Below are 67,537 nucleotides of genomic sequence, written 5' to 3' on the forward strand. Positions count from 1 at the left end.
CTCGAACGCTATTAGCCCTGTGACTCTACGCTAATTTGTTAACTTTTATGAGCTTCAATTTCCTCATTTGTAAAATGGGAATTCTGATAGTATTTACCTCTTAGGGTTGTTGTAATAATTGAATGAAATAATGCATGTTAAGCTCTTAGCACAGTGTCTATATTAAGGGCTTAATAAACATTAGCCATCACTAGTATTGTTTTATTTGGTCCTCCTTACGTACCCATAAGGTTAGGTATAATCTGCCCTTGTGCTTAATGGCCCCAAATGGTCTTGGTCTAATTCTTATTCCAGCTTCTCCAGTTTCAGTGAGCTTCCTCACATGAAGCCTGCTAACTGCCACTCAGCTACTACTGTCGTGGAAAGGTGGAGCTGGATGGAGAGAGACAGTTTTTCCATTCTTTTCGCTCTGATCTCCCTGCTCCTCCCATCAAAAATCAAAATCCACACCACGGTTCTAGCTGTGCAAGTTCTCTTCACCACCAGGGAGAGGCTACACTCCTAGGTTCTGGTTTGGGTTTTAATTTCACACCCAATCATCCAAACACACACATCTAAGCACCAGATGTAAACTGAAGGTCCTGAAATGTTGAGTGGGAGACTCAGAGAAGGTCTGTGTAGAAGTTGGCCAAAGGGACGAGGACCTGGAGATAGGGAGTTTGTTGTAGAGGCTAGTTTATGAATTTTTGTCTGCTGCCTTTGAGTCTGAGGTCAGGGGGTTAAAGTGCCCCGTGACCTCCTCAGGAGAAACTCCCAGGCCTGAGAATGGCCTGTGAATGACCTCTGCCCAGCTCTCTCCCTCGCTGCCATATCCGATTCCTGCGAAGTCCTCTTGTTTCTTCCCTCGCCATGGTGCTCACGCGCAGCCCATCCTTTCCATTTCACTTGAGTTTAGTCCCTCCATCAACTCACCCTGGAATAATTTTTACAGCCTCCTGGACTCGAACCTCTCTTTTCCCTTGCATTCTGCCACCAGATCTGCCTGACACACCACTTTTATAACAAAATACCAGCCTGGAAGTGTGGTCTAACAGAAAGATGACCAAACTAATTGTCTGGAGCCCCGGGTTCTTGTCTTGACTCTCTCACTGTCCCTTACTCTGTGACCTGTGTGTATGCTTTCCTCTCATGACTTCAGCTTCCCTATCTGCCAGCTGGGATGTGGGGTGGTGGTCGAGTCTCTGTCACCGAGTTGTCAAGAATCTACAAGATTCCCTTTCCTCTGTAGAATTGCATCTGTGCCCCTTGCTGTCTGTTCTTTCCTAACCTCTCCTGTCCTCTGCTTCTTTACCGCACATTCTTCTTTTTCCCCTTAATATGCCCACCCATCCCCCCAACAAACATGCACGCCCTTTCTCGTGATGTTTTTGTGCTTGCAGGGCCTCCCAAACACCACGATTCGTTTAGGCCCATTTCGAGTCCCACCTCGTCTATGAGAGCCTTCTTGATTAGATTCAGCTAACATTTGATCCCTTGGCCTCCTGCTCCCCAAGAGACATAGATTCTGTGCCATATTTAGTATTTCACTTTATTACATTATTCCAGGAGCAGGACCCATCTGTTGGATGGGAAAAGCATCCTCTTGTTGACTGACATGGGGAGCAGAGATTGCTGTCCCCTCCCCACATGCCCCCATCAGCAGGCTTCTTTTTCCCCAGCCAGACTTGGGAGCAGCTGGTGTTCATCCAGCCCTCAGATGTCTCCAGCTGCTCCTGCTTCCTTTTTTTTTTTTTTTTTTTGGTTTTCCCAGATCCCAGCTGTGGGGCCCAGGGCAGAGCCAGTGACAGAGCGGCCAAGGGCAGGTGGAGTAAACTGAGATCCATGGACATGTAGCATTTGAGAGTTAAAAAGAGGGCAAAACTGAGCACATATCCCACCAGTGTTGAATGAGGGAAAGTAGTTTGCCAGCTTATTTTTCCCATCTTGCTTTCATCTAAAAAAAGAAGCTGCTCAGAAATACAGTCCTCAGCCTGCTAAACCAGATGGTCCCTAGATGCTCAGCCTGCCAAGTGTGCATATATAATTATTCATTTTCATGGAATCACACCCAGGTCTGAATTCAGACACTGACACTTTCTTTTGCCATTTGATCTAGAGCCAGTGAACCCTTCTGAGCCTTTCTTTCTTCTTCTGTAAAATGGGGTCACTAGGGTCTGCCTTGCCCACCTCGGGATTTTTTGGGGGGAGAGGGTTTCAATATAAAATGTAAGAGCGCTTGGTAATTTACAAAGCACTAGACAAGTATATTTTGCTGTTAATAATAAAAGGGCCATATTTTGTTTTTGCCATAGCGTGCTACTACTTAATGAGCACTTGTTCTGTGCCAGATACTGTGCTAAGTGCTTTACCTACCTTGCATTTAACCCCAACAACATTCCTGGAAGGAAGTGCATGTTGCCCATACAACAGATCAGGAGAGTGAGGTTCACAAAGATTTGCTAGTCCAGCCATAGTCACCGGGCATGTATGTAAGTGCTGGAGCCAGGAACCTAAACTTTTGGGTTCCAAAGGCAGTGCTCTTAATTCCTGTTCATTCCTATCTAACAAAAAGAAAGCAGTTCTTTACCCTATGGAAGCTAAAATACCCCACAGTTTGATCTCCAGTAAATGTCCTAAGCAGTTGGGTCATGCAAAGAGCCATTCCTGTTGAAGACCTGACTGAGTCCTAACAGTATACTTTGAGTTGCTTTTCTAGTGGTAGAGGTAGACTGGTTCCATCCATCCATCCATCCATCCATCCATCTACTCATATAAAGTTAACAATTCAGGGAACATATCTATTAGTACTGTACTCTATAAACAATGGAGCGAACCAGCTGGCAGAAAAAAATTTTTTAAGTCTCTAACCCACGTATTGTAGATTCATGATTTTCAGCTCTAGATGCACGTCAGAATCACTTTGGAACTATATAAAAATACAGATGCCCTGGCCATGTCTCCAGAGACTCAGAGAAGCTCATTCAGAAAGAATAATGTGGGGACCAGGGGTGTGTGTGTGTGTGTGTGTGTGTGTGTGTGTGTGTGTGTGTGTGAGAGAGAGAGAGAGAGAGAGAGAGAGATAAACTCCAGGGGTATTTCTGATACGCAAGGGTTTTGAAAACCCTTGCTATGGTTGAACACTATTAGCCTATTTTACCTTCTTTTATGGATCAGGAGTAATTGCTAGCTGGAAATATGGAATCATTAAATTTTAGAATTGCAAGAGCCCTTACATCTTTTGGTCCAAGAGGAAACCAAATCTCAGAAAAATTCATCAGGTAGTTGCCAGACTTTAAAATCCAGATCTTTTGACTTCCAGTCTAGTGCTTTAGATACATCCATGGGTAACAGGGTTTTGTCGAATTATTAAGAAAATCCTCAGGACCCATTCACCATGACATCCATGATTTCCAGCCACCATACCTTGGAGTTTTTGTAGGGAAGGAGCCTGGACTAGACTCAAATGGCTGTTCTCATATGTGTTCATTCATTCTATAAGTGCTTACTGGAGCCTGCATTATGGCTGGCCCTGTCCTGGAACTGGATCTAGAGGGCAAGAAAGGCAAGTCACAGGAGGGCCGCATGTGATGAGTGCTATAATAGGGAGAGTATCAAGCTCAGAAGTGCCACCCGGTGTTCGATTCAACTTCAGCAGAGGAGAGGCTAAAAAGTCTTCACAGAGTATCATATACTTGAACTTGTCATTTGTATTAGTTATCTATTGCTGTATAATAAATTACCCCCAAATTTAGCAGCTTAGAACAGCAAACATCATCTCACACTTTATGGCTCAGGAGTTCTGGAATGGCTTAGCTGAGTGGTTCTGGCTTAAGATCTCTCATGAGGTTGCAGTCAAGATGTCAGCTGGGATTTCTGTCATCTGAAGGCTTGACTAGGATTGGAGGATACACTTCCAAGCTGGCTCACTCACATGGCTGTTGGCAGGAGGCCTCAGTTCCTTACCACGTGGAGCTCTCCATAGGGCTGCCGAAGACATGGCAGCTGGCTTCTCCCAAAGCAAGTGATCCAAGAAAGGATAAGGTGGAAGCTGCAATGTCTTTTATGACCTATCCTTGGAAGTCATACTCCATCATATCCACACAGGTCAGGCCTATTCAGTGTGGGAGGGGACCACACAAGGGCATGAATACAACGAGGTGGGGATTATTGGGGGCCATCTTGGAGGCTGGCTGCCTTGTTGTTGAAGATGAATGGAGTTTTCCAGATAGATGAGGGAGAAGAAAGACCTTCCAGGCAGAGGAAATAACATGTAAAGGCACAGAAATGTAAACATTAGAGCAGAGCATGGTCAGGACATCGTAACTGGCTTGGAGAAAACAGGTGAGAAATAGGGATATAGGGGCGCTTACTGAAGAAATCAGAGAAGGCCTTCTATGCCAAGTGAAGGAGTTAGGCCTTTATCAGGTAGACCAGTGGTTTTCAAAAGTTTCTGCATATTGGAATCACGTGAGGAAATTTTAAAACTTCCAATGCCAAAGCTGCACCCGTATCAATTAAATAAGAATCTCTGGGAGTGGACCTGGACACCAGCAGTTTTTAAAGTTTCTCACTTGATTCCAATATGCAGCCAAGGTTGAGAAGCAGTGCAACCTCTGCTCACCTAGGAAAAGAAATATTAGAACTAGAAAGGCCCTATCATCAGTACTCACCCCCTCACTCAGATATTATACGTTTCATCATCTCTACCAACAAGTAAGCAGAACTATCTAAACTTTAGCAGCCCTGACTAAGTTCTCAGCATCCTAAATTGCCTGTTATTTATAAACTTCCAAACCTAATGTTGATGCCAATGTTCTTAGATTAACATAAGCACTCTAGAGGGTTTTTTTTCTCCCCACTTAACACTGTGTCATATATGCATTTCTGCGCGGTCCTCACATCCAACAGTCTGAGGCAGTAGAGTGTAAAGCTTAGGGGCATGGCCCTCCGAGTCAGATGGACCTCTGGATTTGAGTGCTGAGGACATCACTTATCAACTTGCTGGATGATTTAACCTCTCCAGGCTTCAGTTAACGCATCTGAAAGATGGTGATAATGCCTACCTCAAAAGATACTTGAGGATGTTAAATGAGATCATGTGTGTCAAGACCTCTGCCTAGTGCCTGGCATGTAGTTAGTGTTTAATAAATGTTTGTTATTATTCAGCATTCCAAATGGCATTTTAACATTCTGTTGCATCAACTCTCCGCCCCCTCCCCTCCCCCTCCCCGAGTCTGCTTAGCAGTTCTCTCCGTTGCCAGGGTATTTGAGCCATTTCTAGTCGTTTTTAGCTATAATATTATACATTTCTTTGTAGAAATTGCTGGGGTGTTTTTTTAAAAGTTATTTCCCTAACTTATTAGGTGTGGAATCTGAAGATTGGAGAGGTAAAGTAACTTGTCAAACAAAGGTCATACTGCTTTTTAGTGGCAGAGCTAGGACTAGGGACCAGGTCCCAGACACCCTGAGTCTTAACCGTTTGTTCTTTCTACCCTGCCACCCAGCCCCCATACTCACTGGAGACTTGAAGACTGGCCCTTCTTGCCTTCTCTTCTCCAGGCTGAATGAGTCAGATCTCCCATTGTATCCTCTGACACCTCCTCTCCCACCCTTTCATCATCTTAGAGGTCCCTCATCATCCCAGTATAATTGGAGCAGCATCTCTGCTTGTCCCCTGGGGAGTGGGAGCAGACGATGACTAATGCTTTGGAGACCCTGACTCATCTCTCGGCCCTTCTGGATCTCTGTTGGTTGATGTTGTGCCGTCAGATGGGGATGGGGATCCTGTCTGATTCAGACGTACCCCTCCCTCCTACCTGGACTGCTGTCTGACTTCCTCAAACCCACCTTCTCAGAACAGTAGAGTTTAAAGGGACCAGAGAGACCATTCTCTATCCCAGCCCCTGTTATTTTAAAAACTGAAGAAACTGAGGCTCAGTGATACAGGTTGATCAGTAGCAGATCTGGGACTGGGACCTGAGCCTCCTGACTTCCAGTATGGTGTTGGGGAGAGGGCACTGGAGCCAGGCAGGCCGGGGTGTGAGTCCCAACTGTGTGAACTTGGGCAAGTGAGTTAAATGATGCTCAAGTTCCTTTTCTGTAAAATGGTGATACCCAGCTTGAGGATGTTACAAGGGTTAAATGAGATAATGAATGTAGAGAATGGAGCGCTGTGCTCAGCAAATGGTAGTTATTAGGTACAGCACAGTAGTTATTAGGTATTAGGATTTAGAGCTTGGGCTTTGGAATCAGAGAAACTATTCAAGTCCTAGATACCCACTTATCAGCTGTGTGGTCTTGGACGACTTGGTTCAACAAGATCTTGCTTTAACAAGAGCTAGTACTTACTGAATTTCCTTGTTCCAGGCGTTATGCCAAGTGCCTTAGAGATATTATCTCATGTAACTGTCCCAACAATTTTTTGAGATAGGTAACATCAATATTCTGATTTTATGAATGAAGATACTGAGGCGTGAATCAATTTATTTTCTGATTAATCTCTAGTTTGAATTCTTTTCTGCCAAACACACCCCTCTTCTCTCCCTCAGTGCCTAAGAATTTTCTCCTGCCTTTGAGCTTTGGAACAGGCTATAGTCTCTCTCTCTCTCTCTCTCTCTTTTTTAAAAAAAATTTATTTACTTTAGGCTGCGTTGGGTCTTCGTTGCTCTAGTTGCGGCAAGTGGGGGCTACTCTTCGTTGCAATGTGCGGGCTTCACATTGTTGCGGAGCAAGGCTCTAGGCACGTGGGCTTCAGTAGTTGCAGCACGCAGGCTCGGGAGTTGTGGCACGGGGGCTCTAGGGCGCACGGGCTTCAGTAGCTGTGGCACACAGGCTTAGTTGCTCCCTGGCATGTGGGATCTTCCCAGACCAGGGATCAAACCCGTGTCGCCTGCTTGGTAGGCGGATTCGTAACCACTGTGCCACCGGGGAAGTCCCCAGGCTATAGTCTCTTAAATGCCCCCTCACCCCCTTCTCTTCACCGAGCTCTTTTCTTCTATTCTTTCCAGCATTGCTGCTAACTCTCCTCCTCTAAGAATCCTACCCTGTAAGCCTCATACCAGCTTCCCCAGCATCTTCTCTCTCCTGTCTGCTGTCAGCTGTGGATCTATTCCTCAGGTTTGCTAGTTTTACTTTTCTTGGTATGTATCTCCTATCCAGCTCCTCGTGGTGCACCCTGGTTCCCCCTTAACACAAAGTACTTCCCACGGGACAAATGTCCCTGGCCAATGCAATGCAACCAACATCATACCTGCTTGTGTCACTGCTGGACCAGGTGTTGGGTGCTGTCCTGACCCTTTAAGCCAGGCTGACAAATCACGTACCGCTTACCCCTGCTCCACGAAAGCGAGACTCAGATTTCACACCCAAAATGTGCAAGTCTGAAAACATGAGTGCTGGCAAAAATGTGGAGCATTGGACCATTCATACCCTTCTGGTGGGACGACCACTTTGGAAATATAGAGTTGAAGATGCTCATATCCTCCAGTCAGCAAGTGGCATATGTCTAAAGAAATCCTTGCTCACACATACCCGTGTACAAGGAAACACATACAAAAATGGTTCTTGCAGCATATAAATGTTTCTTCATAACAAAAGTTATTGTTTCCCAGAAAGCTCCAGCTAGAGTTTTTAAAAATAATGAAAATACTGAATTTTTAAAAATCACACTTCATTAAATGTTTTATTGTGGTAAAATATATATAACATAAAATTTACCATTTTAACCATTTTTAAGTGTACAGTTTTGTGATATTAAGTACATTCAGGTTGTTGTGCAACCCCCAAATCACGTTTTTTAATGTGCATATGTTTAAATATCTAGATGGTAGAACCTAGTAAATTCGGAAATACCGACATTATTAACAAGACATTAAATAGCCAATATTTTCATTCATCTTAGCATTTAACTGCCTTTTTTTTCCTGTTGACATAATAGATATGTGTTGTTATTTTTTTTCTTTCTAATCCTTGTGCTTCTATTTTTTCCAACTTTAAATTATGAAAAAATTCAAACAGAGAAAAGCTAAAATAAAAATACAAGGAGCACCCTTAAATCCACCACCTGGATTTAATAATATGGAGGCTCTTCTTATTCTTCTTCAGTTTATGAAATGCCACCTTCGTAAGTCTCTAAGGTTAGTTTCTCTCTTTCCTGTCTCCCATTCAGGTCCATTTCGTGCTGGGATTCCTTCTCCATTTTGCTAGAGTATGCATACTTTTTTAGAAAAATTTATTTATTTATTTTTGGCTGTGTTGGGTCTTCATTGCTGCGCGCAGGCTTTCTCTAGTTGCGACGAGCGGGGGCTACTCTTCGTTGCGGTGCGTGGGCTTCTCATTGCGGTGGCTTCTCTTGTTGCAGAGCACGGGCTCTAGGCGTGTGGGCTTCAGTAGTTGTGGCATGTGGGCTCAGTAGTTGTGGCTCGCGGGCTCTAGAGCGTAGGCTCAGTAGTTGTGGCACACGCGCTTAGTTGCTCCGCGGCATGTGGGATCTTCCTGGACCAGGGCTCGAATCCATGTCCCCTGCGTTGGCAGGTGGATTCTTAACCACTGTGCCACCAGGGAAGCCCTGCATACTTTTTTGAAATGAAGCATGAGAGGGAAACTTGTAGGACCTCAATCTTGTGTATGCTAATTTGGCTGGGGAAAGAATTCTAGGTTCAAATTCATTGTTTTCCTCAGAACTTTGAAGACCTCACTTTTTTGTCTTCAAGCATACAGTATTGTAGGTAAGAGATCTGATGCCAATCTAAGTCTTGGTCCTTTATTTCCAGAAACTTTGGAGGCTGACCTTTATCCTCAAAGGTCAGAAACTTCACCAATATGTGCCTAGTTATGCATCTCTTTTTGATCGAAAGACATTTATGAATAAAGGACTTGGTCGATTGGTATAAACAGCTGGTTTAGGTTTCCTCTGAAGCATGTAAGTTTTCCTTTCACAGAGGATCTCTTTCCTGAGTGGGAGGTCTGACCGTGGGCTCTGACAAGTGGGCAGGGCCTGTCAATAAGCAGGCTTCTCTTTAGGCAGTCTTGGGATCTCCATAAGTGCCAAAATAAAGAGTGGAATAATGTGTTAGGGGTCTGTTCGTTGCAACTGACAGAAAACAGACTTGATCCAGTTTAAGCAAAGAGAATTTATCGGCTTAGAAAGTTTGAAGTGGGGTTGCTGCCTGCATGGTGGGAACATGGCTGCCAGCAGCCCCAGATTCCCTTCATTCTTAGAGTCCATGATCCTGGAGGAAGATCCTGAAGATGTTCTCTCCAGGGATCATATTGTTAGACCCCATGGAAGGAGGCTGACTCTGCATGGGTTCTGTACCCTCCTCTTGGACCAGTCACTGTGGACAGGAGTTAGGTACTGAAATTGGCCAGGCCTGAGCCGTCGCCCACCTCTGATGCCTGGGGCAGGCGTGGCACTGTGACTGACTGTTCACAGAACCATGGGATGGCAAAAGGGCAGGCAGCCTCCCAAAGGGCAGAATTCCAGGCAGGCGGACCACCCATATCCTCATAGGGATTCTAGGGTATTTCATTCCCAGATGGAGTTGTTTCTTTCTCTTCTGGGACCTCTGGCTTTTTCACTTGGGAATCCTCCCTAAGATCTCTCACTTTGTTTAGAAAGTACTTCCAATACCTTTAGCAGATTTTAAAGCAGCCATTCAACCATGGATGCATTGAAGTGGCACTATTCATCTGAGGAAATTTACCCTAAAAACCAAATCATTAAATTTGTATATATTTTTTACTATCAAGTGGCACATGCTAAGCAGACATCCTCAATTCCACTCTGAGCCCCAGACAGTGCCAGCTCTCACCTCTGGAAATCAAGGATGGAGAGGGACTCAGAGACATGGTAGAAGTCAGGAATGGAGTCAAGGTTAATGATGGAATGAAAGTCAGGGGTAGGGTGAGCATCAGATGGAAAGTAAGGGTTGGATATGTCTTTTATAAGTCACTTGATAGTATTTAAATGGTAATTTTATATTTTGACTCAATTCTATCAAAATGTCTCCCATGTCAAAATGTCCCCCATATCAAACTGGCTGAGCCACACTGCCCTGCTTTGAAGCACAGTTGGACTGAAACTCAGATGGCTGACTCTCAGGCCAATACTCTTATCAGATAGGGCACGGTCTCCTGGCAGATTGGGCTTAGGCCGGGGCAGGACAGATTCCAGGCCCAGACCCTGCCCTCATTTGTCTCCCATAGGTCACTGCCTGAGCAGTTGGCCTGAGCAGATGCTCCACCCATCCTTTGTCTCACTCCCCACACCCCCTTCCTCTCCTTCCTGGGTTGCAGATCTGGAAGGTGAGTGTGGAACAGGCAAGGGTGAGCTAGCTGGCTGCTTCCCCTCCCAGCCCCCAGCCCCAGCCCCTGCCACTCAGTCTCTCTAGCCTCCTTGTCTTTGATAAATAAAGCTGAGGCCCAGAGGATGCCCTCACTTTCCTGCTGCACCCAGTTTAAGCTTGGGAGCTGCAGAGCCTGTAAGACTTCCTCTAAACTGCTTTGGGTGGCTGGGAAAAGAGGCCACAGCCCCTGAATCCCGGGGCTGGAGCCCAGGTGTAAACAGAACAATTGACTGCCCAGAGAGCAGTCCCTCTTCACTTTAGGGTTTCAGCCTTGAATCGCTATTTTTATTTAGTTATGTTTTTTGTTTTGATTTCCCTTTGTTTCCCCCACCCCATGTATTTTCCCACACCTCCCCCTGCCCAGCACCCCCATTCTTGATTAAAAGATGCTGTCTTAGTCAGTTCAGGCTGCCATAACAAAGTACTATAGGGTGAGAGGCTTAAACAACAGACATTTATTTCTCACAGCTGTGGAGGCTGGAAGTCCAAGATGAAGGTGCCAGCTGATTTGGTTCTGGGTGAGGGCCCCTTCCTGGCTTGCAAACAGCTGCCTTCTCTCTGTGTCCTCACATGGCAGAGAGAGAGAGCGATCTCTCTCTCTCTCTCTCTTCCTCTTCCTATAAAATCATTAATTCTATCGTGAGGACTCCACACTCATGATCCCACCTATACCTGATTACCCTCCCAAAGGCACCACTTCCAAATACTATCACATTGGGAGTTAGGGCTTCAACATTTGGGGGGAAGATACAAACACTCAGTCCATAATAGATGCTTATTATAGAAAAATTTGAAAAATACACAAAAATAAAACAGAGGAAAAGCACAACATACTCTACCATCAAAAGATAGTGTTAGAAACTTCTAGCATATTTCCTTCAAGTATTCCTCAACACTTACATTATTTTTTATTTTTTAAAACTATTTATTGGCTTCCTTGGTGGCACAGTGGTTGAGAATCCGCCTGCCAATGCAGGGGACATGGGTTTGAGCCCTGGTCCGGGAAGATCCTACATGCCGCGGAGCAACTAAACCCGTGCGCCACAACTACTGAAGCCTGTGCGCCTAGAGCCCGTGCTCCGCAACAAGAGAAGCCACTGCAATGAGAAGCGCACGCACCGCAACGAAGAGTAGCCCCCGCTTGCTGCAACTAGAGAACGCCCGCGTGCAGCAATGAATACCCAACGCAACCAAAATTAAATATATAAAATAAAAAATAAATTTATATTAAAAAATATTTATTTAATTTATTTTATGTATTTATTATGGCTGCGTTGGGTCTTCGTTGTGACATGCTGGATCTTTAGTTGAGGCACGCAAGATCTTTTAGTTGTGGCATGTGTACTTCTTAGCTGTGGCATGTGGACTTCTTAGTTGCGGCATGCATGTGGGATCTAGTTCCCTGACCGGGGATCGAAACTGGGCCCCCTGCATTGGGAGCGCAGACTCTTACTCACTAGACCAGCAGTCCCCAACCTTTTTGGCACCAGGGACCAGTTCTGTGGAAGACAGTTTTTCCATGGATGGGTGGTGGGGTGGGGTGGTTCAGGCGGTAATGCGAGTGATGGGGAGCAGCAGATGAAGCTTCGCTAGCTCGACCGCCGCTCACCTCCTGCTGTGCAGCCCAGTTCCTAACAGGCCTCGGACCTGTACCAGTCCGAGGCCTGGGGGTTGGGGACCCCTGCACTAGACCACCAGGGAAGTCCCAACACTTACTTTAAAATATATACATTATACATAAAACTTTGTGTCTTATAAGCATTTTCCCATATTAAACAATCTTTACATTTTATAATCTTTATGTATTCACCATTTTAAATGACTGAATAATATTTTACTCTATAACTGTACTCTAGTTTATGTAAGCAATCTCCTAATGCTGGATGCTGAAGTTGTTTTTACTTTTTTACTGTAAAAATTAACGTTATTTCTTGTGAAGGAACTATTCTATGTCTTGACTATGGTGGTGATCCCACAAATCTACGCGTGATAAAATTGCATAGAACTAAATAAACACAAATGAGTGCACACAAAATAGTGAAATCTGTCGATTGTTTGAATGGTAATTCCTTGATTGTGATTATACGAGATATTATTGCCATAGACGGAATGTTTTCGTCTCCTCAGAATTCATATGTTGAACCTAATCGCCGTTGTGGTGGTGTTTGGAGGTGGGGCCTTTTGGAGATGATTAGGAGGATATTCAGGAGGGTAGAGCCCTTATGAGTGGGATTAGTGCCCTTATAAAAAGGACACCAGAGAGTTCCTCCTCCCCTTCTACTATGTGAGGACACAGTGAGAAGACAGCCATCTATGAACCAGGAAAGGGGCTCTCATTGGACATGTAATCTGCTGGTGCCTTGATCTTGGACTTCCCAGTCTCCAGAACTCTGAGAAATAAGGGTTTGTTTTTTAAACCACCAAGTCTATGGTATTTTTGTTCTAGCAGCCCAAACAGACTAAGACGTTACCACTGGGTTAAACTGGGGAAGGGTATATGGAATCTCTCAATCTTATTTCGTAAAACTGAATGTTAATCTAAAAATTAACTCAAAATAAAAAGTTTTTGAAAATCCACTGTGGTCGACATCTTTTGTATGTACATGTGTACATCTCAACTCCTAACTATTTCCTTAGGGTAGATTCCTAAGAGAAAAATTACTCAAAAGAAAATTGAGTAGAAATAAGAGCTCTCAATCACAGCACACTGAGGTTTATTGGCTATCACCCAAGAAGCTTCATGGGCATGGAAAACTGATCTGTATGTCAGCAGAGGAGGAGGGATTAGCCATACTCACAGACTGTTCTACAAACCCTGAATGCCAGTGCACTAATTTACAATGAGAAATGTAAGTGGAGGGGACTAGGCTCTCCTTTCTCTCCCCGTAGACCCTCCACTGGCAGAGCCACGTTATAATCAGAAGATTGATTGGTGATATGGGTGCAGTCAGAGCCAGGGGAATTAGGTGACATGATCCAAATGTGCAAGATATCAGGCCAAGGCCTGCTACACACGTCTCCATAGTAGGGCTAAACCACTGCCACCAGGGACACACAAATGGGTTGCTGGGCCAGGGCACCCTTCACTTAGTATGTAGTGCTCGAGGGGGGACATCCTATGTTTGCCTCTGTAACTCTCCACTTCTGTGCTCCCAAGGTTTACTAAGCCCTGTTCTATACACTACATTGTCTCTTTAGTTGTGTGAATATATTCTAGCAAGTTATAGTCAAATCTTGTTAGCCTGGGAAACCATCTGTTTCTTTAAGGCACTTGTCCTTAACCCCTGGCTCAGTGGCCCTCTGGAAGGCTCCAATCCCCTCTGAAATTGTAGGCAAAATTTTGAGTGTATGGTCAAATGTGCATTTTTCTGGAGAGAGAGTTTGTTGTGTTTATCGGATTTTCAGAAAAGGATATTAATTTAATAGTGAATGTCATGTGGTCCCCAGGTGCCAGGCCTGGTACTGAGGGTTTTACATACATTATCTCATTTAATCCCCGCTGAGGTTAAGAAACTTCCCCAAGTTATCAGTTTGGGCAAGTTAAAGAACTTCTGCTTTAAAGTGACTTCGTGGGAATTCCCTGACAGTCTGGTGGTTAAGGACTCGGCGCTTTCACTGCTGGGGCCTGGGTTGGATTCCTGGTTGGGGAACTAAGATCCTGCAAGCCTCGTGGCATGCCCAAAAAAAAAAAAAAGAAAAAAAAGAAAAGTGACTTCATAAATCTCTTCTCTGGTTCAGTCAGTGTCTGTGCTGCAGGGAAGTCTTATCTGCACACCACCCCCCTTTATCTTCCTAAATGAAAAAAAAAGTTATTGGCAACAAGCATACACACGATCCATGCCAAACAAAGCTGTGGAATGGCTTTGTTGATTCTTCCTAGAGACTGAGCTCTGTTGTCCGCCCAGCATCTCTAGTTACCTGTTTTATTTTCTTATACACAGATCCCTGTGTGCACTCAAATTAACTTGTGAACTAGCACCTCATATCTGCATCTCACCCACTTTGACAGCTTGGATGCCAATTTCTCCTGTAAATGCCTTTTCTTCCAAAAAGAAGGCCCGCTGTCTGTTTATTCTGTCGGAGTCTAGAACCTTCAGGTTTTCTAAAGGACCATTGGGTTGCTTTTTATCAAAAGTGGAATGCATTTCTGCCCACTTTCCAATAGAAAGTCAGGCAAGAGATTATTCAACATTCACTTATTTACTGAATAATTCACTCATTTTCCAGACACTGTTCCTAGGCGCTAGGGATATGGATAAAAATCTTTGCCTTCATAGAGTGTAGGTTGTATGGGAAGGAAACAGACAATAAGCAAATAAACAAGTAAAGATACAGTAGGCCAGATGCTTTTAAGTGCTAAGAAGAGAAAGAAAATAGGGGGACTTCCCTGGTGGTCCAGTGGTTAAGACTTCGCCTCCCAATGCAGGGCGTGGGGGTTCAATCCTGGTCGGGGAGCTAAGATCCCACATGCCTTGTGGCCAAAAAAACCCAAGAAAACATAAAACAGAAGCAATATTGTAACAGATTCAATAAAAACTTAAAAAAAAAATGGTCCACATCAAAAAGAAAAAACAATGCTTGAAAAATAGAAAGAAAATAGGGACAGGGCATAGAGAGCCCCAGGAAGGAGACAGTACATATTTACTCTGGGTGGTCAGAGAAGGCCTCACTGAGAAGTGGCAATTGAGCAAAGATCTCTGTGGTGTAGCAGAGAAAATGTGGGTTTGGGGGGGTCAGACAGGCCTAAGTTCAGATCTTGGCTCTGTCCTTTTTTTTTTTTTTTTTTTTTTTGTGGTACGTGGGCCTTTCTCTGTTGTGGCCTCTCCTGTTGCGGAGCACAGGCTCCGGACGCACAGGCTCAGCGGCCATGGCTCACGGGCCCAGCCGCTCCGTGGCATGTGGGATCTTCCCGGACTGGGGCATGAACCCGTGTCCCCTGCATCGGCAGGTGGATTCTCAACCACTGCGCCACCAGGGAAGCCCTGCTCTGTCCTTTTTATTGTGTGACCTTGGGCTATACACTTACCCTGAGCTTTAGTTTCTCCATTTACAGCAATGCAAGTAAAAGTACCTACTTTATGACGATGTTGGAATGAAATAATATATATAAAGGATCCGGCACCAAAACTATACATGGGAACCACTGTCATAGCATTTGCTAGATGACAGTGAGAGTCCATTCAGTCCAGGATTCTCTTATTTTTGGAGGGTCTCATTTGGGTCTGAAGGACCAAGGAGTGGGGCTGGAGTCTCCTTCCCTTCCTGAGTCCTGCACCAAGATGGGGTCTAAATTTTCTCCAGGGATGATTTAGATGAAAGTCACTCTGCAGCAGTATGAACACCCCTCTCTGAAAAGAGAAGCTCTTCATTTGTAAGAAAGACTCCTCATATTTCTCTCTTCCCTCTCTCTCTGAGAAGGGTGTGGTCTCCAATCTAGTTCACTGATTGCAAAAACCTGGGTTGATTCCACACACTTGATCTCTTTTCATCTCTCTAACACTTGCTTAAAATAAGAGCTCTTTGCTATTCTGCCCACGGCTGCATCTAAATCATAACTAGTTTGGGTGTTGAATATATTTTTCTCTCTTCTGTTAAATACCATTTTCATCTGTGCTGAGCCCACAAGCCCTAAAACGACAGTGTCTGCTTTAGCGGCCCACACATGGGCCTGAGGGAATGAATACACGGGTGTTGAAGGACCCCTCCCTAGCTCAGAGTGAGACCCCCTCCCAAGACCTGTTTGTCTCCCACCGAAAATCCTCCTATACCTGCAGCTAGCCAAAGCCACCTTCCAAGCTGTCACCAGTTCCTCCTGCTGTCACCATCTTTCATTCCTTGGTGAGGGTAAGAGGGCTTTGTGAGCCTTTGAGTCTCTAGTTTCTCCTGCAAAGGCTTGAATCTAAGCAACTGCTGGACTCGTCTCCCCTTTTTCTGACTCTTGTTATAGGAGTTAGAAAATTAGCAAAATGAGGAATTCAAGGAACTCCAAAAAGCAGTTTCATAAACATGAATTAAAAGAGACACGACTTCTAAAAAGAATGATGTCATACTCTAAATTCAGCCTGAAACTCATGCTTTTTCATCTCTAATCTTCTCTCTTCCGAGCTTTAACTCCTCCCACATACTTCCTCTCTTCCTCCTTTCCATGAGAAGGGTCAGCTTTATTGTCATCATTTTAACAGACAATCACATCAGCCCCACTGGGAAGGAAGTCAGTGACTTGGTCCAGATTAGGATGTGAGGCTTCCCTGAGGACAGACAGGATCCTGAAGTGTCCCTTGACTGCCTCATCATTTTAATCACTGTGAATTTTTCCTTTTCAGTCAGCCTCCATGCACTTGTATTAAGAAATCCTTGCCCCACCATTGCAGACACTAGGTATAAGGAAAGGAAAAAGGATAAGTGGCCCATTCTGCTTTGAGAGAACGGAAGGTAACTGGGAAAGCCAAGGGTAAGGGCCCGAGAGAGAGTCAGGAATACAGGAGAGAGGATCAGAGGCAGCCTCTGCCTCTCAGCTGGAGAAGTGGCACTATGAAGGAAAGGGTTTCCAGCAGTGGAGGTGGATGGAATTGAGCCAACTACAAAAATGGCAAGAAAACAGACTCTGAAGCTAGTCAGCCTCTATGCAATCCTGATTCTGCTATTTCCTAGCTGTGTTGTCCTAGACAAGTTACTTTGCCTTTCTGAGCCTCAGTTTCCACATCTGTAAAATGGGAATGATAATATTTCTACCTTGTAGAGTTGTTGTAAGGAATACATGAGATGATACATAAGAAAGTGCCTAGCACAGTATACAATAAACGGTAGCTATAATTATTAAATGTCTACTGTGTGCTAGGCACTGTGACAGTTACTGGAAATACTTGAATAAAGCAGATTCCTCACCTCTGAGGAGTTTATTTTGTGGATAGGAGAGGCAAGTAAACATTTACCAAACAGTGCAATAGGAGCGGCACTGTCTATAGCTTTGGAATAGATCTCCCTGTCTCTAGGTGAAGTTAATTGTGTGGGAACAAAGACTGAACTCATGACCTTAATAATGGGAACATAAAAACTAATAATAATAGCAGGTAGCAACTGGCTATTTCCAGGGAGAGGGTATAAAATGTCACAGTAGTCAGCCATTTCATTTTATGCTCTGCAAGCCCTTATAATATTTGAATAACTGAAGAGTTGGGTGTGGCTTTTCTGGAACCTTATAAAAGTAATTGTCCCTAAGGCCCTGTGCATACCAACCCCTACCCCAATAAAGACCAGCAGGGTGGGGACTGGTATGTTACAGACCTCCCACCCACCTCATAGAGGGGAAAATAAGTAGCAAAATGGCCAAAGGGTAATCTGGGAAGAGGCTGCTGGCCAGAATCTGGTGAATCTATTACCTACCAGTAAGTAGATCATTTTTATGAGGTCAAGGAATTTAGGAAAATGCCTTTTTGCAGGTTTAGATTGAAGTGAAACCCTTTACCCTGCCCTTTCCCCAGCTGGCTATAGGGCAGTGACAGGAAAGGCAGGAATGATATGACAGAGGGCAGCTTGTGCCAGTGACTTCTGCTTAAACATAGAGCTCCGAGGCCATGTCCTGGCACAGGTCTGAACTTGAGGCCTTGTCTACCTTGCCTTGTATTTGCCATGTCATTTTTGTCTTTCCCCTCATATGCGTATGATACTTTAACAGAGAATAAATTCTTTTACGCCCTGGATGGCCACAGATTCTATAATCGCCCTGTGAAGCAGACACATGCCACTTCTTAGGAACTGAGGCTCAGAGAAGGTAAATGACATACCCAAGATCAAATAGCTAGAAAGTGGAAACCCCAAGACTGGAGCCCAGCTCTGCTGGCTCTGGGCCCAGTGTGCTTCCACAGTTTCAGATGCCTTCTTCCTTGGGCTGTGGATTTGGGCTTTTGCTAAGAAGGAAAGGTTCCCCCCAAAGGACCAAAGGATCCTTAGCCTCAAGCTCTCTTCCTTTTCCTGACATCCCTTTTCATGTGGGACATGAGGAAGCCAGTGGTGGCAGTGCAATGAGCCCCAGCTCCAGAGTCAGGAGGTCAGAATTCTCCTATGACTCTGTGCCATCTCTCCTGTGACCTTGAGCAGGTCACTGTACCTCTCAGCATCTTGGAGTCCTTGTCTACCAAAGGGAGTCATATTCCTCTCCCTGCCTACCTCTTGGGTATGATGAGAATCAAAGTAACAAACAATGTCAGAAATGCTTTGAGAGCATTAAAAACATGCTAACAAATGCAAGGCATGATTCTGAACATCTTCACACAAAAATGAGGGCTGGTGGCCCTCAGATTGTTTCTTTCATTCATTCACTCAATGCTGGAAAAGTGTTTATTGAATACTTCCCCTGTGCCAGATACTGTGTTAAGTACTGGGGACCCAAGAAAATCCCCAGGCTATGAGGAATTCAAAGGGAGGATAGACAGATCTAAACAAGTAATTGGCACATAGACGTGAGGGCTTTTAAAAAGATGTCCACAACTGGGGAGACCTTTTACTGAGGTGTCCAGAGGTGCTATGAAGTTTAGAGAGTGGTACCGTGAGCAACAATTAGAGCCAGAGAAGGTTCCACATGAGGAGAATGAGAAGGAGGGTTCTAGGGGTGGGGATGGAGGGGGAAGGGCAGAGGAAACCATGTGCACATGGCATGGGGTAGTATAGTTTAGTGTAGCTGGAGCACAGGGTATTGGAAGGAAGTATGGTGGCTCTTTCTCACTGTTGGGATAGAGCCTAGCGATCACCATGGAGTTCTCTTAGGTGTGTATGTCTGTGTGTATTGGCTGCAGGAAGAAGCCCACGTAAATAAAATTCAGTGATGGAACTTCGTTATGAGATTCCACGGGGAGAGGAGAGGTTTGTAGGAAACAATCTCAGCTACTAGCTGGACATGCTCTGGATCCCTAACCTTCCAAGTCAGTGCAGTGCTATTCAGATTACAACCTGTGCGCCAGGGTCCCACCCTCTCCATGAACACCTCGTGTTGGTTGTTGGTTCCTGAGAGACAGAGGGTCCAGTTGTATTGGTTTGCTTCTGACCGATGTAACGCCCCATCAGGCATAGTTTTGAGCCCAGCCACCATGGTACGAGTTGGTTTCCATACTCGGGCCCAGCATACATCAGGTCATCCCATCTTTGGTCCAAGCAGAATTGGTTTTAATCATAATCCCCTACAACCTTATGCAGAGAGAACTCCTCGGGACATCTTCCTCAGGGGTACTGTGAGTGGGGCAGGTACTCAGCTTTCCAGAACTCACCTCCTGGATGGCATTTAATCTGCATAGACTGCATTGTCTATTCTCCGAGCCCTTTTCAGTTGTGACATTACAGTCTGTAGCTGTCATTTCGTGACTTTTTCTCTTCCTTAATTTATCTTGATTTTGATCCAATTTCCCCTACGAGAGCTTTGTGGATTTCTCCCTGAGACAGAGAGAGTGGGAGCTAAAGAGGAGACTTTAGTGATCACAAGTCCAACTTACTTCACCAATGGGGAGAGTGAGTCCCAGAAAAGGCAACAGACTTGCTCAAAGCTGCGCAGCAAGTTAACTGCAGGGCTAGGCCTAGAACAAGTCCCTTGACTCAAGTCAGATTTTTTGGTTGGTACATAAAGGTACTTCTGTGCTATTGAGTTGTTCAGGAACCCACCTGCTGTGTACAAGGCAGTGTGCTGGATCCTGGGAAGAGGCAGCCATATAATCCCTGTCCTCTAGGAAGCTTATAGCCAGGGTGTCGGAGCACAGATAGAAAAAGATAGCTGTCCAATTAAAAATGGCCCTGGAGGAAGCCAGGCAAATTAGGAAGTTAGGCAAATTTTACTATGTCCAAGAGAGAGGTCTGTAAACCTCCTAACACCGCCTGACCCTCCGTGACGTACTGAGAAAGGTGATCATCAAGATTTTTTATGTTTCACGCTTGTTAGAACCAGACAAGTGACAGTAGGCCTCCTGGACCCAGCCACAGGCCAGCAAAGAGCAGTGAGGAGCCTGAGGGAATGGACAGGGGTAAGACAGGGGACCTGGGTGCAAGTGACCTGTCCCTTAAGCCATCTCTTTTTGCAAATCCCTACTAGCAGCCCAGAGCAACTAGGGAGAGGGACGGGTTCTTTGAAACACAAATCACCAGTGAGTATAAGGCCACTGGGTGTAAGACTGTCTTTCCTCTCTCCAAGGGGATAAGATTTATAAAGGATAAGTAGTGTGTTTTTTTCTAGCTGGCCCAGGGTGTCTCCCATGCAATGGCTAGAGGAAGCTGTCAGAGGCTCCTGGGAGTGGCAACTGACTGGTTTCCAGAAAGACAAACTAAAACCCAGCTCCAAGGTAAGCTCCGGAGCCTGGACCCTGGCAAATTAGTCTTTTGGCCTGGTTGCCATGGAGACAGGCAGGCAGCAGCTGCGCGGGAAGAGAGACCAGCAGCTTCACCAACATCTAGGATTGAGACAGCCATGGTGGGGGAGGGGCTCGGCACCGCCCTGTCTCCCCCAGATACAGAGGTTCCTGTCTGCCCCCCAACATCCAGACTCGCAGGATATGGTGAGTTGCCAGGGTCACAAAAGGAGACATGGCAGCGCTGGCTCCTGAAGCCCTGGTTTTCTGCTCCAGGCCAGTGCCCTCCCGCTGCCCCACAGTTGCCTCCTGCTCAGCTTTTGGAGCAAACAGATCTTCCATCGCTGAGCTCCTGGGCCCCGGGAGGGTCCCCAAGCTCCCTCTTTGGAGGGGATAAGTCATTGGAGGTGAATCCCAGAGTGTTCACCACCAGAGGCCAATTTGGCCCCATGCTCTGTTGCTGTCTCTCTGGAAAAGGCGGCAGGGGCTGTGACCAGCCATTGTCTGGGAAAGGAGCTTGAAGCTGAGCCCAGAGGGAACTGGGTAAATGATGGGGTTTATTGTTCCCTCATTTGACGCTACACTGATATCATTAATTTGTGGCTTCAAGCCCTGTCCTCCCTAACCAGGAGGAAAGAGTCCTGGCTCTCCCCTCCTACGGGTTATTTCTGGAAATTGAAGGTAGGAGAGAGGGGGCCTGGGATTCAGATCGCCCGAGTCCACTTTCCCTGCAGAGCTGCCAGGAGGTCGTGTCTCAGCGTCTCGGTTTCCTCAGAGGAGAAACGAGGCTGGTGTCCTGGTGTCATCTGGGGCTTTGCGCTCCTGGGCATTGCACGTGAGCAGGGTGGTCACCTGAGAATAGAGCCCTAGTGTGGAGGGACAGCAGAGAGCTGGGGAAATGCAGAGACTACTGCCTACCAGGAGGGCTTTTGATATTGCTGTTTTAATTATGGAGGTAGTTCATGGGTGGGTATAATTAAAGAAAATGTCAATGCCAAGGTATGTAAAGTAAATTGAGAAAATGACCCATCACCTTAAGTCCCAATCCCTCATACCTGCTGGAAACGAATGATAATTTTGTTGCGTATCTTTTCCAGATCTTTCTCTATGCTTATATTTTTCCCCCTGTTATTATTTTTTAAATCACACGAATGATATGAGAACACATTTTATAAAAGATGCAAACACCACAGATAAATGTAGAGTCAAAAGGAAAAGTGTTCTTTTAGTGTATTCCCTTCGCCAGAGGCAGTTATTGTTAATAATTTAATGTCCTCCATATATTTATGTCCAAACACAGAGTTTCAGCTTTCCTTTCTTTAGCATAAATGCAGTCATAACATCCATATTGTTCTCCAAGTTGCTTTCCCTGCCACAATAATATGTTACTCTGCAGATTTTTTTAAATGTTGGTTTACCTACCCCATTCTCCATAACTGCTGCTTAATATTCTGCATTATGGATGTTCTGTACTTATTGAAGTGGTCTCCTTCGATAGATGCTTGAGTTGTTTATGATCTTTTGTTATTAATAATAACACTTTGCAAACTTGTGCATCTATTTATGCAGGGTTTATTTCTAGAAGTAGAATTGTTGGGTTAATATGTATGTATATCTTTCATTTTTCTAAATACTGTGGGGATTTATTCTTAAATTTTGTTTTTTAAAGATTATCTAAGACATAGATGTCCATTGCAAAAAAGTGGGTAAGTATACAAAGCTATATAGGGGGGAACAAAGTCACTCACAGTCCCTCCACCCAGCAGTCATGACTGTCTACTTTTCGGCAATTATTGTCTATGCCTGCTATTGTTACAGTGATCAGAGCATATTGCATAGATAATTTTCTACCTGGCTTTTTTTAAAACATAATGCTATAAGCATTCTCCTATGTCACTAAAATATTTTTGTAAATACCCTTTCTGTGATTTTATGACAGTATTATATGTACATACCATAATTTTCTTTTCTCTCTTGCTGGACTTAACAAAAAATCTATTTATTTATTTTTGGCTGCGTTGGGTCTTGGGTGCTACTCACGGGCTTTCTCTAGTTGCGGCGAGGGGGGACTACTCCTCGTTGCAGTGCATGGGCTTCTCATTGTGGTGGCTTCTCTTGTTGCGGAGCACAGGCTCTAGGCACGCAGGCTCAGTAGTTGTGGCATGCAGGCTCAGTAGTTGTGGCACGCAGGCTCAGTAGTTGTGGCACACAGGCTCAGTAGTTGTGGCTCGCGGGCTCTAGAGCGCAGGCTCAGTAGTTGTGGTGGACGGGCTTAGTTGCTCCGCGGCATGTGGTGGGATCTTCCCGGACAGGGATTGAACCCGTGTCCCCTGCATTGGCAGGCAGATTCTTAACCACTGCGCCACCAGGGAAGTCCCCCGTTGTTGGACTTTTAAGTTGCCTACATTTTTCTCACTATGATCACCCCTTTTTTGCATAAATCTTTTTGCATAAATCTTTGTCTGAATTCTAATAATTTTCTTAAGCTAGATTCCCGAAAGGAGAATTACTGGGTCTAGAGGTAGGAATTTTAGTGAATCTATTTTTTTAAGTTGAATTTTGAATTGCTAATACATACACATGGTAAAAGTTCCAAAGGTACTAAAGATTACACAATGAAAAAAATGTCTTTCTCCTAATTGGTCCCTCGGCTGTGGTTTTCCTTCTTAAAGGCAACACTATTACCTGTTTGTGTATCTTTCTTCTGGAAAAAAAAAAAAAAAAAAAAATATATATATATATATATATTCCTCTTTCCATATAAAACTTGTAGCACATCATATACATACTTTTTTCTCTTTTCACTTACTATTTCTTCATGATTGTTCCACATGTAAAATAGAGAACTGCCTTATTTTCTAGAAATACTACATAGAATTTCCTTAAATGGAAATGGTTAATCAATTGGTACATTGGTACATTTTTAGGTTGTTTCCCATCTGTTGCTATTCAAGCAGTGCAGTAATGAATGCCCTTCTATATATACCATGTTCTCCATGTGTTAGTGCATCCATCTGTAGAATAGATTCCTTTAAGCGGAATTGCTGGGTCCTAGGGAATATGCATGTTACATATTGATAGCTATTGCTATCTCTGCAGAGGGTGACCATTTCCTCACTGAAGGGTGTGGACAGTTTTTAAAGCTCTTGATCCAAATGGCCAAACTGCTTTCCAGAAAAGTGTTACCTATTTACACTCTCACCAGCAATACAGTGTCCTGTTCACTCCTCCCACTGAGTAAAAATAGTATGGTGATGTTTGAAGTGTTATTTTTTCAAAAGGATTACCAAAAGTAAGCAAATAGTTACTTTTTAATACTTTTTTAAATAAAATAAATAAATAAACAGGATGTGGGAGAAATTCTTAATCCCAGTTTTGCCACTGTGTACGTGACCCTGGGAAATTACTCATCCTCTCTGAACCTGTAATGTCTTAGAGTTGTCATGAGGAGGAAATGAGATAATACACCTAGTACAGTGCTTGGCACATAGCAAGGGCTCAAAAGGTGGTAGCTAAGAAGAAAATTTTGTTAAGGAAAATTAACAAAAAATTCCAGCCCTTCTAGTAATCCCGACTGTGAGGGGAAGGGAGACTTCCAGGCTCTTAAGTGGCCTGGGCGGTGCCAGCTTTGTTCTTTCCCTCAAATTATCCCACTGATCTTTCCTGCCTTGGGGAGGAAAAAGGAAATCTGGCCACCAGCTCCTGGGGAGAAACACCCCACGCCAGGACTGGCTCTTAAGAGGGGCTGGGGTCCGGGACCTCACCCAGCTTCACCGGATGCCTTTCGGAGGAGCCCAAGCAGAGTTTAGTCGCCGCCCTCCCTGGAGGTCCCTTTCGCGGAGCTGACACCCTGATCGGAGGCTGGGGAGAGAGAAGTGCCGGCCCAGCCTTCCATTGCTCCCTCAAAGCGAACGGCAGATGGCCGCTGCCTGTGCTTCGGTGGGCGCGGCTGGGAGGTCCCGGTGAAATCTCCTCTGTGCCGTTCTCTGCGGCTCTCGCCCCCTTCCCGCCCCTCGGCCGCTGGCTGCAGGCCCCGCCAGAGGCAGCCCACTCTCTCCGAGGTGCTGCAAGTGGCAGGGAGGTGTCGCCAGGGCTTGGTGCTGGATGCTGCGGTCCGGCTTGGCGAGGCTCTGCCCGGATTCAGGGCCGCCCCTTCCTCCCAGAGGAGCGGGCTGCCCTGAAAAAACAGGCTGCTGGAGACGCCATTTCTGGTCCCACCCTATGTCGGCCGAGGAAGAGCCAATCACCATCCTTGTGTGCAGCTCTGAAAACTGCAGGTAGAAACTGCCTCGGGTGGGAGAAGAAGATCTGCGGGGCGAAGCCATTTTCTGGGAGGATTTGCAATCATTTCTACTCACAGTATAATCACCATGCTGGAGAATTTTAGCCATGCCGCCGTCCCCGCCCACCCCCCTTACACTGGGGTCTTTCCTGGATTTTCCAGGGAGAGCTAACAGGGGCAATACGGCGTGGTGCAAAATTGTGCCTCGGGTACCAGTTGAGGAGGGGTCTAGCCTTGGCCCTGAACTTAACCTGTTAGGTGACTGTGAGAAAGCAGTACAGCCCCAGGCCTCATTCGTCTCATTTAAAAGAATGTAGGGAAGGAATAATATCAGACCATGTCAAGGATTGGTGAGGTTGTGGGGAAATGGATTCTCTCGATTTGTCCTTATCTAGTAAAACCGAAAATATTCATACCCTGTGCCCTGACAATTCTCTTTCTTGGTTTCTACCCTGGAGAAATACTTGCACATGTATTCAAGAAGGCTGTCCATTGCACGACCATATCTAATAACAAACCCTTGAAAACAGCTCACTGGCCATGAATAGGGAAAGTATAAATAAAATAAGGCCCGTATTCATAATGAGTCACTATATTGCTGTTAGAAGGAATAAATTAGATCTATACATGCAGAGACGTGCATCGAGTTCAAAATCTATTAAGTTAAAACAGTTGTAGAATAATGCATACAACATAGTACGGTTTTGGCAACATATCAAACAGAGCTGTGGATTTTCTGTATCTTCAAACATATGTAATAAAAGAATTTTGTGTGTGTGGTACGCGGGCCTCTCACTGTTGTGGCCTCTCCCATTGCGGCCATGGCTCACGGGCCCAGCCACTCCGCGGCATGCGGGATCCTCCCGGACCGGGGCACGAACCCGAGTCCCTTGCATCGGCAGGCGGATTCTCCACCACTGCGCCACTAGGGAAGCCCAAGAATTTTTTTTTTTTTAAATGAAAGGACTGAAAAGTGGCTTTCTCTGGGGAGAGGGGCAGAGAGTTGGGATAGTGAATGGAGGTGAACAGGAACCTCAGCTTTCTTTGTAAATTCTAATTTTTTTCTTTAAAAAAATGACAGTGCATTCCTATATTAAGGAATTTTAAACTGCATATTCATAAAGAAGGCACTGGAAACAAATGTCAAAATGTAAACAATGGTTTATTCCAGGTGATGGGAAACGTGTTATTTTCTTCTTTGTACTTTTTGGGGTTTGTTTTAGTTTTTAAAAATGCAGGGATAGGGCTTTCCTGGTGGCACAGTGGTTAAGAATCCACCTGCCAATGCAGGGGACACGGCTTCGAGTCCTGGTCCGGGAAGATCCAACATGCCGCGGAGCAACGAAGCCCGTGCGCCACAACTACTGAGCCTGTGCTCCAGAGCCCGCGAGCCACAACTACTGAAGCCTGCGTGCCTAGAGCCGGTGCTTCGTAATAAGAGAAGCCACCGCAGTGAGAAGCCAGAGCACGTCAAGGAAGAGTAGCGCCCACTCCCAACAACTAGAGAAAGCCAGCGCATAGCAACAATGACCCAATGCAGCCAAAAATAAGTAAATAAAATAAATTTAAAAAAAAGAGAGAGAGATCTAATGCTATTTTATAGGGAAAAAGAATGCAGGGATATTTGTACACCAGTGTTCATAACATCATTATTCACAATAGCCAAAAAGTGGAAACAACCCAAATGTCCATCGAAGGACTAATGGATAAACAAAATGTTGTGATAGAATATTACTCAGCCTTAATAAGGAAGTAAACTCTGACATATGCTACAACATGGATGAACCTTGAGGGCATTATGCTAAGTGAAATCATCCAGCCACAAAAAAACAAATACTGTATGATTTTGCTTATATGAGGTACTGAGTAGTCAAAATCATAGAGACAGAAAGTAGAATGATGGTTGCCAGGGGTTGGGGGGAGAGGAGAGGGGGAGTTATTGTTTAATAGGGATAGAGTTTCAGATCTACAAGAGTTATGGGAATGGATGGTGGTGATGGCTGCACAACAATGTATGTGTATTTATTTATTTATTTTTGGCTGTGCCGCGTGGCTTGAGGGATCTTAGTTCCCAGGCTAGGGATTGAACCCATGCCCCCTGCATTGGGAGCATGGAGTCTTAACCACTGGATGGACCACCAAGGAAGTCCCTATGTGTACTTAAACAGAAAAAATTAAAAATTTGTAAAAAAAAATTCAGTAGAAGACATAACTAACAAAATCCTGCTATCAGCCATTCCATCAATCTAGTAGAATACATCATCAAATCTAAGATGCTGTCAACTGTAGAATGCACCATTATTTCATGTGATACCAAGAAAGAAAAACTGGTACCAGTTAAACTCTGATATCAACCGATTAAAAGCCATCCCATTCCAAAGATGGTAACTTTTAAGTGCATCTTAGATTCAGTAGAATATGGTAAGCAGTTTATACACTAAATGATCACCTTTTAAAATCCACCTGCAAAGTTCAGATTGGTTTTTAACTGTAGCACACCTGTCCTTTGTTTTTTGAACAGATTGTGTTTGCAAACCATCTCAGAAAAATAAATGGTGACTTGTCTACCTAAAAGAAAAGGCAGGGAAGGGGTTCAGGAGTGACTGTGTGACCCATCAAATCCCTCAGCTCAAGAGCCTGCGATCCAGGGCTTCCCTGGTGGTGCAGTAGTTGAGAGTCCGCCTGCCGATGCAGGGGACACGGGCTCGTGCCCCGGTCCGGGAAGATCCCACATGCCGCGGAGCTGCTGGGCCCGTGAGCCATGGCCGCTGAGCCTGAGCGTCTGGAGCCTGTGCTCCGCAACGGGAGAGGCCACAACAGTGACAGGCCCGCGTACCCGCAAAAAAAAAAAAAAAAAAAAAAAGAGCCTGCGATCCTGTGATTCTAGTCATCATCCCGAAAGTCCTCGCCCTACCCTGAAGGGCCTTCAAGGGCCCTGGTGCTCCAGCCTCCACCCACTCTGCAGTCTTGGGTGCAGTCTCACCAGTTGAAGCCGGAGGGCTCCAGCCAGGGCAGGGCCCTTGCGGTTCACAACTGTGCTAGGCTAGGCTCACTCTCTCTTCTGGGCACTTATTTGTGCTCTTTCCTCTTCCTGGCACCCTGTTCCCTTCCTCTCAGCCTGCAGACTTCCTTCAGGTCTCCCTAGCTCAGCTGCCCCTTTCCCTAGCAGGCCTTCCCTGCTGTCCCTCCCCTGCCTAGGTTAGCCGCTGCTCCCTGTACCCTCTCAGGACTCTAAGCTGATTGCCATTTACTGTGAGCTCTTGGGACCAGGGACTTGCCTTCCTCATTACTGTACTCCCAGGGCCTAGCGCAGGGCTGCCACCTCAGAGTTCCTTAGTGACTATCTGGTAAATGAATGTCCAATTAGGATCAAAAGCAGCAAACTCTTCTCGGGCTGTTTCCTGGTATTCATTCTAGAGACTCTGAAACTCTGGGAGTTCCACTTGCATAAGGTACAAGGGCAGAACCAGGATTTGAACCCAGAGCCCACACTCTTAACCACTATGCTTTAAACCCCTAATGCCTCAATTTGTTCATGAACCAAATACGTACTGAGAGCCTACTATGTGTCAGGCACTGTTCCATAGTAATAACGAAAATGGACACAGCCCCGATTCTCATGGATCTTACATTCAAGTTGGTGCTGGGGGAGAGACAGAAATAAATAAGTATATAATTTGCCTATTTGTGAAAAGAGGGAGGGAATATACAGGACAATGGGAGGAACAGGTTGGAGGGTGGGGGAAGATCAGGAGTTCAGTTCTGGACACACTTAGTTTGAAATACCTAAGAGACAACCAAGTGAAGATACAGAGTAGGAGTTGGATAAATGTCGAGAGTCCAGGGTGTAAGCCTAGGCTAGATAATACAAATTTGGAAATCAGCAGCATAGATGGTATTTAAAACCATAGGACTGGGACTTCCCTGGTGGTCCAGTGGCTAAGACTCTGCACTGCCAATGCAGGGGGCCCAGGTTCAATCCCTGGTCGGGGAACTAGATCCCACATGCCACAACTTATTATCCCATGTGCTGCAACTAAGACCCGCCACAGCCAAATAAATAAATAATTTTAAAAATCAATAAATGAAAATAAAACCATAGGACTGGCTGAGATTACTAGGGATGTGATTGCGTACAGAGAAGAGGTCCAAGTACTCAGTCCTGCCATACTTAGAGGTGAAAGAAATGAAGAGAATTAGCAAAGGAGACTAACAGGGAACAGCCAGGGAGGTAAGAGGAAAACTAAAAGAGTGTAGTACCCTGTAAGCCAGGGAATAAAGTGACTCAAGGTCAACAGCGGCAAGGATGACGAGAACGTGGAGTCGGCCATTGGGTGTGGTAACGTAGATGTCATTGGTGATCTTAGCAAGCAGTGTCTGTAGACAGAGGTGGAGCACGCATCTGCAGGAGGAGGGTTTAAAGAGAAAAGGCGGAGAGGAGTCGGAGACAGCAACGAAGACGGCCCTTTTGGAGCATGTCGTTATTAAGGCTGAGCAGGGAAATGGGGGCCTCTGGAAGGAATTATCGGTAGGTTTAAGGTGGAATGAATAGCAGCCTGGAAATATGCTGATGCAGGGAGGACTGATGCAGGAGAGGGATGTGAGACAAGTAGGGGTCCTAGGTCCTCCTTTTCACGCTTCTACCCCTCCTCTTTCTCCAGCTTTGTTTCCCTGGGTTTTCTCCTGCTTTCTTCTCCTGGCCCCATGCTCTCTCCTTGTCATGAGCCACCACAGTCAACTTTATCTCTGCGAGCATGCAGTGCAGCAATTCGCTCTTTCTGGAAAGTTAGCCAGGTTTATCTTGACCTTTGTTCCTACAAAGCAGTGCTCCATCAGGCCACTAAAACAGGATCTTTTCTGTCCCACATGAGGGTGACCACCAGAGGCCCCCGAGACTCTCCTTCTGCCTTGTTGTCATGTACCACCAGTATATGGTTTGCCTTTTCTTTGGTGTTCATCTTGTGAACCCAGATGAACTGTAAGGACCTTAAGGACAGGGACTCCACATGATGCTTCTTTGGGTCCCTCATGATACCTAATTGGGTACTGTGCAGAGTATTCATTTACTCAACATTTATTGAGTACCTGCCGTGTGCTGGGATCTGTGCTAGGTGATCCAGATCAACAGTCCCTATCCTCAAAGAGCTTGTGGTCCAGACAGGAGGCAGATGTGTAATCAAATAATAGCAAATAAAATGTTGAGTGCTATGCTAGGGAAATAGCAGTGGTGGGTGCAGTGGAGGCTTAGAGAAGGAAGAGGTTAACTACATGGGGGGTGGACAGGGAGGACTTCAGGGGGTCTTCCCTGGGGGTGGCAATGAGAAAGCACTTGAAAGATGGCCAGGAGGTTCCTGATCGACTGGAGGAGAGAGGGCATCAGGCAGAGGGAGAGTGCAAAGTCACAGAGGTGTAGAACAGCACGGCATGTTTGGAAAAGGACAGGTCTTTGGATATGATGGTACGGTGGGGAGGGGCACTGCAGCAACGGTGGTGGGAAAGGATCCTGGAGAGACAGAAAAGGATTGGATTGTGGAGGGCTGTGTGTGCCAGGCTAAGGAACTTGGCCTTAATCCCATAAAAGGGAAGGACGGGATCAGACTTTTAGAGAGAACCCCGTGGTGACCGTGGAGTAGAGGTTGACTTGCTTTTGGCAGTCATGGTATTAGAAACAGTTTACTTATATTTAATTAGACACCGATATTTAAAAATCAGGCGGTTTCACAAGAAATCCTAAATTCCAGCTTCTCTAGCCACACATTGTTCTACGATAGCCATCAGCCAAAGCTAGGTGGGAGCCTTCTGTTATGGATTGAACTGTGCCCCCCCGAAGATGTTGAAGTCCTACCTGTAACCTTGAAAGTGACCTTATTTGTAAATTGGGTCTGTGCAGATAGATGATCAAGTGAAGATGAGGTCACCAGGATAGACCTTAATCCAGTATAACTGGTGTCCTTACGTAAAGGGGAAATTTAGACACAGACAGATGCACGTAGAGGGAGACAATGTGAGGACGTGGGGAGAATGCCATCTATAAGTCAAGGAACAGCTGGGACTACTAGAAGCTAGAGGAGAGCACAGCTCATCCTCCCTCCCAGCCCTCAGGAGGAACCTGCTGTCATCTTGATTTTGGACTTCTGGCCTCCAGAGCCGTGAGATGATAAATTTCTGTTGTTTAAGCCACCCAGTTTGTGGCACTTTGTTAAGGCAGCCCCAGGAAAGTAATGCTCTCGCTTAGATGGGGCCCGCACTCTCCAGTGATTTGAGTTGGTAAATGCCTATGCTGGGAATGGATTCGAGGAAGGGGACGGACTGAAGACCATTTAGTAGGTGGTCTGTGGTGAACCAGTAAAGTGGTGGGGAAGGGGGAGCGGTCTGTGAGAGCTCCGCAGTGCTAGTGCTTTACTGATGGATGTAGGGCTTAGCAATAAGCCCAGAAGGTCTGTAAACCAGCTCTGAGTTCCAGAGCCCCATCATCTGCTTTTCTTTCCCTCATGTATTTTCTCTTCCACAGCATCCCACCCTTCTCCACCTGACGCCTCAGCCACCTCCACCTTCCGGGCTTGAATTCTACTCAGTGTATAACTTTCACCCTGCCTCGGAATGGGTGTGATTTCAGCAGCCTTGGTTTCAACTTCCTGTGACAGCTGTAACCTCAGTTCTCACTGAATTACTAAGACTGCTGATAAATGCCAACTGCTTGGAAGTTTTTATAAGTGATTAGGAACGTGTTTTGTGCCAGGCCATGGGAAAATGGGCTATGGAATGGCCCAGAAATTTAATGAATTAAAAATAACGAGTCAGGAATTCCTTGACAGTCCAGTGGTTAGGACTCGGGGCTTCCACTGCGGGAAGCCTGGATTCCACCCCTGGTCAGAGAACTAAGATCCCGCAAGCTGCGCAGAGCGGCCAAAAAAAAAAAAAGTAACTCCCTGCTGTTTTTAGGCCCATATGTGTCCATTCAAGAAAAAGACTAGATCTAAGATGAAAATCATCCTCCCAGCCCCTTGTGGGAAGAACGGTTCATTTCCCTGTTCAAAGTCCCAACAGCCCAGCAGAGGGTGAGTGCTTCTACCTCACCATCCCCATGCCATCGCCATCTTTCGTGTCATATTTTGATTATTTGGAAAAGGTTGATTGGAAGGAACAATAGAAAGCGACCTGCCCACCCCTCCACCCCCCCACCCCCCGCCAAGCCTCCCCACTAAAAGAAATGTCACTGGCTAAGTAAACAGGGTGCTACCTGCGAGGCGGTATCCTGAATAGGATCCTGGAACACAGAAAGGACCCCAATGGAAAAATGGGGAATCCAGTTAAAGCTGGCCATTTGGTTAATAGTGTTGCACCAGTGTTAATGTTTTAGTTTGGATAAATGGACCATGATTATGTAAGATGTTAACATAGCGGGGAGCTGGCTGAAGGGTCTATGGGAACTCTGTGTACTGCCTTTGCAACTCTCTGGAAATCTAAAATAATTTCAAAATTAAAAGTTTAAAAACAAGTTAAATATATATATATTTCAATGTCTCTGCGATAATACTGGTCCAGAATATACCCTTAGTTATGCTATCTGACCCTCAGCCCTAAGTGTTGTTTAATGGCCAAAAAGACATCAGCCAGATGATTTGACATTTGCTGACTGTCTATTCATGGCACTGTAAGGATACCAAGACAAAACCATATAGAACCCTGCCCTGAAGGAGTTTACTCTCTAGTGAGGGGGACAAACATATGTATAAATATCTATGATACCAGGAGAGTGTGTGGGGATCGGAGAGATTGATCAAGACCTTGAAGGTGGAGAGAATTTCACCAGAGACAAAAGCCAAGGACTCAAGGCTGGGGGTTGGTGTCAGCAAAACGTATAGGTGTGTGACTTTGCAGGGAGATGGGAAGAGTCCAATAAAGCTGAAACTGGGAGGGGTGGGGGGGAAGTGGGGACAGAGGTCTTAGAGACATAGAAGGACCTAAGCTCAGTGAGGAGGACAAAACTCCTTTCTGTTTTTAATATATAGTTGTTTTATCATTAATAAAAGGAATATATGTTCACTTCAAGAATGTTGGAAAATCCAGACTAGTACAAAGATGAAAACTAAACTCAACTGTTGTTTTGCCCTCCCAGAACAAATATTTTGGTGCATTTCCTTCATTATATTTTGTTCCTTGTAGTTGAGCTCATATTGTACACACAGTTGGGTAGCCTTTGATCATTTGTTTCATTTAGCTTAATATCACGAGCCTTTCCCCATCTCATTTAAAAAGAATCTTAAAGCACGAAGGGAGGTCACTTTCCTCTTAATGCAAGAATCCTTCTTCACCATCTTGGTGGCTGGCTGACAAATCTTTGTCTGGACACCTCTCCTAGCCAGAATCTCATTCATTCTTTAAGACATCCATTCTATTGTTAGCTAAGTCCAGTGACCACAGAGTTTTAGGCATCAGACATAATGCCAGGTATTTTACACATATTATTTCATTTAGTCCTGACAACAACCCTATGAAGTAGGGGAATTCTCCCCATTTCACAGATGATGAAACGCAGGTCCCAAAAGAGGAAGTCATGTGCCCAAGCTCACACAGTAGTAACTGAACAGTACCTACAGCATCATTTAAAGCACAGATTCAAATTCCTGCTTGTGTGACCTGGGACAAATGTCTAAAGTTCTCTGGGCTTTCCTCCCCCCATTCGTAAAATAATAGGGTTAGGCTGATAAAACAGTTTATGGTGAGAGCTAAAAACACAGACTTGGAACCTGACTGCAAAATGTCTGTGCTTCTCTGTGTGTGGACTAGTTGGTTAAGTGACAATCTCTTTGCAGGCCTGCTGCTAACATTTGCCAGACCCAAGTCAGGAGTATAAAAGGGAAGCCCACATACCTTACGTCTAAGCATTTAAGAGTTATAAATCAAGCTAACAAACCATTTTCTAAAAATATATGCTTTATCCTTGTACTTTGACAAGTATACCTCCAAAGTAACTTAGAAAGCCAGGTTTTGAGTTGAGAATTCTTGGGTTCCTTGGAGTTCCAGGTCAGACTGTGGCCGAGCTAGATCCCTTCTCTTTCTATTTCTGGCTCCTGTGTGCAACCCCTACCCCCCAGCCCCCATGTGCAGGATTTATCCACACCCCTTACGAGCAGCCAGCCTACACGGGTGTACTCATTGGCAGGGAAGTTTGCCCTTGGGAGGATAGACCCAGGGAAGGGGCTGGTGCAGTTGCTGAAAGTGGACTCTGGCCATTTGGACAGGGAATCCTGGAGCCCCGGTTCCCAGAGTATGGTCTAGAAAGGTGCCCAGGCTCAGGGTGGGCATGGCTCCTTGGCCCCAGGGGACTCCTCACCTATGAAAATGGGCACAGCTGGAGGAGGGTCAGAGTGAAGCCCTTTAAAGTGCAGGGCCGAGGACAAGGACCCTGTTGACAAGTCTAGGAAGATACTGTCTCTTTGTGCCTCAGTTTCCTTTAGAGTGACCAACTCATCAGGGTTTGCCTCGGGCTTTCACAGTTGTAGCACTGAAAGTTCTGAATCCCAGGAAAAACCCTTAGTCCCAGGCAAACCAGGACAGTTGGCCACCGTCACTTCCTCATCTTTACAATTAGGTTAATAATCTCATAAGATTGTTCTGGGGATTCACATGAGTTAACAGACATGGAGTGTTTAGACCAGTGCCTGCCATGTGGTAAGCAGTCTATAAGTATGTTGGCTATTATCATTTTTTTTTCAAATTTCTTTATTGTAGTAAAATATATATAACATAAAATGTACCATCATAACCATTTTAAAGTATACAGTTCAGTGATATTAAGTACATTCATAATGTTATGCAACCATCACCACCATCTATCTCCATAACTCCTTTCATCTTATAAAACTGAAACTATCCCCACTGAACAATAGCTCCCTATTCCCCCTCCCCCCACCAGCCCCTGGCAAACACACTTCTACTTTCTAGCTCTAAGATTTTGCCTACTCTAAGTATTTCATAAAAGTGGAATTAGGGACTTCCCTGGCAGTCCAGTGGTTAAGACTCCACACTTCCACTGCAGGGGGCACAGGTTCGATCCCTGGTCGGGGAACTAAAATACCGCTGCCACAAAATGTGGCCGAAGAAAAAGAAAGTGGAATCAAACAGTATTTGTCTTTTTTTGACTGGCCTATTTCACTTAGCATAATATCCTCAAGGTCCATCCATGTTGTAGCATATGTTAAAATTTCCTTCCTTTTAAGGCTGAATTATGTTCCATTGTATGTCTACACCACATTTTGTTTATCTATTCATCTGTCAATGGATATTTGAATTGCTTCCATGGTTTTTTGTTGTTGTTGTTGTTGTTTTGTGGTACACGGGCCTCTCACTGTTGTGGCCTCTCCCTTTGAGGAGCACAGGCTCCGGATGCACAGGCTCAGCGGCCATGGCTCACGGGCCTAGCCGCTCCGCGGCATGGGGGATCTTCCCGGACCAGGGCACGAACCCTCGTTCCCTGCATCGGCAGGCGGACTCTCAACCACTGCGCCACCAGGGAAGCCCGAATTGCTTCCATGTTTTAGCTACTGTGAGTAATGCTGCTATGAATATGGATGTACGAATATCGCTTCAACACCCTGCTTTCAATTATTTGGTGTGTATACCCAGAACTGTACTTGCTGGATCATATGATAGTTCTATTTTCAATATTATGATGAACCTGCATACTGTTTTCCACAGTGACTGTACCATCTTACATTCTCACCAACAGTGCACAGATTTCCAATTTCTCCACATCCTCGTCAACACTTGTTATTTTCTGTTTTTTTTTTTTTTTTTTTTCGGTACGCGGGCCTCTCACTGTTGTGGCCTCTATGAGGTGATGTCTCATTGTGGTTTTGATTTGCATTTACCTCATGATTAGTGATGTTGCTTATTTGCCATTTGTACAGCTTTTTTGGAGGAATGTCTATTCAAGTACTTTGCCCATTTGCTTTTTATTTCTTTTTTAAAAAACTTTCATTGAGGTATAATTGACATATAACATTATGTTAATTTCAGGTATACAACATCATGATTCGATATTTGTAGTAGCAAGATTGTTACCATAATAACATCTGTCACCATACATGTTACAAAAATTTTTCTTCTTGTGATGAGGACTTTTTAAGATACATTTTCTTAGCAACTTTCAAATATGCAATGCAGTATTATTACCTATAGGCACCATGCTGTACATTATATCCCCATGACTTATTTATTTTATAAGTGGAAGTTTATACCTTTTGACCTCCTTCACCCATTTCACCCTCCACTCTGGCAATAACCAAGCTTTTCTCTGTATTTGTGAGCTTGTTTTTTGGTTTTGTTTTGTTTTGTTTTAGATTCTACATATAAGTGAGATCATACAGAATTTGTCTTTCTTTGTCTGACTCATTTCACTTAGCATAATGCCCTCAAGGTCCCTCCCTTGGCCCATTTCAAATCAGTTTGTTTTGTTTTGAGTTACAGGATATTAATCCCTTGTAAGATATATAATTTGCAAATATTTTCTCACTTTCTGTGGGTTGCCTTTTTACTCTGCTGATATTGTCTTTTGATGCACAAAATTTTTAATTTTCCTGAAGTCCAATTTTTCTTTTGTTGCCTGGTGTCACACTAAGAAATCATTGCCAAATCCAACATCATGAAGCTTTTGCCCTATGTTTTCTTCTAAGAGTTTTATAGTTTTAGGTCTTATAATTAGATCTTTGATCCATTTTGAGTTAATTTTTGTATATGGTGTGAGGTAAGAGTCCAACTTCATTTCTTTGCAGGTAGCTATCCAGTTGTCCCAGCACTACTTATTGAAAAGACTATCCTTTCCCCCATTGAATGGGTCTTAGCACCCTTGTCAAAAATCATTCAACTGTATATGCAAGAGTTTATTTCTAGGCTCTCTATTCTATTCCATTAGTTTATATATCTGTCTTTATGCCAGTACCACACTGTTTTGACTCCTGTAACTTTGTAGCAAGTTTCTAAATCAAGAAGTGTGAGTCCTCCAGCTTTGTTCTTGTAGCTACTATCATTTTAAAGGTTCCATTCTATTAGAAAATGCTAAGTTTCTATAAGTGGAAGCTTGGGTGAGAAAGAGGGAAGAGTTGAGTTTGACTGAAGTTTTAGATCTGGAGAGCAAGAGTCTAGCAAAGCCTCTAGCAGAATAGGGAAGTGAGATATGGTTGGTGGGGAGATGTTAGTTCAATGTGGGTCATACAGAATTTGAGGACCTTATGGGGCATCCATGAGGAGATGTCCTTTAGGCAGCTGGAAATGTTTTTTAAAGTTCAGGGGAGAGATGGAAGCTCAAGAAGGCAAATAGGGAGCCATCCCTATGAAAGGAATTGTTGGAGGAAGGCATGGAGGTAGATAAGAGGGATGAAGGTTAGAACATAGAGTGAGAAGATGGCAGGGGCAGTGACATCTAGGCCCCGTTCCACTCACACATTTAATATGTGTGCATTTTACCATATTTTGTTGACTCACATATGCCATTTATTTTTAAGATAGCATTATTTTATATGCCACTAAGAAAATATGCTGTCAGCAGTTATGACGTGGTCCTTATGGACTATGAGCACACTGATTTCAACAATACACAAATGTGGGGGAAAATACATCTTAGAATGGATTAAATAAAATATATGCCAGCCACTGTGTCAGGCATCATGGAGATGGGAGTGGGATACAGCTATGAAGAAGACCCTGCCTTCAATAATCTTCCAATCTCATGGTGACACCTGCAGATACTTCTACCACAAGACTGATTGAGACAGTCATACAGTGCAGGCACCAGAGCTGTTCTGAGATCAGCTGCTGCTTTTCAAGTATTGAGAGTAGTCATTAATATAGACAGAACTGACAGCCATGTCTTTCTTGGGATTTCTAGTCCTCCCCCTCCTTTTCCCTAATGCCTGAAATATCTAGGGACAAAGCCTTTCCATCCATTTTTTAATGAACTGAGATAATGAATTAAAACACCATTCTTTTGTGGTGGGTGTTGAATTGGTACAACTCCTATGAAAGGCAATTTGGAACTATCCAAATTACAAATGTGTTTGCCCATTGACCTAGCAATACCACACTTTCAGATATACTTACTCACATGGAAAATGCCATATATACTAGCTTGTTCATTACAGCATTGTTTGAAATAGCAAATAATTGGGAATAAGCTAAGAGCCATGGATGGGGCATTGGTTAACTAGATTATGGAACATTCATACATTGGATCCCAGATCCAGGAAATGCTTGATGTATGAACTGGGAAAAGATCACTGATATGTACTGTTAACTGAAAAAATGCTAAGTGCAGAACAGTTACAGCAGACTACCATTTTATTACGAAGTGGAGAATAAGAATACATAGCTAAAAATTTGCTAATGTATGCATGGAGAAACCCTAGGATACATAGGAAACTGATAACAAAGGTTCAGGTGGGGGAGGGGTAAGTACAGAATTTGGCAGATGGGGATAGAGAAGGGAGGAGTACTTTCTATACTTTATTTCTAAACTACGTGAATGTGTTGATCTATTCAAAATGTTAAATTAATTGAATTTTTTAAAATACCCCATAGGAAGAGTTAAGCCAGTGACAATGATTTCCACCAAAAGGAGAAAGTCTACTAGTCATCATTCATTCATTTATTCAGTAACCTATAGTAATCCAGAAACTTCTCTAGCAATAATGGTTAACAAGTCTCAGCACTGAGATGTGCCAGGCATTGTGCTAAGCACTTTCACATACATTATCTCATTTAATCCTCACCACCTCTATCTGGTGGAGGTGTCCAGCACCAGAAGAGGAAGCTGAGGATGAGAGAAGTGGTTCTTGCCTAAAGTCAACTGCAAACATCCAGGCCCCACCATCCGGGGCCAGGCTCAGTTCTGGGCAGGCACTAAGGATACCGAGACAAGGACACAACCCCTGCCCTCTTGGACTTAGTTGTCTAGTGAGGGAGACAGACAAGTAAAATAGCAGATTCAGAGACGGGTTTTGAACAGGAAAAGGAGTGTTAGAGCACGATGCCTAACGATTAGGGGCAAAGGGAACAACGAGGCTGGGGACAAGGAGAAAACCTCTCCCACGACACCCTTTTGCCAAGGACAGGCCCTGTAAGCAGCAGTGGAACCTGGAGGCGCCTCTGCGGCAGACAACCCTGCAGCCTCAGAACCAACAATGAACAAAGGCTGCCGGTGCTCTGTAAGAACAGAGCAGATCTGACAACAGCCCAGCTTGTTTGATCAGTGTAGACATCCCTTCTGCACTTTGAAGCCTGAAGTGCTCTCCTTTAGCTGTCTACACAGATCAAATAAGCTGGATGGCTGCCATATCTCTACTTCACTTTGTGTTAATCCATAGTCGCAGCCAGCTCCACAGCAATTCGACCAAACCATCTGAGCAGAGGCAAAAATAATTCTCATGGGCAAAGACAGACAATTCCAAGATGTGAACATTAACTCCTTGCTGCCACTTCAGGAGGGAGTGGATTTAGAAGTTAGTTTTAGGAAGCTTCCAAGAAGGGAGCTTCTGCCCCTCTCCAAAGTGAAATGGCAAAGCTGTTTCCTCTCCTTACAGTCTGAAGCCCTTCCTATTCCAAGGCTCATACATGAACACTCATAAGAGTTGACAACTGGGACTTCCCTGGTGGTCCAGTGGTTAAGACTCTGAGGTTCCACTGCAGGGGGCACGGGTTTGATCCCTGGTGGGGGAACTAAGATCCCACATGCAATGCGATGTGGTCAAAAAAAAAAAAAAAAAAAGAGTTGACGATAAATAGCAGTGGTCTAGCTCTTAGGAAAGCAGCCCCACCCTAAAGAATAGGATCATCCCACCGGACACATTTTTATTCACAGGATCATTCTGGGGGAAACCTTACTCCAGCCCCCTCAAGTCCTCAAGCAGCAGTGGGGATCTCAGGAAATCCTTGTCATAGAGACTGGCAGGGCCAGGCTTCTATCAACAAACCCAGGAGCCAAGTGGCATCGTTAAAAAAAGATTAAAAATCTACATGAGTTCTAACATCTTCATTCCTAGCTGTGGTTTCCATGGAAATAGACATCTGCTCCAGGGAGAAAGAATAGGTGGGGGGAAGCGGTATAAGTGCTTTAAAATAATCAGTGTTTTGAAAGATTTATTTTTTTTTCTGTCAAAACATTAGTAGTCAGAAATGTGAGATTTTTGTGGCAATTTCTTGTATTTTAAAAAAATGTATCAAATGGGTGGGACCTTCTTCTGCAAACCTCCAGATCAAGTACAAAGACTTCAAGATAAAGGCTGGTGCAGGGGATAACAGACCTCTTGGCCTTGGGTTTCTTGCTCGTGTGTGTTGCCTGCCAATCTGTCACTTTTCAGCGAGCTCTTATCCCCACTCCTCTTCCTAACGATTTCTGAGATTTTGCTCAGAAAATCTGAAAGATGGAAACACCTGGCTGTTTGGTGGCTAAGTTTGGTCTGAGAGGGAGAAGGCTCTCAGGGCTCAGAATCTGAATTATTCCTGGTCCTGCTCACATGCTAAGGGAAAACCACTTAGATTGAGGGCGGGGGAGAGGCCGACCCCACACAAGGACGATTGTTGGAGAAAATGCTGCAACAAGCATATTTCAGGCATCAGTGCATTGCTAATTGTTTGCTTTGTGTGGTGTGTCTGCTGCCTGTATGATCTAGTTTTCCTTGTCTCAGGCACTCTGAATTGTATTTAACTCCAGCATATCCCTAGTGACTAGCTGGACATGGGGAGTCTTTAAATTAGGACTCCTGTTTCAGCAAACTGGGTCATGTTTGTTTCTTGGTTTGGGGAGGCGGAGCAATAAAATGAAGGTGTCCTTTTGCCTAGTCAGGACCTCAAAGCAGGTGCTTTGGTGGAATGACCACCACCGAGGACAGAGCCTTGGTCGGGGGAATGGGAAAAGGGGCTTGGGAACCATGTTCATTTTATTTATTTTTCCTCTGGCTTTTCTGTGGTAAGAATGAGGCTAGTCGTTCTAAGATAGCCAGGGTCAGACCAATTTCCTTTGTGTATCTGCTGTGCTTCTGATCTATCCAGGGCAGGGGGAACCGTGACCTTGTGGCTTCTTTTGTTTTGATTCTTTAAAAGGGCCTCCACCGATCAGGGAGCACGTGCTTCAAGAACAAAAGCAACACTTAACTGCAGTCTGTGTAGTAGTCTAGAACTGCTATTGCGCTTCCTTTCCTATCATCCGGCAAAAGGCTTGGCAGAACAGATGGGAGTCTGCATTTAAGCCGAGTGACTTTGTTAGACCAAAGGAGATCAAATTCCAGAGCTTCTTGCTTTTCCCTCACAGATCTCTGGTCACCAGCTCAGGGACCCTAATATGGTAGCGAGAACTCACACAGTGAGTTAAGGGCCACACCCGTGCCCTGTTAGGGCTGAGTGGGTTAGAGATTATGATGATGTCACAATACAGGTGACAGATGGGGGCGTCGAGTGGCATTGTCCTGTCACAAGGGCTTGGGCGTCTTAGGTGGCGGTACAGGGTGGGGCACCGAAGGGGCAATGCGCTGTCCGAGTGCTGCCCTTGCGGCGACGTGGGGCAAGTGACTCAACAGACGCGGAGTCCAGGCGGCTACGGTCTGAGAGGTAGAAAGGGACCCTGCCCCGCCCTTTTCCTAAGGATGGGAGAACTGGTTCAGACCCAGGCAGGGTCACCGCATCACACTCTTCCGCGGCCAGACGACCGTCCCAGCCCCCGGTTCACACCTGGAGACACCGTCAAGAAGCCCTCACCCCTCGCATTGTCCTTCTGTCCCGCCAGCCTGAACTACACTTCCCGAGGTGCTCCGGGGTCCCCAGGGGCGGGGCCCACTTGGGCTGTGGGGGGGTGGGGAGGGGCCGGCACGTGCCGCCTCTCTCAGCCAATGCGGAGCCCTGCGGGGAGGTCACGTGCCGCTGTTTGGCGCTTTTGTGCGCGCCCCGGTCTGTGGGTGCTCAGAGTGTGGCCAGGCGGCTCGGACCGAGCAGGTGGGTGCGGGGTTCCAGGAGGAGGTGGCGGCGGCGGCTGCGGGCTGGGGGCAGCGAGAGGGACGCGGCCGGAGGGAGGGGCAGGGTCTTGGCAGCGACCCCTTGCTGGAGGGCGGCGGGCGGGGCCGCGGGCCCCAGAGGGGCTGGCGGGCGGGGATCGCTCCGCTTTGTGTGTGGCTCGGGCGGAGCCTCGGCTTTGTCCCCGCTCCCCAGGGGCGCGGCTGTGGTGGGGAGGGGGCGCGGCCTGCTGGGCGAGCTCGGTGGGTTAGCCCTGGGATGTCGTTGAGGAGACAATAGGGGGCGTAGGCCCTCGTTTGGCCCCCACCTTCCTCCTGTAGGCGCGGCCCCGCTGGGGTCCCCATTGTCTGAAGGGGCGGGGCGGCGCCCCCAGGGAGCAGCGTCGGAGAGGCTGACACCCCATGAGAGCGCTCCAGTCCTCGCGGCGGGGGGCGCGGACCGCTTGGGTGGCGGCAGATTAGAAGTGAAGGAAAGAGGTGGCGAGCCGATGGCGGGGTACCCCACGGTTTCTTTCCGGGGACTGCCCCAACCGCCCAGCAGCGGCGAGGGTGGGGGCCGCCGCAAGGTGTTTTTGGCGGGAGTTGGGGGGGGCGTCCGCACGGGGCGAGCCCGGGAAGGGCGGAGTTACCCGGATAGGACCGTTAGCCCCGCCTATCCCGCCCCTTCCCACGCGCGCGGGCTCCGGGGTGTTGTGAGTTCGGGGAGATTCGAAAAGGCGCGGGGAGGAAGGGGCGGGGCCAGGGGCCGGAGAGTAGGGCGTGCTCTGATTGGCCGGGGGCGGCCTGCCGTTTTCCTCGCCTGGGCCAGGGCCACGCCCACCCTGGATCTGGTGCTGAGTCTAATGCTCCGCAGGGGTTAGACCGTGTTGCTGACTCGGATTTTAAGTTCCAGGTGTTGAGACCCAGTATTCCTACGGTTTTGGTACTAGTTTGGGGTCTACAAGAATCATGACCTTTAAAAAAAATCAAGGGATGTAGAATTTTTCATGAAAAAATTCTACACAAGGCAGCAACTATTGTAACCTAAAACCTAGAGGTTCATAAAACTAATTAATGTTACCAGCTGTTGGACAAGGAGCTTAAACCGCAGGAACAATGGGAGTTCGACATTATTGGTTAATATTAGCTTGGGCGTTTTGTTTTCCACATGGCAGACACAGACAAAGCAGGGGTGGGTATTTCATTTGCACAATGAGTTGTAGGCAGTGTTAAGATGGCTCCGGTCTCACTAGGCGTTGAACCTGGAATATCTTCTCACCAGGGGGAAAATATAGGGGACGAAAAAATCTTGTGACTTAAACTCCGTCTAATTTAAAAAATATAAGTATTTTTTGAACAGGCAAGCTCAGTTAACTTCATCTTCTGCAACCAGCGTTCTATTCAATTCAAATTCCTCAGTGTTTGAGTACTTTATGGATTTTTATAATTTTCTAGTTAATGATGTCTTATTTAATTCCACAGTAGTGATTTTTCTGACATTGATTTATATGGATGTGATTTGAGGTCCCTTTGAATCGATGGCATGGAAATGCAAAGAAATTGATCGCATGCTTTTGAAAATCGTTTCCAGGGTTTTCCTTGCTAGTGGATTGTGTAGAATACACTACCAGTCTCTTGTCTTCTGTTCACCATGGCTTCTTCTGGTAGGTAATCTATTTGGAAAATCCGAAATTGTGATGGGCTTCTAATTTTAGAATAGGAGATGGCTCAAGTCTTAAGCTTATAATTTGGCACTTGTGTTTTGGTCTTACCAAAAAAAAATCTATTTTATAAATCAGAATAGTTAAAGGAGAAAAAATTATTATTACTTGAATGTACTGAGAGCTCATAATTAATTGTTTCATTATTAGATGATTTGGCTTGGTGTAAACCAAAATGTGGAGTTTTGCATAAGTCTTTGTTTTGTTCAGGGAAATGATTGTCAAATACTGATATCTTAGAATGGTATTTATTAATCCAAAAATGTTGAGCTTTGTTTTTCTGGGAGGTGGTATTTAGATAATAATTTCTTGCCTGTAAACACAGCTGCTTCATCAGCCCTAATTCTATTCATTAAATTGATTTGGGTTTTAGCAAACGGTAGAACAGTTTATTAGAATAGGAAAACTCCATTTTTCTGAATATATTATAAATATGATCAAATCCAGATATCCAGGTGAAGGAATTGGAGAAGCGTGCCTCAGGCCAGGCTTTTGAGCTGATTCTCAGCCCTCGATCAAAAGAATCTGTCCCAGAATTCCCCCTTTCCCCTCCAAAGAAGAAGGATCTTTCCCTGGAGGAAATTCAGAAGAAACTAGAAGCTGCAGAAGAAAGACGCAAGGTAAACATCAATTCACAGAAAACAGGATATTTATTAATGTAATATGGCAAAACTGTTTTATTTTTATAAGAGGAGGAAAACAGAATTGTAGCCAGATGGTGATTATAGCTGTGTGAAAATTACATGTGCCAGTGGTGGGAAGAAAATACCAGCCATCATTTATTGAGCTCCTATTGTGTACCATCTCCTTTACTTATATTCTTCTTTTCTACAGTGACCCTAGAGGGTAGGTGTTGTCTGAGATACTAGATTAGAAAATGGTCTCAGGAATGTTGTCATTTTTCTGAGTCATATAGCTAGTGAGTATTGGAGCCAGAATTCAAGCCCAGGTCTGCCTGAAACCAAAGTTCATGCTTCTCATGCTTTCTTTTTGAAAAATAGATTTGTTGGTGGATGATTCTTTTTTTGTCTCTTAAGGTTTGGGGTTTTTTTGTTTTGTTTTTTGGGTTTCTGTGTATGTCTTTGTGGTTTTTTTGTTTTGTTTTTTGAGAGCTGTACAATAAAAACATTTTAAATTACTAGTTATGTGATTGTGTTGCTCAGCTGGCATACTGGTATTGTGGCAGCTTTTATCTAAGTACTTCTATTATAAAGTAGCTATCTTTAAAAAGAACTAGTCAGAAAAGTCAACAAATATTAATATGCTTGTTATAGAAAAATTGAGAACCGCAGAAGTTTATAAGTAGGAAATTAAAAGTATCCATTATCCTACTTTGCAGAAACAACTATTGTTAACATTTTGATGTATTTCCCTCTATTCAACGTTTCATTAAGAATTTTACATAAATTCTCATTTAGTCCCCCTTTCCAACAACCTTGTTTGGGGTAAGTGGGTTTACTTTTAAAATTAGGGAAATGAAGGCACAAAAAGGTGAAGTAGTAACCTGCCTACGACCAACACAGTTAGTGTTTTGAAGTCTGGTACATGTAACCACACACATACACTTTGGGCCCCTTTTTAAGCTGCTGTAGCGTGTGCTGTGCACCTTTTGGTGCCGCATGTTTTTTTTTTTGTTTTTTTTTTTGTGGTATGCGGGCCTCCCTCTGCCGTGGCCTCTCCCGTTGCGGAGCACAGGCTCCGGACGCTCAGGCTCAGCGGCCATGGCTCACGGGCCCAGCCGCTCCGCGGCATGTGGGATCCTCCCAGACCGGGGCGCGAACCCGGTTCCCCTGCATCGGCAGGCGGACGCGCAACCACTGCGCCACCAGGGAAGCCCCGCATGTTTTATGTATGTGTGCTGACCCACTGTTGACATGGAATTATTTCCCCCGGAAGAGTGGCTGCGTTTGCAGTGGTGTTTCATCTCCCACCTGCTCTTCTATTTAGTCTGAGTTGATGGAGTTTGATGGAGTTCACGTAGTTTGAGTTCATGGAAGAGATGCAGCCGAAGGCTGGACAGAGACTTTTTTTAGGAATCAGTGCTGGCCCTGTAGTCATTAGTCTGCGCTTTACATAGTAACTGGCTAAATATAGTGAAACTCTTATCACGACTGGGATTTTGAAGAAGAGAATTAACAGAACCAGTGGCAGATGCTCTGAAGTTTTCCTGCAAGTTGATGCTTCCAAACACATTGGAATCTGTTTGGCAATAAGCTATTCTGAGTCTGTTGAAGGAGGCACACCGTGGTAACAGAGCTCCAGTGGTCTGGAATTTAATGCAGCTTCCACAGAAAAAAGCTAATAAGCCTTTCCTTGAAACAAATCCTCTGACTTAAATAGTAATCTGGAGGCTTAGTCTTAAATTTTCTATCATTGCCATGTATTTTCTTTTTATCAATATGGTTACATTTTTTTATAATGACCTAATTTTCTTTAGGTAGCCTTTGAAGTTAAAAAACCAAAATTCTTTACAATAAAGTGCCATTCCTAAGTGCATGTCACTCAAGTCATCTTGATACCATTAAGCAGTAAATCTTACGAATATTTCCTTAAGGAATAATTGGGCAAGAATCTCTGAACAAATATGGGCAGTCTTCCAAAGTAAATACAAACACTAGAAAAAGAATATCATTTTCATGGTATTTTGATATGGATAATTCAGGTCCTGACTTCAGTATTATTTAAAGAGATCTAATTTTCTATCTTCAATCCTCAATTAATAATTTCTTTTGTGATTTTTAACTATGCTAAATAACATTTCGGAGAGCCTAGCCTGTTAAATTTTTTTCCAGTCCCATGAAGCTGAGGTCTTGAAACAGCTTGCTGAGAAACGAGAGCACGAGAAGGAAGTGCTTCAAAAAGCGATAGAGGAGAACAACAACTTCAGTAAAATGGCAGAAGAGAAGCTGACCCACAAAATGGAAGCCAACAAAGAGAACCGAGAGGCGCAAATGGCTGCCAAACTGGAGCGTTTGCGAGAGAAGGTTGGTGTCTCTTCCTGGCTTTGAGGGGCTTAAGAGCTTGAGGTTTGATACACCAATGAAGTGGCTTGAACTCTCTGCCTTGATCACATGTGCTTGGTGTCTTTGTCATCAATTTGGGGGTTAACATGTTAAATCAGAGGCATCTTATTTTAAATAAGAAGGAATATTCACCAATTTCCAGCATAATTGCACATTCTTTGGAAGAGCAGTAGAAGGGCTGAATCATTAGGTTCCATGAGTAAACCAGGAATTTCAAAGATGATGTCTTAGAACTCTAATTATGTGATTCCCATAATATATAATTATATAATAATAGTATATTATTATATATGTTATATAACGTACGTACTGATGCTGATTTGGGCCTCTTGGGGGTGTGACCTGGCAGGCTTTTTTTACTTGAGTGATGACATATACTATTTCTTTACAGGACAAGCACATTGAAGAAGTGCGGAAGAACAAAGAATCCAAAGATCCTGCTGATGAGACTGAAGCTGACTAATTTGTTCTGAGAACTGACTTTCTCCCCCTCCCCTTCCTAAATATCCAAAGACTGTACTGGCCAGTGTCATTTTATTTTTGCCCTCCTGACAAATATTCTAGAAGCTGAGGTAGGACTGTATAGGTAGATCCAGACTGTATGATGTTGTTTTAGGGGCTAAAGGGGAGAAACTAAAAGTGTTTTACTCTTTTTCTAAAGTGTTGAAGTCTTTCTAATGTAGCTATTTTTCTTGTTGCATCTTTTCTACTTCAGTACACTTGGTGTGCTGGGTTAATGGCTAGTACTGTATTGGCTCTGTGAAAACATGTTTGTGAAAAGAGTATGTAGTGGCTTCTTTCAAACTGTTAGATGCTGAATATCTGTTCACTTTTAAATCCCAATTCTGTCCCGATCTTAACAGATGCTACTGTACTTGAATGGTTAATAAAACTGCACAGTGCTGTTGGTGGCAGTGACTTCTTTCTGTCCAGGTAATAAATTGTCCAGTGATAGAGACCCTCCTAGTTTATATTTGTTCCAGATGGGGCCTTTAGGCTGGCGGAAATACCCAGTACACACATCACTGCGAGTTCTCTGCCCTGGAGTTTCTCGCTCCAGAGTTGTATGCATTGTCTTCTTCCACAATCGTCACTTTGTTGTGATGCCTCGGCTCCGATCAGCTGTTATGATAGTCTTTCAGATGTTTATTGGCAAACAAGCATTTTTTGTTTCTGTGCCCCCATTAAAAAGGCAAATGGTGTTTCTAGAGAACAGTTTAGAGAAATCTTAAGATCCTAGTTAGATATATTTGATGGTTTATTTGCTTTATGTTATAGCTGGGGGTGGTGTGAATCCTAATGCTTTCCTGCCATAGGAGCCATTTCTCAAGAATCAAAAGATTAGTAAAACCTTGTGTACCACTATAGCAACCCTTATGAACTGATAAAGGGAACCTTATTTTCTGGAGCAGCATTGACTTGGGTGGTGAAGGTTGGCAGTTGCTTCATCTCGTATCCAGAGGCTACAGTATTCACAGTTGTCAAGGATTGCCTCTCAATTCCGGGAAAGCCTTTGGCAGCTTTCCTAGGCTATTTGGGAAATAGCCTTAATTACATATGATTATTTGCTTCTTAGACATCTGTGGAAAAGCTCTTGGAAGCCACGGTCCTTGAAAGTTTCCAGGATGACTGCTAATACTGCAGTGGGGTCTGCATGTTGCCATGCTTATGCCTCTGCAGCTCTTGATTTGGGTTTTACCAAATTTATAATAATAGCCTACCAACCTTTCTTCTATGGGATTAAGTGAGGGAGTGTATGTGTGTAGAGAGCACACTTAGAACTGTATTTAGTATATATTTTAGCACTATATATAAATAACTTTTTAACCAGAGGCTAGTGAGTGAGCTAAGTGTATACTCTTGAGGTAAAAATGACTATGAAGCTTTTGTATGCCTTGAATTGACTTATAAATTTACAAGGTGATCAATTGTAGGGGTTCTGAAACAAGGCTGAATTTAAAGAGTCATGACCATGTAGGGCAAACAGGAAAAGGATCAAGTGTGGTTCAGTTAATGATGGCAATACCTGAACACATAGGCAAAGGTGAGACTTGTGTGCATATAGTGGGTATTAGAGGTTTGCATGGGTGAGATGGTGCCTCTGGGAATCTTTAAAGCACCGGTTCTGAGTAGTTGGGATATAAAGATGGCGTGAAGATAGAAATTTGGAGTAATGATACTAGGTGTCCTACAGTTAGCAGTAAGTTTTTGTTTATATGGGACATGTAGGCTAGGGAACAGAGATCAGGAAAAAGCAAGAAGAGGGTCAAGATGGGCTTGAGGAGAGATCCCCCAGTTAGTTACAGCCAACCCCACAGTGGCCCTGACTTAGTATCAAAAAGTGGTCCTGAGTTCCCACCTTGTGACAACAATTGTCACAGGGAACTGAAGAGGATGCATCTGACCCACAAAATCAGAAGCCCTGGCTTTTCTATTTTACCTCTGACCTTTGGAGAGGTACTAGTCCTGGGCCTCAGTTTTCTCCAGGATAAAATGAGAGGCTTGAACTAGGTTAAGTAATTTCCACGCAAATTCTTTGCCTATAATTTGGAGAGAAGGAGGAGTGGGTGTCCAGGAGTTTCTGGGGAGCGTCTGTCTGTGCTTTCCTGGGCCCGGGGACTCTCTGTCCTGTCCTTAGAGTGAGCAGGGCCAGCCTCTCCTGGCAGGACTTCTGTCATAGGTTGGGCTTGTAAGGCCAGAGTGGTTTGACTGCAGTCTGGGGGCTGTCACCACGGAGCACACTCTGTTTGCTTTGACTTGAGTGGAAAATGAGGTGCGTCCCTTCTTCCTGAGGCTTTTGTGCTTGGACATGGTGATTGAGTGGCCTCAGCAGAAGGGAGGGGTTTGAGGGATGAAGAAAGACCTTAAATCCACGTTTAACAAGCTGCTAGAGTGTGCCCCACATTGAGCTATGTGCTAGCGATGAAAAGATGAGATGGCGTCCCAGCGCACCTTGTACTTATGCACGAAGCGGGCAGGAGGGTTGTGGAACACTTTGCTCAGAATACGGTCTTGACCACATGCTTGTACTTGGCCAAGTGTGTTTTGGTGGTTTGGTGGAGAGTGTAACCACAGGCGTCGGTGATCTGGAAAGCTTAATAGAGCAGGGAAGACTTGAGCCAGTCCTTTGAGAAGTCAGATGTTGACCCAAGCATGCACCGATGAGCATGCACTTTTTGAGAACCTGCCATGGTTACTGGCTCATGGCAGGCTCTCATTCCCTTTATCCTAAGCAGTGGGGCTTTAGAACACAGGAATGGTAGTGTTCAGTGAACAGAGCCATTTTGAGGGAGAGAAAATGGAGGCAGGGGCAGGATGAATTGTAGAGAAGGCGATGGAGACCACAGCAGGAGGCTGTCTCAGCAGCATGGGGATGAAGTGATGAGCGTCTGAGCTGGAGGGGGCCACCCCATATAACTCTGTCTTCCCAGGTAATGGTTTGACCACCTTACTGTTGGTTTGGCTTCTGAATCACTGTTGAAAGTGATTTGTTTGGGAACAAGAAGATAAGGCCAGGCTCCTTATAGAGGAGAGTCCTGCTTTGGACGGGAGGCTGGATTAGGTGCCCTGGAAATTCCCTTCCACATTCAAGACTAGTTCCAGGTCTTCTCTACCTGGTTAGATCAGGGACCATATCTTGGCCATTGAAGATCCCTCTACTGAGCTGAACTTCAAGGCCCCAGAAACATTCCTGGCACTTAAGCGTCTTGCCGTCTGCCTCCTCCCTCTTTGCCCAGGTCAGATAGAAGGTCCACAGTGTCCCCATGGCTGAGGCCCCTGCCAGTGGAAGCTGGTGTTCTGCACTTCAGCGGCACCAGAAAGGTTTTCTGACTTGTTTTACACAGGCACTCGGATTTGTAAAACTTAGTTGCAGGGTTTGATAAGCTCTGAAATGCAGCAACCTCAGTGGAGGGGCTCTGGCCCATAGTGGGAAATGCCTGGCTTTCTCCCAGTGTGGTCAAGAGCAGTACCGTCCCTGTCCTTGGGCACCAATCCTACTAGGGGCCAGTGGGCTGTGAAATTGATCCAAGGGGAGAAGAAACAGGCGGGAGATTGGCCAGATGCCCGTGGCCGCTACAGCAGAATGGTGGGTACAAGGAGGACTGAGCTCTGGGGCTGCAGCAGTCCCTGGGCCTTGCTGGGAACAACAAGAAGATAAGGCCAGGCTCCTTATAGAGGAGATTCCCCCTCTGGACGGGAGGCTGAAGGCCTGTGGCCTCCCACTCCCCTCTGGGGAGAAGCTCCAGTATCTCTGGGATTGGGAGGGCCTTGGTGGGGTTCTCTGTGAAGCCTAGGCTCCCTCTTAACGTGGTCTCACAGCTCTCTGTACTTCATGGCAGTGGCTAATAATTATTTGCATGATCTCAATGGATCCCCGGAACAACCCTATGACATTATCATGCCCATTTCACAGGCAAGAAACGAGGCAACTGAGACAGGTTAAGGTATTTGCCCAAAGTGACATAACTGGCCAGGTGTGGAGTCAGGAATCTAACCCGAACTTTTAACCCCCATGCTATGCTGCAGCTCCTCACGTTTCACAAATGAATTCATTATCATGCAATTATTTATTTCAGGTGTGTCTCTCTAGTTAGAAGGAAGCGTCCCCCAGAGCAGGAGCTGTGCCTGCCACATCACTGGATCTCCAGCACTGAGCCTGGCACATGGTGGGAGGTTAATATGTGCTGAATTATGAGTGGGTGGTGACTCCTCTGGGCACCTGCTTTGTTCTTGTCCTGTGTGGACCCCGTGGGGAGTCAATCCGATTTTCTAGAAGCAAAGACTGGCTCTGTCCTGACTTTGCAGACTGGCCTTGGAGGTGCCCAATCCTAAACAGCATCCTCCTAGATCCAAAGGCGCCAACTGGTGGCCTGCAGCCAGAGTCGGTCAGCAGGCATGTTGTCTTCACTCCATGCTGTGCTTTAAATTTTTGAATTAGTTGACAATTAATTACACTTGGAAATATGATTTCAGGCTTATCTTGAAAAACCAGAAGATCTGGCCACCCTGGGCTCACGGTCCCACCGAGCAAGCTCTGGGCAGCTGCTGCCCCCTTGAGGTGGGATGTGTGCTCTATAGCTCTCCATTCCTCTGACCCACCCACTTCTGTCCTTAAGGACTGCAGCCCCAGGTATAAATACAGGCCTAGAGTTTGCAGTTCCTGACATAGATGACAGCCACTTCATCAGTCAGTCAGCCACACATTTTTTTTAGGTCAAAGTCCAATCAGTACAAAAGGATATATAAAAGTGCTACTCCTTCCTAATGTCCCCCAGCTCCCCTCCTGGAGGTCCCCGAGTCTCCTTCCACAGACAAGCTGCACCACTATGACCACAGTCACCAAACACTCGAGGCACCTCTTATGGGCCAGACACCAGATGGGCATCAGAGTCACATGGCACTTTTTCAAAATACAGAGATTCAGGACCCTCATCAGACCTTTGGAGGTAGACTTTCTAAAATCGGAGCCCAGGTGTCTAGATCTTTCAAAAGCCCACAGTATTTTCTGTTGCTCAGCCAAGCAGAGACCACTGTACTCAGATGCAACATCCCAAACATGGACCCCTCTCTGGAGTACCCCACAGTCTGGTGGAGATGGGCCCGGAACCCCAATCATCAACGCAGCTGCTCAGAGTTGTGCAGATAATACCCTGCACAAGAGTGCCTAGCCAACGCCTGAAGTCTGGCCAGACCTGCAAACCAAGGCCTACCGCACCCCAGAAGAGTAGGCACCACTTTCAAATGTTCCACGTCAGCCATTCAATGAGAATACAGGGAGATGTGTGCAGGGGGGGCTGGGGGCTCCTCAGTTCCACTGTGGGCCCAGGATGACTTCCTGTAGGAGGTGATGCTTGGGCCAAGTTTGCTATAGGGGTTAGATCACAAAGAAGATCACAGTTCTACCCTGTACTTCTCTCTCTCCCAGTTCACCCCACTCCATCCCCTACCTCACAATTCCCTATGCTTATCAGGGGGCACAAACGGGGACACGTTATTAATAATGCACATCAAGAAGACCCTGGGAGACAGACTAGGGTGGAAGAAGGGGTCCAGGCATAATTCAGATCAGTGTGCCTGGCCTGGGGCTGCTTGGGGTTGACTGGCTTGGTATCCAGAAGTATCTGCTTGGGGAGCAGGTGAGCAGAAACCTTGTTCCTTCTGGAAGGTCTCCTGAGAGGCTCTGCAAAGCCAGAGTCCACCTCTCAGCAGCCTGAATCAGTACTATCAAAGAGAAGTCCTGGGACCGCTGTCAGTCCACAAAATGTTACTGGTCTGCAATGAGATAAGTACAGAAATGGAAAATAAGCATATAGAAACTCTCATAACAATCTTACAAGGTCTGTTGAAGACTATTAAACTTGAGGCTAGCATTTTGCATCTTTTTCTTTCATTTCATCAAAAAATTTTTATAGTAAAATATACATAATATAAAATGTACTATATTAATCATTTCTAAGTGTACAATGAAGTGGCATTAAGAACCTTCATAATGTGTAACCGTTACCACTATCTAGTGTATTTAATTTTACAAAAGTCTAAGTTCTTAGCAGATTAAAAACCAATTTTTTTTTTTTAGTTTGAGAAGCACTGACCTAAATCTTGACCTGTGGGCTCCCCAACGCCTTGAAGATTTGGGGGGAAATAGGCTCCTGATTGAAGGGCTTGATTCATTGTTTAGTTTCGTTTCCCCAAACTGCTGAGCTGAGATTTGCCCCAGAGAGTGGGGGGTGCTGAGGCCCAGGCTCCCTGGGCTAGAGGCATGGAGGGATGGGTACCACCCTGGAAGGGAGGGGAGGGAGGCATCGTGCTGCCTGGGGCTGGGGCAGGACGAGGGGCTCTCCCTGGGCAGGGCTGCCCTGTGCTCCCGGGGCAAGAAGGCCAGATGATAGGCTGTGGGGTATCTGGCAGGCCTTCCTCCTGACTCAGCCCGGGGGAGGCTTTTGTTTAGAATTCTAAGAATGTCAGCTCCAGCTGGAAGGGCCCTCAGTGACCAGTGTCTACCCTCCTTGCTTAGAGGAAGAGCTTGAGGCCAGAGAGCAAGGATCGCCCAAGGTTACAGACAGTTAGTGTTGGTCCCAAATCCAGGCCTTTCAATTCCCAGGCAGAAGCGGGGCAGGGCTTTTTGGAGTCACACAGACTGAGGTTGAAGTTCTAGCTCTGTTAGCTCTTCAGGGGCGTTGGGCACCTGTGCCCTCGCCTGTGAAATGGGGATAATCCCTCTCAGGCTGGATGAGTATTGAGTCTGTGCTGGGTTTAAGGACGTGCCTCCTAGCACAGGGCCTGGGCAGGACAAGTCGGTCCCCTGCCCCTCCCTGCCCCTCCCTGTCTCTTCCTGCCCGGTGGTCCTCTTCTCAGTCTGCTGTGATCTGAGGGATCACTGTGGCTGAGGGGACAGGAAGGCGGACCCTCTCCCTCTGGACTGCGGAGAACAGGAAATGTAAGCCAGGGCCCCGGCCCGACTTTGCGGCACCCTCCCCAGCTGGCCAGCATCCCTCCGCACTTGGCTCCTCTGCCAGCCCTCTGGGCATCTCAGAGACGTTTTTGTTCTTTCTGGGACTCAGAACCTTTGTAAAATGAGGGTGTTGAACCAGAAGAACTCAAGTCCATTTTGGGGAGTGGGTACTAAACTTTGGATGCTTTACCTTTCTGTATCTTTTGTGGGAGAGTCAAACTTCCAGCGGGTCAGACTGGGCTGCCCCGGGTTAACAGCCACCTGCCTCTCTCTGTCGTTGCCTCTTTGTACTTTCTGACTCTCTCCTGTCTCCCTTTCCTCCTCCTTTTATGGCTAAGGTGTTTTGAGTACTTACTATTTGCCACACACCATATAAATGTTTTATATATTCCATCTTAATGAATCCTTAAAACTTTCCTGTGAATTAAATATTATTCTTATTCCATGAGAGGAAACTGAGGTTCAGAGAGGTTACAGTACTGACCCCATAGCTTGTCAGTGGCCAAGCCAGCAGGGGGCGCTCTCAACATGTGGTGCCTGCCTGTGCTCACCTCCCTCCTGTTTTCCCCAAATGGGCTCTCACTTCCACCCCAGAGGCACTCTGCCTGGCAGGATCACTTGGGCAGTGAGGGAGGAGGGTCTGGATGTCGGTGGAAAGTTGGTCACTTGTTGGTTTCAGTTTCTGACTTATATCTCAGGTATCACGTTCCCTACCCCCAATCTCCTTCCTCTCCTTTCTCTTTAGATGTCCAAGAGCTGGAAGTTTCCCTAAGGGAACACCCAAAACAAGCCTCTCCATTCATTCATTTATTCACTGAACAAATACTGAATCCTCCTACATGTCCGGCACAGTTTTAGACCCTGGGGATACAGCTGTGCACGAGGCAGACATGGTCCCTGCCCTCATGAGCTTACATCCTGGTGGAGGAGAAAGACAGTAGAAAAGCTTATGAGGAGAACATGAAAGGGGTGATGTGTTGCAATAATAGGCAGTGACCATGGCAGGGAGTGAGGGGTCTCCACAGATAGATGGGCAGGGGGCAGTGTGTTCCCGGCAGAGGAAAGAGCTAGCGCAAAGACCCAAAGGCAGGAGCCAGCAGGTGTGAGGAAGGGGCACATACAAGGCCTGCTTAGCTGGATAGGTGAGCAAGGAGGTCTGGTGCAAGGGAGGCTTTCAGGGCCCAGCCATGCAGACCTGTGGGCCGGGCGGGGTTGCATTATATTCTGTGTGATATGAAGCCTCTAGGGGCTCTAGGGAGTGATGTGGTGGGGTTACGTTTGTAAAGGATCCTTCGGCCACTGTGAGGAGGATGGATGTAAAGTGAGCAGGAGTGCAGGAGGGAGAGATGAGGGTAGTTTGGACTAAGGTGGGGTCAACAGGATGAAGAGACAGGGCCAGATTCAGGATCTATGTCACAGTGGAGCCAACAGGATGCTGATGGGCCGGATGTGGGCTGTGGGGTGAGGGATGACCCCTGGGTTTTTCACATGGGCAACTGAGTGGAGGGGTCATCTACTCCTATGAAGAAGTCTGGGGACAGAACAGATGTGGCGGCTGCAGGCTGGGAAGAAGCAATGACTCCATTTAGCCATCATGGCAGACTTTGCTGGCTGCCCTCCCCATATCAACTCTCTCCTTCCTTGTAACAGAAGCCTGACAGGCTTTTCTTTAAGTATTGACCTTTTGCCCTTTTCCCATCCTCCTCCTTCCTTCCTGGAATGGAGCCATGATACTAGAGGTACAGCACCCACCTTGTGATCATGAGGATAAAAGCCACATGATAAGATGGCTGGAGCAGGAAGGTAGATGGAGCCTGAGTCCTTGGTTATACCAATGAGCTGACATACCAGTCTTGGACTGCCTGCCCCCAAGTTCTTGTTATTAGGAGCAAGTTTCTCCTTTTACTTGTGTAAGCCACCATTTTGTGGCTTTTCATTGTATGCTGCTGAATGCAATTATAGCTAACGGAGTCATGCTGAGTTTGAGATTTGCGGGGGGGGGGGAGCCAGAATTCAGTCATTCATTCAAGAAATGTTTATTGAGGACCTATTATGTACCAGACACCCTTCTAGGTGCTGAGAATTCAGCAGTGAATAAAACAGGCAAAAATATGTGCCCTCAAGGAGTTTACACTCTGGTGTAATCTGGAAGCCAGACCTGAGTTCTGGGCTGTACATTCTCATTTGATCCAAAGGTAGTAAGGTTTGAAGTACAGACAGGTGACGGGGCTAGAGGGTGGCACATCTGTTCTCACAACATTCCTCACCCACCCACTATGTTCGTAAATCAAAATGGTCAGCGTATTTCTCTAGTGTTTTCTATGAGCCGAACACGAGGCTGCGTTCTCTATGAGGCAGGTGTTTTATTATCATCCCCATCTCGCAGGAAGTTTAAGAAATCAGCCCCCTGGGACTTCCCTGGTGGCGCAGTGGTTAAGAATCCGCCTGCCAATGCAGGGCACATGGGTTCTATCCCTGGCCCGGGAAGATCCCACATGCCGCGAAGCATCTAAGCCCGTGTGCCACAACTACTGAAACCCGCGAGTAAGAGAGAAGCCCGTGCAACGAGAAGCCACCGCAGTGAGAAGGCCGCGTATCGCAAAGAAGAGTAGTCCCTGCTCGCGGCAAGTCGAGAAAGCCCGCGTGCAGCAACGAAGACCCAACGCAGCCAAAAATAAATTAAAAAAAAAAAGAAATCAGCCCCAGTTGCACAGCTAATAAGCGGCTGTGCTCGGATTTGAACCCAGGACTTTCTGACTTCAGAAACTCCACTGCACTCACTGCCCCCCTGGGCAACCTCGTGGCCCCTTTTCCCTACACCCCTTTGGGTCATTGTTTGACAAAGCATTTCCTGATTTCCCCTTTCTCCTTGCTTTGGGCAGGGACTGTGTCTCTTGTTCGGCTGTCTAGTCCGGGCACCCTTCATTCATTCGTCCCATTTTTCCAGAGGATTTCTTTGCAGTGAGTGCTAGGAATGCAAGACAAGTCACAGAACAACACACTCAGCCCAGGAGGAGGACAGGCAATTAATAGGAGTCAGTGTACTGGGTGTTGGTATCAGAAGAGTCAACAGAAGCACAGAAAAGGGCAACAAATCAGATCGAGATAGTGGTGACCAGTCAGGGAGGACTTCTTGGAGGAGTTCACACCTGAGCTTAGTCCCAGAGGAGAAGCAGGAGTTGAGCAGGTGAAGAAAAACAGTGGTGGGTGTTTCAGACAAAGGGAGCATCACGTGGAGGGCTGAGAGAGGCGAGGTGGCAACACGTGGGGGTGACTAGACTGTGGAGGGAGGGGCAGTAGGGAGGCACGAGGCTGGGAGGCCACGCAAGGTGTTGTCAGCCAGGACAAGGAGTTTGGACTTGATTTGGTAGCCACTGGGGAGCCACCGATGGGTGGTGAGCAGGGTGGGTCCAGGTCAGATTTGTCTGGGCAACCCATAAACACTGGTTGCTGGAATGAACCCATGGAAGAAGGAATGATAACTATGGGGCTCCGTGCAGGGAGGGGACGGTTGTATGAGTTGACAGTGGAAGGATAAGCCAGGCAGCCACCTGGATGCTGGACACCACTTCTCTCACCTCCTCCTCCATGACTCCCATGACTGGACCAGCACCGTCACTCTCTGGGATCTTTACGGGAGCCTCCACACTAGCCCCCCCAGATGCTGCTCTGGCACCTCTACAGTGTGTTCTCGAAGGCAGCCCCATGACCCTCTGGAGTCAAGTTCTCCACCCCAGCGCTCTGCCTGAGGCCTTTGCTACCTCGGCTACATCAACACGGAAGAAGCAACTGCCACGCTCAACCAGCCCTTCACCCTCAATGACTCTGGCATGTGCAAAGCTGGCTTTAGCGGGAGTGATGCCCCCAGAGTGTCATGGGGAACACGGGACAGGACAGATATGTGAGCGATGAACTCAGAGCAAGAACGGCGTCCTGACCCTGAAGGCCACCCCCTGACCTGGGCTGACATGGAGGAAGACCCGGCATCATGACCTGTCCCACGGCTTCACGTTGCCCAGAAGAATACCCTGTTCCCTTCACCAAAGCTTCACCAAACTCTAAGACCAAGAGAGAGGATAACCCAGGTGGGGTGTGAGACGTCCGGTCCCCCCTGCCCCCCACCCCACGTGTGCTGCTGCCCAGGTGGTGCCCTCCCAGGAGCCTCTGTTCATGCCACTGGGATGGTTGTGGACTCCGGAGCAGTGCCACCCACACGGTGCCCAATAGTGAGGGTTAGCCCTGCCCCCCACCAGCATCTGGGCTTGGCCAACAGTGACTTGAGAGACGACCTCATAGAGATCCTGAAAGAAAGAGGTTATGGCTTCACTACCACAGCTGGGAGGGAACTGGTGCTTGACGTTGGGGGGACGCAGTGCTACGTCACCCTGGACCTGGAGCAGGAGATGGCCCTGCTGTGTCCTCCTCCTCCTTCCCCTAGAAGGGCCATGAGCTTCTGATGGTCAGGAGGTCGCCTCTGGCAAAGAGAGGTCCTGATGGCTGGCAGGAAACTCTCTGATTCCATCACCTTCTTCTCTTCCCCTGCTGTCCTCAGCAGGCCAGCCAAGACCCTGCTTCAGGGCTTTTGTACAGCAGTCCCCCCTTATCCGTGGGGGATATGTTTCAAAACCCCCGGTGGATGCCTGAAGCCGCAGATAGTACCGAACCCCATCTACATATGTGATGTGTTTTCCTTTATCCTATGTATACATACATACCTATGATAAAGTTTAATTTATAAGTTAGGCACAGTAAGAGATTAACAACAATAATAATAAAATAGAACAATTATAACAATATACTGTAATAAGTTATGTGAATGTGGTCTCTCTGTGGCTCTCTCTCAAAATTTCTTATTGTACAAATTTAATGTCTTTTCCATCCTAACTAAGCATTCACTGTGCACAGTGGCCGTAACTTTTGTAATTTGAAGCATGACAGCAAAACTAGCTCGAATTTCTTTACCTTCTTCACAATTTCATGGATAGACGATTCAGTCAACCTCAGCATAGAATTATTTTTCTTTCCTTGTTAAGTCCACAACTTTCACCCTTTCACTTAAAGAAAAACTTTACTCTTCTCTTTGGCATATCCGAATTGCCAGCATCACTGCTCTTGTGGTTTGGGGCCATTATTTAGTAAAATAATGGCTGCTTGAACACAAACACTGTGACTTCTACAGGCGTTCTGATAACCCAGCTGGTTACTGAGTGAGTAACAGGCAGGACGGCGGGAGCTGGACCACACGAGATTTCATCACGTGACTCAGAATTGTTTACTTTTGTAAATTTCCAATTAATATTTTCTGGCTGTGGTTGTGGTGGGTGACTGAAACTGAGGTAAGGGAAACCGTGGATAACTGGGAACTATAGTACTTGCTGTTCCCCTGATAATCACACAAATGTCGCCTTATCCACAGCAAGGCCTTCTTTGGTCACCCTCCCGACCCTGCCCCCAGCATCACAGCCTTTTCCTTACCCTGCCTCATTGTATTCACAGTATCTATGTATATTCTCTTCCCCCCATTAGGAGACAGGTGTCTGTCCAGTCCTGAGTCTGTCCTGTCCTGAGTCCCTGGCACCTGGAATAGGGCCCAGCACACCGTAGATGAGGTGCTCCATAAATACTTGTTGAAGGAAGATGCCTGGGCCACTGACAAAGCCTGTGTGGCCTATAACCAGGTGTTTGTCCCCCACCATCACTGCTGTGACCTCTCTGTGTCTCCAGCTCCAAGGCACTGCGTCTCCCACCAGCTGTCGGAGGGATAGTGGAAATTTCCATTAGAAACTGGACAATAGCCATGTTCCCTGAGCTTGGCTAGAGGGGCTGAGAGGAAATTTCCATGAACCATGTCTGGCAGCGTGACGGAGTGGCCCAGGAGCCCAGGGAGGGGCCGGGGAGGACCAATCTCATGGACCTCTAAACCTGCCCCAGCCCAGACTGGTATGCAGTCCTTTACAGATCTGCAGATCTGGAACTCCGTCTGGGCTTATCTCACACTAGGCCCAGCCTGCTGCGGACTCCGGCGTCCTCCAATCCTGGAGCCAGAGGCACCTTTAGCCATCATCAAGTTCAATCCCCTCTTTTTCAAGATGGAGAAACTGAGGCCCAGAGAAGGGAAGCAATTTGTCCCAGGTCACACAGAAAGTTAGCGACAGACAATGGACTCAAACTCACTGCTCTGCCTGGGTTTTTGCTTCTCTTTTCCATTCCTTCCCTCCCTCCTGCCCTGCCCTCCCACGGCCCTCCAGCTAATCTTTCCCAAGTGCCACTTCCGGCCAGCCCAGTGCCCTGGGCCCTGAGCTTCCCACCCTGGAACCTCAGGCCTTGAGGTTATGTCATTGCCACTTCCTCCTGTGAGACCTCCAGTGCTCCCTGCCGCTCCACTCTACACCCTGTCCCTGCCAGCAACTTTGCCACACATTTAAAAATCCTGATGCCCTGGTTGCTCCCCATATCAATTAGATTAGAACGTCTGGGGGTGGGGTCCAGTCTTCAGTATTTTTTAAAAGATCCCTGGGTGATTCCATTGCAGCAAAGTTTGGAAGCCACGGTTTTGGCCTTGATTAATATCACCTCCACCTCCTGTCCCTTGGCCCCAAGGTTGAAGATTAGCTGGTGATACAGTACATATATTTTTTCTTCCAAATCTACTTTCTGTTGCACGGGCCTGGGCCTCAAGCCAGACCTCAGCTGAGCAAACCTCTCTCCCGGCTGCTCCTGCCCTTTGCCCAACTCTGGGCTTCCAGTCTGACTAGATTGTGTGGTCTGACCTGCCTCACCAGCACCAGGTGATCATTAGATATTTGCTGTTAGTGATAGCAATGACCTCAGTCCGGCCAAGAGGATCTTTGATATGGAAGAAAGAAAATGGCTTTGGTGTCAGGCAAACCTGAATCCTAATTCTAGCCAGTTCTATTTGCTGTTTCTGGGTCTTAGGTTTTTTTTTTTTTTTTTTTTTTTTGGCGGTACGCGGGCCTCTCACTGTTGTGGCCTCTCCCGTTGCGGAGCACAGGCTCCGGACGCGCAGCCTCAAGGACCATGGCTCACGGGCCCAGCCGCTCCGCGGCATGTGGGATCTTCCCGGACTGGGGCACGAACCCGTGTCCCCTGCATTGGCAGGTGGACTCCCAACCACTGCGCCACCAGGGAAGCCCCTGGGTCTTAGTTTACTCATCTATGAAAGGAGGTTGAGTGAGGGGTGAAAATGCCTACCTTATAGTTTGCTGTAAAGCTCAAATATGCTACCTAATGTCGTGGTCCAAGCACAGGTTGGGAAAGAATTTCCAGACACAAGGCGGAATGTAAGGAAGATAGAGTTTATTAAAGTGAAAGGGTCGCTGCAAGAACAGCGGGCCGAATTCCTGGTAGCCAGGGAAAGTCGATAATGAGCATGGGTTGCTTATCTGTTTTTACAGCCAGGGAACCTGTTAAGTCATCTGCTGACTGGGCAGAGTATGTATACTTTCAGTGTGCTGAGCGGGAGAAAAACAGGGCAAATGTCTTTCCTTATATGGATGGGAAAGGGACAGGGCATGCTGCTTGGGAGGGCTCTGGGACATTGCAATGTTCACATTGTGACAGAGTGATAGGAGTCCTGTAGGTCTTTGTCCCGGCAATATTGGCCCTTTTGAGTTTACCTTGTTTTTTGTCCTTGGAGCACACCACACCTAATACTTGGAACGGCCCAGCAGCTCCCCATCCAGTTCCTGTAGGAACAGGCTGCTCTTGCCCAGACGGTGGGCAGCTGTGACTGTTTCAGTGGGTGGGAGAAGCGGAGCCTTAGGAAGGAAGGTGGCTGTGACCCTGCCCAAGGGGGCTTCCTCCCAGAGCAAGACACCTGCAGTGGAGAGGTGCATGGGGAAGGCAGAAGTGGAGGGGTGGGGGTCATAAGGGGTCAGCTGGAGAGTGCTACCACCCTGCTGGGATGCAGCATGAAGTCCTCGGTGGGGCTTTCTCTTGGGAACCCACAAAAGCGTCCCATGAGGACAGAATCTGCATGTGGGTACCTGCCATGCCCAGAAGCACAAAAGTCCAACTACAACCATGCCAGACAAAGAATAACTCTCCTACTTCTATCTCTTCCTCCGAGCTGTCAGAGAGGGGAAGCTTTAGACCGAATAGAACCTGAAAATTTTAATGGAAAACAGGACTGGACTTTTTGTAATCCAGAAAATGAGACTGCGCTTGTACACCCAAGAGGGAAAGGGTACAGGAGCATCTCGAGCAGGAACAAGGGTCTCAGAGAAATTAAAGGGGTGCCGGCAGGAACGAACCATGGGACTGCCGGTGCCAGGCCGAGTCCAGCTTGATCAGCGACCGGCTGCCCTGGTGTTTGTATTATGAAGCCAGTCTGTGCTGGGCATTGATGGAGCTATTGCAAATTCCTGTGCTGCCTTGGCAAGGCCCTTTATTTCTCTGAGCCTCAGTTTCTCTAGCTGTGAAATGCCTCTGTTTCTAAATGGCCCTGCCAGACTTTGCCAGTCTGTAAAAACACCTCAGGTCTCGTAGTTTTAAGCAGGAAAATTAAGTGTGTCCTAAGCCTAAAGTCTGAAACAAACTCAGGTGGTCCTCAGGAAGCCAGGCAGCAAGCTGAAAAATGATCTCTGATAGTGAGGAAATAAAACAGTTTTTTAATTTGTTGTTTAGAGGTTAATTACAATGTTATTTTAAACAGTTTTATTGAGACAAAATTTACATGCCATAAAATTTACCTCTGTGAAGGGTATAATTCAATGACTTTTAGTGAGTTTATAGAGGGGTACAACCATCACCACAATCTAATTTTAGGACATTCGATCATCCTAAAGAGATCTCTCATGCCTATTCACACCCCCAGCCCTGGAAACCACTAATCTGTTTTCTGTCTTACGGATTTACCTTTTCTGGACATTTCATATAAATGGAATCGAGCAGTATGTGTTTTTTGCATCTGGCTTCTTTCACTGAGCACAGTGTTTCTGAGGTTCATCCATGTTGTACTGTGTATCATTACTTCATTCTTTTTTATGGCTAAGCAGTATTCAATTGTATGGATATACTACATTTTATTTATCTTTTCATCATCGATAGATGTTTGGGTTGTTTCCACTTTTGGAAAATGCTTCCTTGAACATTTTTGTATAAGTTTTTTTTTCTTCTTCTTCTTTTGGCCATGCCATGCGGCTTGCAGGATCTTAGTTCCCCGACCAGAGATTGAACCCGCACTCTCAGCAGTGAAGGTGTCAAGTCCTAACCACTGGACTGCCAGGGAATTCCCATTTGTCTTTGGAAATTCCCATTTCCACATAAGTCTTTGTGTAGAAATATGTTTTCAATTGTCTTGGATAGACTCCTAGGAATGAAATTGCTGGGTCATATGATAGACAACTCTATGTGTAACTCTTCGAGGAACTGCACATTGTTTTCCAAAGTGGCTGTATCATTTTTATATTCCCACCAGCAGTGTATGAACAGTGTTCCAATTTCTTCACATCCTGACACTTGTTGTTTCCTTTCTTTTCTTTTCTTTCCTTTTGTTTTTTTGTGGTACACGGGCCTCTCACTGTTGTGGCCTCTCCCGTTGCGGAGCACAGGCTCAGCTGCCATGGCTCACGGGCCCAGCCGCTCTGCGGCATGTGGGATCTTCCCGGACCGGGGCACGAACCCATGTCCCTTGCATCGGCAGGCGGATTCTCAACCACTGTGCCACCAGGGAAACCCTGTTTCCTTTCTTTTAAATTATAGCCATTCCAGTAGGCGTGAAGTGGTAACTCCTTGTGCTTTGGATTTGCATTCCTACAGTGACTAAAGATCCTAAGCATCTTTTCATGTGCTTATTTCCCATTCATAAATCCTCTATGGTGAAATATCTGTTCAAATACTTTGCCCATTTAAAAATTGAATGATTTATCTTTTTTATTTAGTTGTAAGAGTTCTTTGTATATCCTAGATACAAGTTCATTAGCAGATATGTGATGTTTAGGAATATTTTTCTCCCAGTCTGACTTATCTTTTTTTTAGTTAATTTATCATAAATGTAAAGGTTTATTTCTGGACTCTCAATGTTATTCCATTCATCTCTATATCTACTCTTATGCCAGTACTACAGTGTTTTGTTTATGTGGTTTGATAGTACATTTTTAAATCTATTCTTATGCCAGTACCACAGTGTTTTGGTTAAGTGGTTTGATAGTATATTTTGAAATCATGAAGTATAAATCCTGCACTTTATTCTTCTTTTTCAGAATTGGAGTCAGAGTCCCTGGGTTTGAATTCTGGCTTCACTATGTGTATGAGTCAGGAATTGCTTCAATGATGCTGTGTAACAAACCTTCTCAAAATTTGGGGGCTTACCACAAGCCTTTATTTTCCTCACCTATTGGCAAAGGGAGGGAGTAAAGAATTGAAATAGAGTGATAGTTGGCATTTATCAAGCAGTCATTCTATGCCAGGCTCTGTGAGCACGTCACATGTATTATTTCATTTACTCCTTATGCCAACCCCATATGGTGGGTATTATTAACCTGTTTTAGAGTGGAGGAGATAGATGTCCAGAGAGGTTACATAACTTGCTGGTAAGTGGTAGAACTAAGATGTGAACCCAGGCAAAATACAATCATGTGTCTCACTGCTTTGCTGCCTCCAGTGAATGGAAGCACTTGTTTTGGGGAAAAGACAAGAATGTGTTCCAGACAGCTCAGGCACCCCCATTCATTCTTTCTCTGAGTCTGCTGAAGCCCTTCCTGATGGTTTCCCAGCTCAGAGCCTGACTTCTGAGGCCTTTGGCTCCTTAGGCCTGCCCAGGAATCCAGTCTCCCTGTTCCTTCAAGGGCTGAGCCTGGCACCTGGGAGGGCAGATGGATGATGCACAGTTTACGGGATAGGTTCCCCTTTCCAGGGACTGGACTCAAAGTCTTACAGGGCTCTGGCATCCTGGAGCAGTGGAGTCACTGGGCCTCAACCAGGTGGGCTGAGCTGCGGGAGGGCAGGGAAGGAAGGTGCCCTTGGCTGCCCTGGGGCTGCTCTCACCCTCCCTGGGCTGGAAGGAGTTGGAGCAGAGCAGGGCAGGGAATGAAGTGTCCTAGCCCCATAGCTTCATTCTTTGATACCAGTACTGTGTAGGAGATAAGAACTGGCCTTTGATTAAGGTCTGACACTAGCCAGCTGGGTGGCCTTGGACAAGTAGGCTCCTCCTGAGCCTGTTTTCTCATCCACAAACAGAGATAATGACAGAACCCTATTATGGCATACAGTGTATCTAATGGACTTTGCACATGGCAAGTGCTCCATGACAGATCACTGTTCTTACTTTTATTATTTTTATCATTCAGCTCTCAAGTATCCACAACCAAGTTTCATGGTTAAGTGGCTTTTCTCCCCCAAGCACACATCCAGGTTCATTTCCCAGAGCCTGGATACACTGGGAGCTCCATAACCAGGAATATGTCATTTCTCTTCACTCGGCTTCAGGTTTTCTATCCATAAAATGGGGACCAACACACTCAACATGCAGGAATGCATGAGGCCAAGTGAGTTTTTTTTTTTTTTTTGCGATTTAAAAAAATATATATTTATTTTATTTATTTAGGCTGTGCCGGGTCTTAGTTGCCGCACGCGGGATCTTCCTTGTGGCATGTGGGCTTCTTAGCTGCGGCATGCAGACTCAGTTGTGGCATGCATGCGGGATTTAGTTCCCTAACCAGGGATCGAACCCAGGCTCCCTGCATTGGGAGTGCAGAATCTGACCCACTGGACCACCAGGGAAGTCCCAAATGAGATAATTTAACAGTCCTGTGTCCCCTTGCTGAGCCTCAGTTTCCCAATTTGTAAAGGGTTAATAGGGTTATCTGGATCAAAGGAGGTAGTCATGGCAACTGTTTAGCACATGGTTCTGCAAGAGCTTAATAGACTAGAGCTTTAAAAACAAGTCTAGGACACAGCAGGTGTTTCAAAATGGAAGCTGAATCCCAAGACACCTTTCAAGTTTTTATGCACTATGATAGGATATATTTCATTACGTAGAATATAATCTCCATATTGTCCTTACTAGTTTTCATTTCCTAGAGCCTACCTGTTCTAAATGATTGGATTTTCTGTGCCACTTTTCCTAAGCATAAGGGTAATGGGGATTTAAGTAATTCTTGTATGTTTGTCTGAACATGTTGAAGTAAAGACCTGTTTCATCCTATTACATTATGATTATATACATTTTGTTATAATATAATAAAGAAATGTATGTTCCTCTAGTACATTGCAGTTGACAAACAACCTTCATATCCACTGTTTTATTTACTTCTCCTAACACCTCTGTCAGGTTGGTATTATTATCTCCATCTTACAGGTAAAAAAACTCAGGCCGAGATAGCAGAAGCAAGAACTACAATTCTGCAACCTGTGGAAGGAAAACCACATTCACAGAAAGATAGACAAAATGAAAAAGCAGAGGACTTTGTACCAGATGAAGGAACAGATAAAACCCCAGTAAAACAACTAAATGAAGTGGAGATAGGCAACCTTCCACAAAAAGAATTCAGAATAATGATAGTGAAGATGATCCAGGACCTCGGAAAAAGAATGGAGGCAAAGATCAAGAAGATGCAAGAGGGCTTCAATGGTGGCGCAGTGGTTGAGAATCTGCCTGCCAATGCAGGGGACAGGATAAACCCAAGGAGAAACATGCCGAGACACATAGTAATCAAATTGACAAAATTAAAGACAAAGAAAAATTATTGAAAACAACAGGGAAAAATGACAAATAATATACAAGGGAACTCCCATAAGGTTAACAGCTGATTTCTCAGCAGAAACTCTACAAGCCAGAAGGGAGTGGCACAATATAGTTAAAGTGATGAAAGGGCAGAACCTACAACCAAGATTACTCTACCTGGCAAGGATCTCATTCAGATTTGATGGAGAAATCAAAAGATTTACAGAACTGAGGCAGAAGACGAATAAGTGACCTGGAAGACAGAATGGTGGAATTCACTGCTGCGGAACAGAACAAAGAAAAATGAATGAAAAGAAATGAAGACAGCCTAAGAGACCTCCGAGACAACATTAAATGCACCAACATTCACATTATAGGGGTCCCAGAAGGAGAAGAGAGAGAGAAGGGACCCGAGAAAATATTTGAAGAGATTATAGTTGAAAACTTCCCAAACATGGGAAAGGAAATAGCCACCCAAGTCCAGGAAGCGCAGAGAGTCCCAGGCAGGATAAACCCAAGGAGAAACATGCCGAGACACATAGTAATCAAATTGATAGAAATTAAAGACAAAGAAAAATTATTGAAAGCAACAAGGGAAAAATGACAAATAACATACAAGGGAACTCCCATAAGGTTAACAGCTGATTTCTCAGCAGAAGCTCTACAAGCCAGAAAGGAGTGGCATGATATATTTAAAGTGATGAAAGGGAAGAACCTACAACCAAGATTACTCTACCTAGCAAG

At 45.8% G+C, this 67,537-nt stretch overlaps 2 protein-coding genes and 1 non-coding gene across 5 annotated transcripts in view; all 3 read left to right on the top strand.

Annotated features, from left to right (window-relative positions):
- Positions 1–8,329, top strand: part of PAFAH2 (platelet activating factor acetylhydrolase 2) — a 37,025-nt gene extending 28,696 nt beyond the window's left edge. Inside the window, exons 12-13 of one of the 3 annotated variants that reach the window (XM_028484485.2) lie at positions 6,987–7,095; positions 8,147–8,329. In XM_028484485.2, the coding sequence (XP_028340286.1) occupies positions 6,987–7,095; positions 8,147–8,203 (166 nt within the window). In that variant the 3' untranslated portion in view covers positions 8,204–8,329. Of the gene's footprint in view, positions 1–6,986; positions 7,096–8,146 lie in introns of those variants that run through there. The other 2 variants (XR_003678299.2, XM_028484488.2) reach the window with 2 other exon arrangements.
- Positions 8,330–28,853: 20,524 nt separating this feature from the next.
- Positions 28,854–28,926, top strand: TRNAG-GCC (transfer RNA glycine (anticodon GCC)). Its single transcript has one exon. It is a non-coding gene; the product is annotated as a tRNA-Gly (tRNA).
- Positions 28,927–41,834: 12,908 nt separating this feature from the next.
- STMN1 (stathmin 1) lies at positions 41,835–47,569 on the top strand. The gene is made up of 5 exons (XM_007121523.3): positions 41,835–41,915; positions 43,503–43,575; positions 44,080–44,252; positions 46,425–46,616; positions 47,047–47,569. Exons 2-5 carry the CDS (start codon positions 43,563–43,565, stop codon positions 47,116–47,118), a joined length of 450 nt encoding a protein of 149 aa, XP_007121585.1. The 5' UTR covers positions 41,835–41,915; positions 43,503–43,562; the 3' UTR covers positions 47,119–47,569.
- The last annotated feature ends 19,968 nt before the right edge of the window (positions 47,570–67,537 follow it).

The sequence above is a fragment of the Physeter macrocephalus genome, unplaced genomic scaffold (genome assembly GCF_002837175.3).
Source record: "Physeter macrocephalus isolate SW-GA unplaced genomic scaffold, ASM283717v5 random_158, whole genome shotgun sequence".
Classification (NCBI taxonomy): domain Eukaryota; kingdom Metazoa; phylum Chordata; class Mammalia; order Artiodactyla; family Physeteridae; genus Physeter; species Physeter macrocephalus.

What these genes read in the sequence shown, in the direction of transcription:
- STMN1 (XM_007121523.3), top strand. An exon ending in CTGCAGAAGAAAGACGCAAG is followed by an intron (nt 44,253 to 46,424) that starts GTAAACATCAAT and finishes ATTTTTTTCCAG; the next exon opens with TCCCATGAAGCTGAGGTCTT. An exon ending in TGGAGCGTTTGCGAGAGAAG is followed by an intron (nt 46,617 to 47,046) that starts GTTGGTGTCTCT and finishes ATTTCTTTACAG; the next exon opens with GACAAGCACATTGAAGAAGT.